Below are 72,089 nucleotides of genomic sequence, written 5' to 3'. Positions count from 1 at the left end.
ACATGGAATTAACATGCGAAAATGGAATTCATATGGGAAACATGGGATTAACACGTAAAGCACAGAATTAACACAAAAACATGGGAAATACGGAATTAACACAGGAAGCACACAATTAACATGGGAAACACAGAAATCATGGAATTAACACTAGAGACACGGAAATCACGGGATTAACACTGAAAACACAGAATTAACATGGAAAACATGGAATTAAAACAGAAACAGGGAATTAACACGGGAAAATTGGAAATCATGGGATTAATATGGAAAACATGATATTAACACGAGGAACACGGGATAAACACGGAAATCACAGAATTAACACAGAATTAACACGGGAAACATGGAAATCACGGAATTAACACAGAGAACATGGAATTAACATGCGAAACTTGGAATAAACACAGAAACCTGGATTTAACACTGGAAGCATGAAAATCACGGGATTAACATGGAAATCTTGGAATTCACACAGGAAACATGGAACAAACATGGGAAACACGGATTTATCACAGGAAACACGCAAAATCAGTATTAACACGGAAATCATGGAATTAACATGGGAAACACGGAAAACAAGGGATTAACATGGGAAACACGGGATTAACACGGGAAACACGGAATCAACACGGGAAACACGGAAATCATGGATTAACACGGAAAACATGAAATTAACACGAGAAACACGGGATTAACAAGGAAACACGGAAATCACGGAATTAACGCGGGAAACATGGAATTAACATGAGAAACACAGAAATCACGGGATTAACACAGAAACATGGAAATCACATGGGATAAATGTGATTAACATGGGAAACACGGTAAACACGGAATAAACACAGGAAACACGGAAATCACGGGATAAACACAGGAAACACAGAAATCACGGAATTAACGCGGGAAACACGGAATAAACACAGGAAATATGGGATTAACATGGGAAACACAGGATTACACGGGAAACACGGAATTAACACGGAAATCACGTAATTAACACAGAAACATGGAATTAACATTGGAAACATGGAATTAAAACAGGAAACACAAAATTAACATGGTCCACACATAATTAATGGGATTAACACGGAAAAAGTGAATTTTCATGGGTAACATGGAAATCACGGGATTAACACAGGAAACATGGAAATATCCCAGAACATGGAATTAACATGGGAAACTCGGAAATCATGTAATCAACACGGGAAACATGGGATGAGCACGGGAAACACTGAATAAATATGGAAATCATGGGATTAACACGGGAACCCTGGAATTACCTTGGGAAACACAGGATTACACGGAAAACACGGAATTACCACGGAAAACATTGGATTAACACGGGAAACACAGAAACCACGGGATTAACACAGGAAACATGGAATTAACACGGAAAACACGGAATTAACACGGAAATAAGGAATTATCATGGAAGTCATGGAAATGAAACAGGAAACATGGATTTGCATGGAAATCACGGGATTAACACAGGAAACACGAAAAAACGGGATTCACACGGGATACATGGGAATCACGGAATTAACACAGAACTAACACGGGAAACATGGAAATCATGGAATTAACACAGAGAACATGGAATTAACATGGAAAACACAGAAATCATGGCATTAACATGGGAAACATGGAATTAACATGGGATTCATGGGATTAACACAGGAAACATGGAAATCACAGGAAACATGGGATTAATTCGGGAAACACGGGATTAACACAGGAAACATAGAATAAACATGGGAACATGTGATTAACATGGGAAACACGGAAATTACGGGGGTAACATGGAAAACATTGAATTAACACGGGAAACATGGAATTAACACGGGAAACACAAAATTAACACAGAAACATGGAATTAACATGGGAATCATGGAATTAACATGGGAGACATGTAATTAACATGCGAAAATGGAATTCATACGGGAAACATGGGATTAACACGTACAGCACAGAATTAACACAAAAACATGGGAAATACGGAATTAACGCAGGAAGCACACAATTAACAGGGGAAACAGAAATCATGGAATTAACACTGGGGACACACAGAAATCACGGGATTAACACTGAAAACACAGAATTAACATGGAAAACATGGAATTAAAACAGAAACAGGGAATTAACACGGGAAAATTGGAAATCATGGGATGAACACGGAAAACACGATATTAACACGAGGAACACGGGATAAACAATGGAAACCACGGAATTAACACGGGAAACATGAGAAAAATGGATTTAACATGGGAAACACAGAAATCACCGATTTAACACGGGTAACATGGAATTCACCCAGGAAACATGGAATTAACATGGGAAACACAGAAGTCATGGGAAACATGGAAAACATGGAATTAACATGAAATCATGAGAATAATCTGGGAAACATGGAAGTCTTGGGATTAACACCCAAAACATGGAATTGACACAGGAAACATGAGGTTAACACAAGAAACATGGAATTAGCATGGAAAACACAGAATTAACATGGGAAATATCGAAAACACAGAATTAACACAGAAACACGGAAAACATAAAATTAACACAGAAACATGAAATTAACACAGGAAACGGAATTAACACGGGAAACACAGAAATCATGGGATTAACACAGGAAACTCAAAATTAACCTGGGGTACATGTAATTAACATGGGAAAATGGAATTAACATGGGAAACATGGAATTATCACAGGAAACACGCAAAACACGGAATTAACACGGGAATCACGGAATTAACCCAGGAAACAGGAAATTAACATAGAAAACACGGAATTAAAATGGAAATGAAACGGGAAATATGGAATTAGCACGGAAATCAAGGGATTAACACAGGAACATAGGTTTAACACAGGAAACACGAAAAAACCGGGATTCACAGGGAAAGATGGAAATCACGGAATTAACATGGGAAACACGGAATTAACAGGGAAACACGAAAATCATGGGATTAAAATGGAAACATGAAATTAACACAGGAAACACAGAAATCATGGGATTAACACGGGAAACATGGGATAAACATCCGAATCACGGAATAAACACAGAAACATTGATTAACACTGGAGACACAGAAATCACGGGATTAACACGGAAAACATGGAATTAAATCGAGAAACACGTGATAAGCACAGGAAACAAGGATTTCACATGGGAAACAAGGAAATCATGGAATTAACACGGGAACCATGGAATTCACATGGGAAACAGAATTAACATGGGAAACTTGGAAATCACGGAATTATCATGGGATTCACAGAATTAACACGGGAAACGTGGAATTAATACGGGAAAATGGAATTAACACGGGAAATATGTGATTAACATCGGAAAAACGGAAATCACCGAATTAACAGAGGAAACATGGAATTAACACGGGAAACACGGAATTTTCATGGGAAACATGGAATTAACATAGGAAACACGGAAATCACGGAATTAACACAGAAATCATGGAATTAGCACGGGAAACACAGAAATCATGGCATTAACATGGGAAACATGGAATTAACATGGGATTCATGGGATTAACACAGGAAACACGCAAAACACGGAATTAACACGGGAATCACGGTATTAACACAGGAAACATGGGATTAACACGGGAAACATGGAATTAATTAATACAGAAACATGGAATTATCATGGGAAACACAGAAATCATGGAATTAACACGGAAAACATGGAATTAACATTGGAAATATGGAAATCACCAAATTAACATGGGAAACATGGAATTAACACAAATAACAAGGAATGAACATGGAACACATGGAAATAACACAGAAACACGGAATTAACATGAGAAAAACAGAAATCACAGGTAACACAGGAAACATGGAATTAATACAGAAACATGGAATTCACCCAGGAAACATGGGATTAACATGGGAAACATGGAATTAACATGGGAAACACAGGATTAACAGGGGAAACACGGAGACAACACGGGAAACACGTAAATCACGGATTAATATGGAAAACACGAAATTAACACGAGAAACATGGGATTAACAAGGAAACATGGAAATCATGGAATTAACACAGAAACATGGAATTCACTCAGGAAACATAGGATTAACATGGGAAACATGGAATTAACATGGGAAACATGGAATTATCACAGGAAACACGCAAAACACGGAATTAACACGGGAATCACGGAATTAACCCAGGAAACAGGAAATTAACATAGAAAACACGGAATTAAAATGGAAATGAAACGGGAAATATGGAATTAGCACGGAAATCACGGTATTAACACAGGAAACATGGGATTAACACGGGAAACATGGAATTAATTAATACAGAAACATGGAATTATCATGGGAAACACAGAAATCATGGAATTAACACGGAAAACATGGAATTAACATTGGAAATATGGAAATCACCAAATTAACATGGGAAACATGGAATTAACACAAATAACAAGGAATGAACATGGAACACATGGAAATAACATAGAAACACGGAATTAACATGAGAAAAACAGAAATCACAGGTAACACAGGAAACATGGAATTAATACAGAAACATGGAATTCACCCAGGAAACATGGGATTACACATGGGAAACATGGAATTAACATGGGAAACACAGAATTAACACGGAACTAACACAGAAACATGGGAAACATGGGATTAACGCAGGAAACATGGGATTAACATGGAAAACATGGAATTAACACAGAAACATGGAATTAACAAGGTATAAACACGGAACACATGGAATTTACATGGGATTAACACGGAAATCATGGAATTAACGGGGGAACATGGAAATCAGGTTTAACACGGGAAACACGGGATTAACATGGGAAACACGGAAAACACAGAATTAACACAGAAACATGGAAAACATAAAATTAACACGGGAAAATGGATTTAACACAGGAAACGGATTTAACACGGGAAACACAGAAATCACAATATTAACACAGGCGACTCAAAATTAACATGGGGAACACGTAATTAACATGGGAAAATGGAATTAATATGGGAAACATGGGGTTAACCAGGAAAACATGGAATTAACACAGAAACATGAAATTAACACGGGAAATATGGAATTAACACAGGAAACACGGGATTAACACGGGAACCACGGAAACACAGAATTAACACATAAACACGGATTTAGCACAGAAACATGTAATTCACATGGAAAACACAGAAGCAATATGTAAAAAACGGGATTAACACAGGAAACACAAAATTAACATGGGACACATGTAATTAATATGGGAAAATGGAATTAATTCAGAAAACACAGAAATCAAGGAATTAACGCAGGAAACACGGAATAAACATGGGAAACAGGGGATTAACATGGGAAACGTGTGATTAACACGGGAAACACGGAAATCACGGAATTAACACAGAGAACACGGGAATCACTGGATTAACACAGAAACATGGAATTAACAGGGGAAACACAGAAATCATGGAATTAACACGGAAAACATGGAATTAACACAAATAACATGGAATTAACATGGAACACATGGAAACCATGGAAATATGGAAATCACCGAATTAACACGGGAAACATGGAATTAACAAGGGAAACACGGAGTTAACATGGAAAACATTAAATTAACATGGGAAACACAGAATTAACACAGAAACGTGGAATTAACATGGGAATCATGGAATTAACATGGGACACACGTAATTAACATGCGAAAATGGAATTCATACGGGAAACATGGGATTAACACGTAAAGCACAGAATTAACACAGAAACATGGGAAATACGGAATTAACACAGGAAACACAATTAACATGGGAAAAACAGAAATCATGGAATTAACACTAGAGACACGGAAATCACGGGATTAACACGGAAAACACAGAATTAACATGGAAAACATGGAATTAAAACAGAAACACGGGAAAATTGGAAATCATGGGATTAACACAGAAAACACAATATTAACACGAGGAACACGGGATAAACACGGAAATCACAGAATTAACACGGGAAACATGGAAAACATGCGAAACATGGAATAAACACAGAAACCTGTATTTAACACTGGAAACACGAAAATCACGGGATTAACATGGAAATCTTGGAATTCACACAGGAAAACATGGAATTAACATGGGAAACACGGAAAACACAGAATTAACACAGAAACACGGAATCAGCACAGAAACATGTAATTCACATGGGAAACATGGGATCAACTTTGGAAAAATGGAATTAACACAGGAAACATGGAATTCACATGGGAAACACGGAAATCATGGAATCAACATGGAAAACACACAAATCACGGAATTAACATGGGAAACACGGAATTAACATGGGAAACACGGAATTCACCAGGGAAACATGGAATTAACATGGAAAACACGGGATAAACATGGGAAACACGGGATTACAACGGGAAACACGGAATCAACACTGGAAACACGGAAATCATGGATTAACACGGAAAACACGAAATTAACACGAGGAACACGGGATTAACAAGGAAACATGGAAATCATGGAATTAACACAGAAACATGGAATTCACCAAGGAAACATGGGATTAACATGGGAAACATGGAATTAACATGGGAAACACAGAATTAACACGGAACTAACACAGAAACATGGGAAACATGGGATTAACGCAGGAAACACGGGATTAACATGGAAAACATGGAATTAACAGAGAAACATGGAATTAACAAGGGATAAACCCGGAACACATGGAATTTACATGGGATTAACACGGAAATCATGGAATTAACGGGGGAACATGGAAATCAGGTTTAACACGGGAAACACGGGATTAACATGGGAAACACGGAAAACACAGAATTAACACAGAAACACGGAAAACATAAAATTAACACGGGAAAATGGATTTAACACAGGAAACGGATTTAACACGGGAAACACAGAAATCACAATATTAACACAGGCGACTCAAAATTAACATGGGGAACACGTAATTAACATGGGAAAATGGAATTAATATGGGAAACATGGGGTTAACCAGGAAAACATGGAATTAACACAGAAACATGAAATTAACACGGGAAATATGGAATTAACACAGGAAACACGGGATTAACACGGGAACCACGGAAACACAGAATTAACACATAAACACGGATTTAGCACAGAAACATGTAATTCACATGGAAAACACAGAAGCAATATGTAAAAACGGGATTAACACAGGAAACACAAAATTAACATGGGACACATGTAATTAATATGGGAAAATGGAATTAATTCAGAAAACACAGAAATCAAGGAATTAACGCAGGAAACACGGAATAAACATGGGAAACAGGGGATTAACATGGGAAACGTGTGATTAACACGGGAAACACGGAAATCACGGAATTAACACAGAGAACACGGGAATCACTGGATTAACACAGAAACATGGAATTAACAGGGGAAACACAGAAATCATGGAATTAACACGGAAAACATGGAATTAACACAAATAACATGGAATTAACATGGAACACATGGAAACCATGGAAATATGGAAATCACCGAATTAACACGGGAAACATGGAATTAACAAGGGAAACACGGAGTTAACATGGAAAACATTAAATTAACATGGGAAACACAGAATTAACACAGAAACGTGGAATTAACATGGGAATCATGGAATTAACATGGGACACACGTAATTAACATGCGAAAATGGAATTCATACGGGAAACATGGGATTAACACGTAAAGCACAGAATTAACACAGAAACATGGGAAATACGGAATTAACACAGGAAACACAATTAACATGGGAAAAACAGAAATCATGGAATTAACACTAGAGACACGGAAATCACGGGATTAACACGGAAAACACAGAATTAACATGGAAAACATGGAATTAAAACAGAAACACGGGAAAATTGGAAATCATGGGATTAACACAGAAAACACAATATTAACACGAGGAACACGGGATAAACACGGAAATCACAGAATTAACACGGGAAACATGGAAAACATGCGAAACATGGAATAAACACAGAAACCTGTATTTAACACTGGAAACACGAAAATCACGGGATTAACATGGAAATCTTGGAATTCACACAGGAAAACATGGAATTAACATGGGAAACACGGAAAACACAGAATTAACACAGAAACACGGAATCAGCACAGAAACATGTAATTCACATGGGAAACATGGGATCAACTTTGGAAAAATGGAATTAACACAGGAAACATGGAATTCACATGGGAAACACGGAAATCATGGAATCAACATGGAAAACACACAAATCACGGAATTAACATGGGAAACACGGAATTAACATGGGAAACACGGAATTCACCAGGGAAACATGGAATTAACATGGAAAACACGGGATAAACATGGGAAACACGGGATTACAACGGGAAACACGGAATCAACACTGGAAACACGGAAATCATGGATTAACACGGAAAACACGAAATTAACACGAGGAACACGGGATTAACAAGGAAACATGGAAATCATGGAATTAACACAGAAACATGGAATTCACCAAGGAAACATGGGATTAACATGGGAAACATGGAATTAACATGGGAAACACAGAATTAACACGGAACTAACACAGAAACATGGGAAACATGGGATTAACGCAGGAAACACGGGATTAACATGGAAAACATGGAATTAACAGAGAAACATGGAATTAACAAGGGATAAACCCGGAACACATGGAATTTACATGGGATTAACACGGAAATCATGGAATTAACGGGGGAACATGGAAATCAGGTTTAACACGGGAAACACGGGATTAACATGGGAAACACGGAAAACACAGAATTAACACAGAAACACGGAAAACATGAAATTAACACGGGAAAATGGATTTAACACAGGAAACAGAATTAACACGGGAAACACAGAAATCACAGGATTAACACAGGAAACTCAAAATTAACATGGGGAACACGTAATTAACATGGGAAAATGGAATTAATATGGGAAACATGGGGTTAACATGGAAAACATGGAATTAACACAGAAACATGAAATTAACACGGGAAACATGGAATTAACACAGGAAACACGGGATTACACGGAAACACGGAATTAACACAGAAAGTTGGAATTAACAGGGGAAACATGGAATTAACATGGGAAACACGGGATTAACACAGGAAACAGAAATCACAGAATTCACACAGCGAACATGGAATTAACATGGGAAACATGGCAAATCATGGTATTAACATGGGATTAACTCAGAGATCATGGGATTAACACTGGAAACACAGAAATCATGGAATTAACATGGGAATCATGGGATGAACATGCGAAACTTGGAATAAACACAGAAACATGGATTAACATTGGAGACACGTAAATCACGGGATTAACACGGGAAACTCACAATTAACACTGAAACACAGAAATGACAGAATTAATATGGGAGACACGGGATTAACACAGGAATCATAGAAATCACGGGGTTAACACAGAAAACATGGAATTAACACAGGAAACAAGGAAATCATGGAATTAACACGGGAACACGGAATTAACTAGGGAAACACGGAATTAACAGAGAGATCATGGAATTAACACGGAAAACACAGAATTAACTTGGGAAACATGGAAATCATGGGATTAACACAGAAACATGGAATTAACACCGGAAACATGGAAATCACGGATTAACATGGAAAACACAGAATTAACACGGGAATTATAGAAATCACGGGGTTAACAAAGAAAATATGGAATTAACACGGGAAACAAGGAAATCATGGAATTAGCACGGGAACATGGAATTAACTCGGGAAACACGGAATTAACACAGAGATCATGGAATTAACACGGAAAACACAGAATTAACATGGGAAACATGGAAATCATGGGATTAACACAGACACATGGAATTAACACGGGAAGCACGGGAAACACGAAATTATCACAGAAACATGGTATTAACATGGGAAACACGAAATTAACAGGGAGGCATGGAATCAACATGGAAACCATGGAAGTCATGGAATTAACATAGAGAACACGGGAATCATGGGATTAACACGAGAAACACGGAAAACACAGAAATAACACAGAAACACGGAATTAACACGGAAAACATGGAATTAACATGGGAAATATGGGATTAACATGGGAAACATGGAATAAACACAGAAACACGGAATTAGCATGGAAAACACGGGAAAAATGGAATTAACACGGAAACCATGGAATTAACATGGGAAACACAGGAATCACGGGATGAACTCGGGAAAAACAGAATAAACACAGAAAAAAGGAATTAACACAGGAAACACAGAATTTACACAGGAAATATGGAAAACACAGATTTAACACAGAGAGCATGGGAATCATGGGATTAACACAGAAACACGAGAAACACAAAATTAACATGGGAAACACAGAAACATGGAATTAACACCGGAAAGATGGAAATCACGGATTAACATGGAAAACACGGAATTAACATGGGATAAACACTGGACACATGGAATTTACATGGGATTAACACGGAAATCATGGAATTAATGGGGGAACATGGAAATCACAGGTTTAACACGGGAAACACGGGATTAACATGGGAAACATGGGATTAACAGAGGGAACATGGAAATCACAGAATTAAAACAGGAAACAGGGGATTAACACAGAAACGTATTTAACATGGGAAACACAGGATTAACACGGGAATCATGGAATCAACATGGGAAACACAGGATAAACACGGGAAACACGGAAATCATGGGATTAACACAAAAACATGGAATTCACATGGGAAACATGGAATTAACATGGGAAACACGGAATTAACATGGGATTAACAGGGAGACACGGAAATCACAGGATTAACACAGAAACATGGAATTCACATGGGAAACACGGGATTAACATGGGAAACACGGGATTAACACGGGAAACATGGAATCAACACGGGAAACACGGAAATCACGGATTAATACGGAAAACATGAAATTAACACGAGAAACATGGAAATCATGGAATTAACACAGAAACGTGGAATTCACCCAGGAAACATGGGGTGAACATGGGAAACATGGAATTAACATGGGAAAAATGGAAATCATGGAATCAACACAGGAAACACGGAATTGATATGGGAAACATGGAATTATCACAGGAAACACGCAAAACACGGAATTAACCCAGGAAACACGAAATTAACATAGAAAACACGGAATTAACATGGAAACCATGGAAATGAAGCGGGAAATATGGAATTAGCACGGAAATCACGGTATTAACACAGGAAACATGGGATTAACATGGGAAATATGGGATTAACACGGAAAACATGGGATTAACACAGGAAACATGGAATTAGCACCGAAATCAAGGGATTCACACAGGAACATAGGTTTAACACAGGAAACACGAAAAAACCGGGATTCACAGGGAAACATGGAAATCACGGAATTAACATGGGAAACACGAAAATCATGGGATTAAAATGGAAACATGAAATTAACACAGGAAACACAGAAATCATGGGATTAACACGGGAAACATGGGATAAACATGCGAATCACAGAATAAAAACAGAAACATTGATTAACACTGGAGACACGGAAATCACAGGATTAACACGGAAAACATGGAATTAAATCGAGAAACACGTGATAAACACCGGAAACACGGATTTCACATGGGAAACACGGAAATCATGGAATTAACACGGGAACCATGGAATTCACATGGGAAACACAGCATTAACACAGGAAATACGGAATTAGCATGGGAAACTTGGAAATCACGGAATTATCATGGGATTCACAGAATTAACACGGGAAACATGGAATTAATACGGGAAACACAAAAACCACGGGATTAACACAGGAAACATGGAATTAACACGGAAAACATGGAATTAACACGGGAAATAAGGAATTAACATGGAAGCCATGGAAATGAAACGGGGGTAACATGGAAACCATGGAATTAACACGGGAAACATTGAATTAACATGGGAAACACGGAGTTAACATGGAAAACATTGAATTAACACGGGAAACACAGAATTAACCCAGGCAACATGTAATTAACATCGGGATAAACACGAAAATCACAGAATTAACACGGGAAACATGGAAATCATGGAATTAACACAGATAACATGGAATTAACATGGAAAACATGGAATAAACATGCGAAACATGGAATAAACACAGAAACCTGGATTTAACACTGGAAACACGAAAATCACGGGATTAACATGGAAATCTTGGAATTCACACAGGAAACATGTAACTAACATGGGAAACACGGAATTATCACAGGAAACATGCAAAATCAGAATTAACACGGAAATCATGGAATTAACATGGGAAACACGGAAAACACAGAATTAACACAGAAACACGGAATTAACATGGGAAACATGGAATTAGCAAGGTAAAGATGGAAATCATGGAACTAACACAGGAAACCCTGAATTAACACCGAAATCACGGGATTAACACAGAAACAAGGGAAACATGTGATCAACATGGGAAACTCGGGATTAACATAGGAAACACGGGATTAACATAGGAAATACGGGATTAACACGGGAACCACGGAAAACACAGAATTAACACATAAACATGGAATCAGCACAGAAACATGTAATACACATGGGAAACATGGGATGAACTTTGGAAAAATGGAATTAACACGGGAAACATGGGATTCACATGGGAAACACAGAAGCAACATGGGGAAAATGGGGTTAACACAAGCAACACAAAATTAACACGGGACACATGTAATTAATATGGGAAAATGGAATTAATACAGAAAACACAGAAATCACGGAATTCACGCAGGAAACACGGAATAAACACGGGAAACGGGGGATTAACATGGGAAACGTGTGATTAACACGGGAAACACGGAAATCACGGAATTAACACAGAGAACACGGGAATCACTGGATTAACACAGAAACATGGAATTAACAGGGGAAACACAGAAATCAGGGAATTTACACGGAAAACATGGAATTAACATTGGAAATATGGAAATCACGGAATTGACACGGGAAACATGGAATTAACACAAATAACATGGAATTAACATGGAACACATGGAAATAACACAGAAACACGCAATTAACATGAGAAACACAGAAATCACAGGATTAACACAGGAAACATGGAATTAATACAGAAACATGGAATTAACACGGGAAACACAGAAATCATGGAATTAACACGGAAAACATGGAATTAACATGAGAAACACAGAAATCACGGGATTAACACAGAAACATGGAAATCACATGGGATAAATGTGATTAACATGGGAAACACGGTAAACACGGAATAAACACAGGAAACACGGAAATCACGGGATTATAACAGGAAACATGGAAATCACGGGATAAACACATAAACATGGAATTAACACAGAAAGCACGGAAATTACGGGATTAACACAGTAAACACACAATTAACATGGGAAACATGGGCACAGGTTTAACACGGGTATCATGGGATTAACACGTAAACACGGAATTAACACGGAAGTCATGGGATTAACATGGAAAACATGGGATTAATAAAGAAACATGGAATTAACACAGAAACATGGAATTAACATGGGAAACACAGAATTAACACAGAAATACCACAGAAACATGGGAAACACGGGATTAACGCAGGAAACACGGGATTAACACGGAAAGCATGGAATTAACACAGAAACATGGAATTAACATGGGAAACACGGAAATCATGGAATCAACACGGAAAACATGTATTTAACACTGAAAACATGGAATTAACACAGGAAGAACGGAAATCATGGAAACACGAAAATCACAGGAAAAATGGAATTAATACGGGAAGCATGGAATTTACACAGAAATATGGAAATCACAAGAGGGATACATGGAATTTACATGCGAACCACGGAAAACACGGGAAACACGGAAATCACGGGATTAACACGGAAAACATGGAATTAAATCGAGAAACACGTGATAAACACAGGAAACACGGATTTCACATGGGAAACACGGAAATCATGGAATTAACACGGGAACCATGGAATTCACATGGGGAAAACACGGAATTAACAGGGGAAACACGGGATTAACACAGAATCAATGGAAACGTGGGATTAATGAGGCAACACGGAAATCAGAGAATTAACATGGGAAACATGGAATTCACATGGAAAACACCGAATTAACATGGGAAACTTGGAATTAATACGGGAGAATGGAATTAACATGGGAAACACAGAAACCACGGGATAAACACAGGAAACATGGAATTAACACGGAAAACACGGAATTAACAAGGGAAATAAGGAATTAACATGGAAGCCATGGAAATGAAACGGGAAACATGGATTTGCATGGAAATCACGGGATTAACACAGGAAACATAGAATTAACATGGGAACACAGAAATTACGGGGGTAACATGGAAAACATTGAATTAACACGGGAAACACGGAATTGACCCAGGCAACATGTAATTAACATCGGAAACATGGATATCACGGGATTAACACAGACAACATGGGAAATATGGAACTAACACGGGAAACACAAAAGTAACACAGAAACATGGAATTAACATGGGAATCCTGGAATTAACATGGGACACACGTAACTAACATGCGAAAATGGAATTTATATGGGAAAAATGGGATTAACACGTAAAGCACATAATTAACACAGAAACATGGGAAATACGGAATTAACACAGGAAACACACAATTAACATGGGAAACACAGAAATCATGGAATTAACACTGGAGACACGGAAATCACAGGATTAACACGGAAAAAACAGAATTAACATGGAAAACATGGAATTAAAACAGAAACGGAATTAACACGGGAAAATTGGAAATCATGGGATTAACATGGAAAACACGATATTAACATGAGGAACACGGGATAAACACGGAAATCACGGAATTAACACAGAATTAACACAGGAAACATGGAAATCACGGAATTAACACAGAGAACATGGAATTAACATGGAAAACATGTAATAAACATGTGGAACATGGAATAAACACAGAACCTGGATTTAACACTGGAAACACGAAAATCACGGGATTAACATGGAAATCTTGGAATTCACACAGGAAATATGGAACTAACATGGGAAACACGGAATTATCACAGGAAACACGCAAAATCAGAATTAACACAGAAATCATGGAATTAACACAGGGAACACGGAAAACACAGAATTAACACAGAAACACGGAATCAGCACAGAAACATGTAATTCACATGGGAAACTTGGGATGAAGTTTGGAAAAATGGAATTAACACGGGAAACATGGAATTCACATGGAAACACAGAAGCAACATGTGGAAAACGGGATTAACACAGGAAACAAAATTAACACGGGACACATGTAATTAATATGGGAAAACGGAATTAATACAGAAAACACAGAAATCACGGAATTAACGCAGGAAACACGGAATAAACACGGGAAACGGGGGATTAACATGGGAAACGTGATTAACACGGGAAACACGGAAATCACGGAATTAACAGAGAGAACACGGGAATCACTGGATTAACACAGAAACATGGAATTCACATGGGAAACACAGAAATCATGGAATTAACACGGAAAACATGGAATTAACATTGGAAATATGGAAATCACGGAATTGACACGGGAAACATGGAATTAACACAAATGACATGGAATTAACATGGAACACATGGAAATAACACAGAAACATGGAATTAACATGAGAAACACAGAAATCACAGGAAACATGGAATTAATACAGAAACATGGAATTAACACAGGAAACACAGAAATCACGGGCTTAACACAGAAACATGGAAATCACATGGGATAAATGTGATTAACATGGGAAACACGGTAAACATGGAATAAACACAGGAAACACGGAAATTACGGGAATAACACAGTAAACACACAATCAACATGGAAAACATGGGCACAGGTTTAACACGGGTATCATGGGATTAACACGTAAACACGGGATTAACACGGAAAACATGGAATTAACACAGAAACATGAAATTAACATGGGAACCACGGAAATCATGGAATCAACACGGAAAACATAGTTTTAACACTGAAAACATGGAATTAACACAGGAAGCACGGAAATCATGGAATTAACGCAGTAAACATGGGTATCATGGGATTAACATGGGAAACACAGAAATCACGGAATTAACACGGGAAATATGGAATTCACATGGGAAACACAGGAAACACGGGATTGACATGGGAAACACGGAAAACACAGAATTAACACAGAAACACGGAAAACATAAAATTAACACGGGAAAATGGATTTAACACAGGAAACGGAATTAACACGGGAAACACAGAAATCACGGGATTAACACAGGAAAATCAAAATTAACATGGGGAACACGTAATTAACATGGGAAAATGGAATTAATATGGGAAACATGGTATTAACATGGAAAACATGAAATTAACATGAGAAACACAGGATAAAGATGGGAAACACGGAATTAACACAGGAAACACACACTTAACATGGGAAACACAGAAATCATGGAATTAACATGCGAAACATGGAATAAACACAGAAACATGGAATTAACACTGAAAACAGAAAATCTCGGAATTAACACAGAGAACATGGAAAACATGGGAATAACACGGAAAACATGGAATTAACACAGAAACATGAAATTAACACGGGAAACATGGAATTAACACAGGAAAAACGGGATTACATGGAAACACGGAATTAACACAGAAAGTTGGAATAGGAGAAACACGGGATTAACACAGGAAACAGAAATCACAGAATTAACACAGAGAACATGGAATTAACATGGGAAACATGGCAAATCATGGGATTAACATGGGAAACATGGGATTAACTCAGAGATCATGGTATTAAAACTGAATAAACACAGAAACATTGATTAACACTGGAGACACGTAAATCACGGGATTAACACGGGACACCCACAATTAACACTGAAACACAGAAATCACGGAATTAACATGGGAGACACGGGATTAACACAGGAAACATGGGATTAACACGGGAACCACGGAAAACACAGAATTAACACAGAAACACGGAATCAGCACAGAAACATGTAATCCACATGGGAAACATGGGATGAACTTTGGAAAAATGGAATTAACACTGGAAACATGGAATTAATACAGAAACATGGAATAATTACGGGAAACAGAAATCACGGGATTAACACAGAAACATGGAAATCACATGGGATAAATGTGATTAACACGGGAAACACGGTAAACACGGAATAAACACAGGAAACACGGAAATCACGGGATTATAACAGGAAACATGGAAATCACGGGATAAACACATAAACATGGAATTAACACAGAAAGCACGGAAATTACGGGATTAACACAGTAAACACACAATTAACATGGGAAACATGGGCACAGGTTTAACACGGGTATCATGGGATTAACACGTAAACACGGAATTAACACGGAAGTCATGGGATTAACATGGAAAACATGGGATTAATAAAGAAACATGGAATTAACATGGGAAACACAGAATTAACACAGAAATACCACAGAAACATGGGAAACACGGGATTAACGCAGGAAACACGGGATTAATGCAGGAAACACGGGATTAACATGGAAAGCATGGAATTAACACAGAAACATGGAATTAACATGGGAAACACGGAAATCATGGAATCAACACGGAAAACATGTATTTAACACAGAAAACATGGAATTAACACAGGAAGAACGGAAATCATGGAAACACGGAAATCACAGGAAAAATGGAATTAATACGGGAAGCATGGAATTTACACAGAAATATGGAAATCACAAGAGGGATACATGGAATTTACATGCGAACCACGGAAAACACGGGAAACACGGAAATCACGGAATTAACAGGGAAACATGGAATTCACATGGGAAACACAGGAAACACGGGATTGACATGGGAAACACGGAAACAGAATTAACACAGAAACACGGAAAACATAAAATTAACACGGGGAAATGGATTTAACACAGGAAACGGAATTAACACGGGAAACACAGAAATCACGGGATTAGCACAGGAAACGCAAAATTAACATGGGGAACACGTAATTAACATGGGAAAATGGAATTAATATGGGAAACATGGGGTTAACCAGGAAAACATGGAATTAACACAGAAACATGACATTAACACGGGAAACATGGAATTAACACAGGAAACACGGGATTACACGGAAACACGGAATTAACACAGAAAGTTGGAATTAACAGGGGAAACATGGAATTATCATGGGAAACACGGGATTAACACAAGAAACAGAAATCACAGATTTAACACAGGCAACATGGAATTAACATGGGAAACATGGCAAATCATGGGATTAACCTGGGAAACATGGGATTAACTCAGAGATCATGGAATTAACACGGGAAACAAAGAAATCATGGAATTAACATGAGAATCATGGGATGAACATGCGAAACATGGAATAAACACAGAAACATGGATTAACATTGGAGACACGTAAATCACGGGATTAACACGGGAAACTCACAATTAACACTGAAACACAGAAATCACGGAATTAACATGGAAGACATGGGATTAACACAGGAAACACAGCATTAGCACGGGAAACATGGAAATCACAGAATTAACTCTTCAAATATGGAATTAACTCGGAAAACACGGAATTAACACCGGAAACACGGAAATCATGGGATTAACATGGAAACACGAAATTAACACGGGAAACACGGAATTAACCCAGGAAACATGGAATTAACATGGAAACACGGAAATCACGGAATTAACACAGAAATCATGGAATTAACATGGGAAACACAGAAATCACAGCATTAACATGGGAAATACAGAATTAACATGGAATTAACACGGAAACACGGGAAATACAGAATTGACATGGTAAAATGGAATTAATACGGGAAACATGGGATTAACATGGAAATCAAGGGATTAACACGGGAAACACCGAGTTAACATGAGAAACACGGGATAAACATGGGAAACATGGGATTAACATGGGAAACATGGAGTTAACATGGGAAACATGGCATTAACACATAAACATGGAATTAACACAGGAAACACGGAATTAACACAGAAACATGGAATTAACATGGAAAACATGGGAATAACACGGAAAACATGGAATTAACATGGAAAATATTAAATTATCATGAGAAACACGGGATAAAGATGGAAAACATGGAACTAACACAGGAAACACACACTTAACATGGGAAACACGGAAATCATGGAATCAACACGGAAAACATGGAATTAACACAGGAAACACGGAAATCATGGAATTAACGCAGTAAACATGGACATCATGGGATTAACATGGGAAACACAGAAATCATGGAATTAACACGGGAAAATGGATTTAACACAGGAAACGGAATTAACACGGGAAACAGAAATCACAGGATTAACACAGGAAACTCAAAATTACCATGGGGAACACGTAATTAACATGGGAAAATGGAATTAATATGGGAATCATGGGATTAACACGGGAACATGGGATTACACGGAAACACGGAATTAACACAGAAAGTTGGAATTAACAGGGGAAACATGGGATAAACATCCGAATCACGGAATAAACACAGAAACGTTGATTAACACTGGAGACACGGAAATCACGGGATTAACACGGAAAACATGGAATTAAATCGAGAAACACGTGATAAACACAGGAAACAAGGATTTCACATGGGAAACACGGAAATCATGGAATTAACGCAGTAAACATGGACATCATGGGATTAACATGGGAAACACAGAAATCATGGAATTAACACGGGAAAATGGATTTAACACAGGAAACGGAATTAACACGGGAAACAGAAATCACAGGATTAACACAGGAAACTCAAAATTACCATGGGGAACACGTAATTAACATGGGAAAATGGAATTAATATGGGAATCATGGGATTAACACGGGAACATGGGATTACACGGAAACACGGAATTAACACAGAAAGTTGGAATTAACAGGGGAAACATGGGATAAACATCCGAATCACGGAATAAACACAGAAACGTTGATTAACACTGGAGACACGGAAATCACGGGATTAACACGGAAAACATGGAATTAAATCGAGAAACACGTGATAAACACAGGAAACAAGGATTTCACATGGGAAACACGGAAATCATGGAATTAACGCAGTAAACATGGACATCATGGGATTAACATGGGAAACACAGAAATCATGGAATTAACACGGGAAAATGGATTTAACACAGGAAACGGAATTAACACGGGAAACAGAAATCACAGGATTAACACAGGAAACTCAAAATTACCATGGGGAACACGTAATTAACATGGGAAAATGGAATTAATATGGGAATCATGGGATTAACACGGGAACATGGGATTACACGGAAACACGGAATTAACACAGAAAGTTGGAATTAACAGGGGAAACATGGGATAAACATCCGAATCACGGAATAAACACAGAAACGTTGATTAACACTGGAGACACGGAAATCACGGGATTAACACGGAAAACATGGAATTAAATCGAGAAACACGTGATAAACACAGGAAACAAGGATTTCACATGGGAAACACGGAAATCATGGAATTAACACGGGAACCATGGAATTCACATGGGGAAAACACGGAATTAACAGGGGAAACACGGGATTAACACAGAATCAATGGAAACATGGGATTAATGAGGAAACATGGAAATCAGAGAATTAACATGGGAAACACAGAATTAACATGGGAAACTTGGAAATCACGGAATTATCATGAGATTCACAGAATTAACACGGGAAACGTGGAATTAATATGGGAAAATGGAATTAACACGGGAAACACAGAAACAACGGAATTAACACAGGAAACATGGAATTAACACGGGAAACATGGAATTAACATGGGAAACACGGGCTTAACACGGGAAACTCAGACACCATGGAATTAACACGAGAAACATGGAATTAACCCAGGAAACACGGGATTAACATGGGAAACATGGGATTAACATGGGAAACATGGAGTTAACATGGGAAACATGGGATTAACACATAAACATGGAATTAACACAGAAACATGGAATTAACATGGAAAACATGGGAATAACATGGAACACATGGAATTAACATGGAAAACATGAAATTAACATGAGAAACACGGGATAAAGATGGAAAACATGGAATTAACACAGGAAACACACACTTAACATGGGAAACACAGAAATCATGGAATTAACATGTGAAACATGGAATAAACACAGAAACATGGAATTAACATGGGAAACATTGATTTAACACAGGGAACACAGGATTAACATGGGAAACATGGGATTAATGCATAAACATGGAATTAACATAGGGAATATGGAAATTATGGAATTAACACGGTAAACATGGAATTCACATGGGAAAAACAGAAGCAACATGGGAAACATGGAATTACAACAGGAAATCACGGAATTAACACAGAGAACACGGGAATCACCGGATTAACACAGAAACATGGAATTAACACAGGAAACATGGAATTATTACAGAAACATGGAATTATCACGGAAAACACAGAAATCATGGAATTAACATGAGAAACACAGAAATTACGGGATTAACACAGAAACATGGAAATCACATGGGATAAATGTGATTAACATGGGAAACACGCTAAACACGGAATAAACACAGGAAGCACAGAAATCACGGGATTATAACGGGAAACATGGAAATCACGGGATAAACACATAAACATGGAATTAACACAGAAAACACGGAAATTACGGGATTAACACAGTAAACACACAATTAACATGGGAAACATGGGCACAGGATTAACACGGGTATCATGGGATTAACACGTAAACACGGAATTAACACGGAAATCATGGGATTAACATGGAAAACATGGGATAAATAAAGAAATATTGAATTAACACAGATAACTCAGAAATCATGGAATTAACATGGAAAACATGGGATTAATACAGAAACATGGATTTAACACAGTAACATGCAATTAACACAGAAACATGGAATTAACATGGAAATCACAGGAATAACACAGAAACATGGAATTAACACAGGAAACACAGAATTAACACGGAATTAACACAGAAACATGGGAAACACGGGATTAACGCAGGAAACACGGGATTAACACGGAAAACATGGAATTAACACAGAAACATGGAATTTGCATGGAAAACACGGGAAAAATGGAATTAACATGGGAAACATTGGAATCACGGAATTAACACAGAACTAACACGGGAAACATGGAAATCATGGAATTAACACAGAGAACATGGAATTAACATGGAAAACACAGAAATCACGGCATTAACATGGGAAACATGGAATTAACATGGGATTCATGGGATTAACACAGGAAACATGGAAATCACAGGAAACATGGGATTAATTCGGGAAACACGGGATTAACACAGGAAACATAGAATAAACATGGGAACATGTGATTAACATGGGAAACACGGAAATTACGGGGGTAACATGGAAAAGATTGAATTAACACGGGAAACATGGAATTAACACGGGAAACACAAAATTAACACAGAAACATGGAATTAACATGGGAGACATGTAATTAACATGCGAAAATGGAATTCATACGGGAAACATGGGATTAACACGTAAAGCACAGAATTAACACAAAAACATGGGAAATACGGAATTAACGCAGGAAGCACACAATTAACATGGGAAACACAGAAATCATGGAATTAACACTGGGGACACACAGAAATCACGGGATTTACACTGAAAACACAGAATTAACATGGAAAACATGGAATTAAAACAGAAACAGGGAATTAACACGGGAAAATTGGAAATCATGGGATGAACACGGAAAACACGATATTAACACGAGGAACACGGGATAAACAATGGAAACCACGGAATTAACACGGGAAACATGAGAAAAATGGATTTAACATGGGAAACACAGAAATCACCGAATTAACACGGGTAACATGGAATTCACCCAGGAAACATGGAATTAACATGGGAAACACAGAAGTCATGGGAAACATGGAAAACATGGAATTAACATGAAAATCATGAGAATAATCTGGGAAACATGGAAGTCTTGGGATTAACACCCAAAACATGGAATTGACACAGGAAACATGAGGTTAACACGAGAAACATGGAATTAGCATGGAAAACACAGAATTAACATGGGAAATATGGAAAACACAGAATTAACACAGAAACACGGAAAACATAAAATTAACAAAGAAACATGAAATTAACACAGGAAACGGAATTAACACGGGAAACACAGAAATCATGGGATTAACACAGGAACCTCAAAATTAACCTGGGGTACATGTAATTAACATGGGAAAATGGAATTAATATGGGAAACATGGGATTAACACGGAAAATATGAAAGTAACATGAGAAACACGGGATAAAGACAGAAAACACGGAATTAACACAGGAAACTCACACTTAACATGGGAAACACAGATATCATGGAGTTAACATGCGAAACATGGAATAAACGCAGAAACATGGAATTAACATTGAAAACAGAAAATCCAGGAATTAACACAGAGAGCATGGGAAACATGGAATTAACTCGGGAAACAGGGAATTAACATGGAAAACATGGAGTTTACACAGGAAATGTGGAATTAACATGGAAAATACAGATATAACACGGAAACCATGGAAATAACATGAGAAATATACAATTAACATGGGAAACACGGGATTAACCTGGTAAATACGGATTCAACATGGGAAACATACCATTAACACGGAGACATTTGATTGAAATGGGAAACACGGAATTAATCCAGGACGAATTATCATGGGAAATACGGAATTTATTCAGGAAACAGAGAATTAACACGGAAATCACACGATCACCATGGGAAATAAGGGACTAACATGGGCAGTATTGAATTAACGTGGGAAACACGCAATCAACATGCGTAACTCGGAAATCACCAAGTAACATGGAAAACACGGAATTAACAACGAAACGCGGGAATAACACGGGAAACATGGAATTAACATGGGAAACACGGGCTTGACTCGGGAAACTCAGAAACCGCGGAGTTAACACGCGAAACATGGAATTAACCCCGGAAACACAGCATTAACACGGGAAACACGGAATTAACACAGAAACATGGAATTCACGTGGAAAACAAGCAAATAGCACGGAACACATGGAATTAACACGGAAAATATGAAAGTAACATCAGAAACACGCTATAAAGACGGACAACACGGAATTGACACCGGAAACACACAATTCACATGGGAAACACAGACATCACGGAATTAACACGCTAAAGACAGAATAAACGAAGACACGCGGAATTAATACTGAAAACAGAAAACCAAGGAATCAACACAGAGAATATGGAAAACATGCGAATAACACGGAAAACACGAATTAACGTAGAAAACACAGATATAACAAGGAAATCATGGAAATGACATGAGAAACATGGAGGAGGAGACTGAGGAGGAGGAGACTGAGGAGGAGGAGACTGAGGAGGAGGAGACTGAGGAGGAGGAGACTGAGGAGGAGGAGACTGAGGAGGAGGAGACTGAGGAGGAGGAGACTGAGGAGGAGGAGACTGAGGAGGAGGAGACTGAGGAGGAGGAGACTGAGGAGGAGACTGAGGAGGAGGAGACTGAGGAGGAGGAGACTGAGGAGGAGGAGACTGAGGAGGAGGAGACTGAGGAGGAGGAGACTGAGGAGGAGGAGACTGAGGAGGAGACTGAGGAGGAGACTGAGGAGGAGGAGACTGAGGAGGAGGAGACTGAGGAGGAGGAGACTGAGGAGGAGGAGACTGAGGAGGAGGAGACTGAGGAGGAGGAGACTGAGGAGGAGGAGACTGAGGAGGAGACTGAGGAGGAGACTGAGGAGGAGACTGAGGAGGAGGAGACTGAGGAGGAGGAGACTGAGGAGGAGGAGACTGAGGAGGAGGAGACTGAGGAGGAGGAGACTGAGGAGGAGGAGACTGAGGAGGAGGAGACTGAGGAGGAGGAGACTGAGGAGGAGGAGACTGAGGAGGAGGAGACTGAGGAGGAGGAGACTGAGGAGGAGACTGAGGAGGAGGAGACTGAGGAGGAGGAGACTGAGGAGGAGGAGACTGAGGAGGAGACTGAGGAGGAGGAGACTGAGGAGGAGGAGACTGAGGAGGAGACTGAGGAGGAGACTGAGGAGGAGACTGAGGAGGAGGAGACTGAGGAGGAGACTGAGGAGGAGACTGAGGAGGAGGAGACTGAGGAGGAGGAGACTGAGGAGGAGGAGACTGAGGAGGAGACTGAGGAGGAGACTGAGGAGGAGGAGACTGAGGAGGAGACTGAGGAGGAGACTGAGGAGGAGGAGACTGAGGAGGAGGAGACTGAGGAGGAGGAGACTGAGGAGGAGACTGAGGAGGAGGAGACTGAGGAGGAGGAGACTGAGGAGGAGGAGACTGAGGAGGAGGAGACTGAGGAGGAGGAGACTGAGGAGGAGACTGAGGAGGAGGAGACTGAGGAGGAGACTGAGGAGGAGACTGAGGAGGAGACTGAGGAGGAGGAGACTGAGGAGGAGGAGACTGAGGAGGAGACTGAGGAGGAGGAGACTGAGGAGGAGACTGAGGAGGAGACTGAGGAGGAGGAGACTGAGGAGGAGGAGACTGAGGAGGAGGAGACTGAGGAGGAGACTGAGGAGGAGGAGACTGAGGAGGAGGAGACTGAGGAGGAGACTGAGGAGGAGGAGACTGAGGAGGAGACTGAGGAGGAGGAGACTGAGGAGGAGACTGAGGAGGAGGAGACTGAGGAGGAGACTGAGGAGGAGACTGAGGAGGAGGAGACTGAGGAGGAGAGACTGAGGAGGAGGAGACTGAGGAGGAGACTGAGGAGGAGGAGGAGACTGAGGAGGAGGAGACTGAGGAGGAGGAGACTGAGGAGGAGACTGAGGAGGAGGAGACTGAGGAGGAGGAGACTGAGGAGGAGGAGACTGAGGAGGAGGAGACTGAGGAGGAGACTGAGGAGGAGGAGACTGAGGAGGAGGAGACTGAGGAGGAGACTGAGGAGGAGACTGAGGAGGAGGAGACTGAGGAGGAGGAGACTGAGGAGGAGGAGACTGAGGAGGAGGAGACTGAGGAGGAGGAGACTGAGGAGGAGACTGAGGAGGAGGAGACTGAGGAGGAGACTGAGGAGGAGACTGAGGAGGAGGAGACTGAGGAGGAGGAGACTGAGGAGGAGGAGACTGAGGAGGAGGAGACTGAGGAGGAGGAGACTGAGGAGGAGGAGACTGAGGAGGAGGAGACTGAGGAGGAGACTGAGGAGGAGGAGACTGAGGAGGAGGAGACTGAGGAGGAGACTGAGGAGGAGACTGAGGAGGAGACTGAGGAGGAGGAGACTGAGGAGGAGGAGACTGAGGAGGAGGAGACTGAGGAGGAGGAGACTGAGGAGGAGGAGACTGAGGAGGAGACTGAGGAGGAGACTGAGGAGGAGGAGACTGAGGAGGAGGAGGAGACTGAGGAGGAGGAGACTGAGGAGGAGGAGACTGAGGAGGAGGAGACTGAGGAGGAGGAGACTGAGGAGGAGGAGACTGAGGAGGAGGAGACTGAGGAGGAGACTGAGGAGGAGGAGACTGAGGAGGAGGAGACTGAGGAGGAGACTGAGGAGGAGGAGACTGAGGAGGAGACTGAGGAGGAGGAGACTGAGGAGGAGGAGACTGAGGAGGAGGAGACTGAGGAGGAGGAGACTGAGGAGGAGGAGACTGAGGAGGAGGAGACTGAGGAGGAGGAGACTGAGGAGGAGGAGACTGAGGAGGAGGAGACTGAGGAGGAGGAGACTGAGGAGGAGACTGAGGAGGAGGAGACTGAGGAGGAGGAGACTGAGGAGGAGACTGAGGAGGAGGAGACTGAGGAGGAGGAGACTGAGGAGGAGGAGACTGAGGAGGAGGAGACTGAGGAGGAGACTGAGGAGAGACTGAGGAGGAGGAGACTGAGGAGGAGGAGACTGAGGAGGAGACTGAGGAGGAGACTGAGGAGGAGGAGACTGAGGAGGAGGAGACTGAGGAGGAGACTGAGGAGGAGGAGACTGAGGAGGAGGAGACTGAGGAGGAGGAGACTGAGGAGGAGGAGACTGAGGAGGAGACTGAGGAGGAGACTGAGGAGGAGGAGACTGAGGAGGAGGAGACTGAGGAGGAGGAGACTGAGGAGGAGGAGACTGAGGAGGAGGAGACTGAGGAGGAGACTGAGGAGGAGGAGACTGAGGAGGAGACTGAGGAGGAGGAGACTGAGGAGGAGGAGACTGAGGAGGAGAGACTGAGGAGGAGGAGACTGAGGAGGAGGAGACTGAGGAGGAGACGAGGAGGAGACTGAGGAGGAGGAGACTGAGGAGGAGGAGACTGAGGAGGAGGAGACTGAGGAGGAGGAGACTGAGGAGGAGACTGAGAGGAGCTGAGGAGGACTGAGGAGGAGGAGACTGAGGAGGAGGAGACTGAGGAGGAGGAGACTGAGGAGGAGGAGACTGAGGAGGAGACTGAGGAGGAGGAGACTGAGGAGGAGACTGAGGAGGAGGAGACTGAGGAGGAGGAGACTGAGGAGGAGGAGACTGAGGAGGAGGAGACTGAGGAGGAGGAGACTGAGGAGGAGGAGACTGAGGAGGAGGAGACTGAGGAGGAGACTGAGGAGGAGGAGACTGAGGAGGAGGAGACTGAGGAGGAGACTGAGGAGGAGGAGACTGAGGAGGAGGAGACTGAGGAGGAGGAGACTGAGGAGGAGGAGACTGAGGAGGAGACTGAGGAGGAGACTGAGGAGGAGGAGACTGAGGAGGAGACTGAGGAGGAGGAGACTGAGGAGGAGGAGACTGAGGAGGAGGAGACTGAGGAGGAGAGACTGAGGAGGAGGAGACTGAGGAGGAGGAGACTGAGGAGGAGGAGACTGAGGAGGAGGAGACTGAGGAGGGGCGTGGCTATCTGATGATTGACATTCACTGCGAGGAGGGGGCGTGGCTATCTGATGATTGACATTCGCTGTGTGGATGGGGCGTGGCTATCTGATGATTGACAATCGCTGTGTGGAGGGGGCGTGGCTATCGGATGATTGACATTTACTCTGTGTGTTGGACGTGGCTCTGTGATGATTGACATTCACTGCAAGGAGGGGCGTCGCTATCTAATGATTGACATTCGCTGCGAGGAGGGGGCGTGGCCATCTGATGATTGACATTCGCTGTGTAGAGGAGGCGTGGCTCTCCCATGATTGACATTCGCTGCGAGGAGGGGCGTGGCTATCTGATGATTGACATTCCCTGTGTGGAGGGGGCGTGGCCATCTGATGATTGACATTCGCTGTGTGGAGGGGGCGTGGCTATCTGATGATTGACATTCGCTGTATGGAGGGGGCGTGGCTATCTGATGATTGACATTTACTGAGTACTGGGTGTTGCTATCTGATGATGACATTCGCTGTGTGAGGAGGCGTGGCTCTCCCATGATTGACATTCGCTGCGAGGAGGGGCGTGGCTATCTGATGATTGACATTCACTGCAAGGAGGGGTGTCGCTATCTGATGATGACATTCGCTGTGTGGAGGGGGCGTGGCTATCTGATGATTGACATTTACTGAGTACTGGGTGTTGCTATCTGATGATTGACATTCGCTGCGAGGAGGGGCGTGGCTATCCGATGATTGACATTTACTGAGTACTGGGTGTGGCTCTCCCATGATTGACATTCGCTGTGTGGAGGAGGCGTGGCCATCTGATGATTGACATTCACGGTGTGTGTCGTGGCCGTGGCTCTCCCTTGACTGACATACACTCTGAGAACGGGGCGTGGCTCTGCAGTGATTGACAGTTACTGTGTGTAGTGGGCGTGGTTATGCTGTGATGGACAGGGCGTGGCTATCCGATGATTGACATTCACCGTGTGTAGTGGGCGTGGCTCTCCATTGACATTGACTCTGAGAAGCAGGCGTGGCTCCCTCGTGATTGACATTTACTGAGTTTAGTGGGCGTGGCCATACCGTGATTGACATTTATGGTGTTTAGTGGGCGTGGCTCTCCCGTGATTGACATTTACTGTGTGTAGTGGGCGTGGCTCCCTCGTGATTGACATTTACTGTGTGTAGTGGGCGTGGCCATACCGTGATTGACATTTACTGTGTTTAGTGGGCGTGGCCATCCCGTGATTGACATTCACCGTGTGTAGTGGGCGTGGCTCTCCATTGACATTGACTCTGAGAAGCAGGCGTGGCTCTCCCATGATTGACATTTACTGTGTGTAGTGGGCGTGGCCATCCCGTGATTGACATTCACTGTGTGTAGTGGGCGTGGCTCTCCATTGACATTGACTCTGAGAAGTGGGCGTGGCTCCCTCGTGATTGACATTTACTGTGTGGAGGGGGCGTGGCCATACGGTGATTGACATTTAGTGTGTGCAGTGGGCGTGGCTCTCCCATGATTGACATTTACTGTGTGTAGTGGGCGTGGCCATCCTATGATTGACATTTACTGTGTGGAGGGGGCGTGGCCATACGGTGATTGACATTTACTGTGTGTAGTGGGCGTGGCTCTCCTGTGATTGACATTTACTGTGTTTAGTGGGCGTGGCTCTCCTGTGATTGACATTTCGTGGCTCCCCCGTGATTGACAGGGAACTGACTTTGTTGTTCACCACGGAGAGGGATCGGCAGGGGGCGTGGCCACGCCGTGATTGACACGCGGCTCACGTTGTTATTGATCACTGACGCACGGGGCGTGGCTGTGGTGTGATTGACACAAGGGAACCCTGGGGTTTTCAATACAGTGCGACCGGCGGGGGCGTGGCTGACGTGTGACGCACGGGGCGTGGCCACGCCGTGATTGACACGCGGCCCCGGGGAGTCTCCGGGGGCGTGGCTTCACGGAGATTGACGCCGTGGGCGGGGCCAGACCGTGATTGACATTTTCACTCTCATTTATTGCAGTTTTCCGCAGCCCCGCCCCGGGACGTCGCCGGGCCCCGCCCCCTCACTTCCGGGCGAGCATGGCGGCGAACGGGCCCCGCGGGCAGCGCAGCCGGAAGTGACGGAAGCCAGCGGCCGCCGCCATTGCCCGGAACTCGGCCTCCGTGCGCTCGCGGCCCGCGGCCTGAGCGAGCATCGTGAGCGACAGCAGCAGCGCCGGAAGCGGGCCACGCCCTTCCGGGTCCAGCACCGCCTCCACCAGCAGCAGCGCGGAGCCTGCGGGGGCGGGGCCGGGGCGCTGACGTCACCGGGAGACCAGGCCCCGCCCCCCGGGTGCAGGCGCCGCCCCCGAGAGCCAAAGGGGCGGAGCCTGGGGCGCAGGGGCGGGGTCTGGGACACAAGGGCGGGGCCTGGGACGCAGGGGCGGGGCCTGGGACGCGGGGGCGGGGCCAGGGACGCCGGGGCGGGGCCTAGGACCAAGGGCGGGGCCTGGGACACAAGGGCTGGGCCTGGGACGCGGGGGCGCGGCCAGGGGCGCTGGGGCGGGGTCTGGGACAAAGGGGCGGGGCCTGGGAAGCAAGGGGCGGGGCCTGGGAAGCAAGGGGCGGGGCCTGGGACACAAGGGCGGGGCCTGGGATGCAAGGAGCGGGGCCTGGGAAGCAAGGGGCGGGGCCTGGGACACAAGGGCGGGGCCTGGGATGCAAGGGCGTGGCTATGGGCGGGGCGTCCGTGATTCCCGAGGACTGGGGGCGTGGCGTCAGCGCGGGTGATGTCAGGGAGACCTCAGGCCCCGCCCACTCAACAGAGGCCCCGCCCCTGAGCTTGAAACCCCGCCCCCAAGAGTTAAACCCCACCCAGCCGCCCGCAGGCCCCGCCCCTGACTGTGAAACCCCTCCCAATCGGTTCTAGGCCCCGCCCACGACAGTTAAACCCCGCCCCGCGGCCCCCAATCCCCGCCCCTCGCCCCGGGCCCCGCCCCGCCCACGCCCAGGCCCCGCCCCGCCCTCACCGCCGCGCGTGCGCCCCAGGATCTCCGCGCAGGCGCCGTCGCCCCAGTCGTGCAGGACCCGGGCCAGGATGTAGAGGTCGGCGGGGGGGAGGGGCGACCGGAAGAAGTCGCCTGCGGGGGGCGGGGCCTCGTGAGTGACGGTCCCGCCCACGGCCTCGAACCGGAAGTCCCACCCCAGCGCTCACATACCGGAAGTCCCGCCACTCACTGAAACCGGAAGTCTTGCCCATCATAGAAACCAGAAATCCCCCTTACCACAAACCGGAAGTAACGCCCCTAATCACATAAACCGGAAGTTCTGCCACCTCACTGAAACGGGAAGGGTCACACCCGCCACACAAACCGGAAGTCCCGTCCAACACTCACACCGGAAGTCCCGCCTCCAATGACAAAACGCGGTAGTTCCGCCCCTCACACAAACCGGAAGTCCTAACATCATACACCGGAAGACAGCGCAGACCCCGCCCCCTCACACACACAGTGACTGACAGTGCTGACCCCGCCCCTCACACACAGTGACTGACAGTGCTGACCCCGCCCCTCACACACAGTGACTGACAGTGCTGACCCCGCCCCTCACACACAGTGACTGACAGTGCTGACCCCGCCCTCACACACACACAGTGACTGACAGTGCTGACCCCGCCCCTCACACACACACAGTGACTGACAGTGCTGACCCCGCCCCCTCACACACACACAGTGACTGACAGTGCTGACCCCGCCCCTCACACACACACAGTGACTGACAGTGCTGACCCCGCCCCTCACACACAGTGACTGACAGTGCTGACCCCGCCCCTCACACACACACAGTGACTGACAGTGCTGACCCCGCCCCTCACACACAGTGACTGACAGTGCTGACCCCGCCCTCACACACACAGTGACTGACAGTGCTGACCCCGCCCCTCACACACACACAGTGACTGACAGTGCTGACCCCGCCCCTCACACACAGTGACTGACAGTGCTGACCCCGCCCCTCACACACACAGTGACTGACAGTGCTGACCCCGCCCCTCACACACACACAGTGACTGACAGTGCTGACCCCGCCCCTCACACACACAGTGACTGACAGTGCTGACCCCGCCCCTCACACACACACAGTGACTGACAGTGCTGACCCCGCCCCCTCACACACAGTGACTGACAGTGCTGACCCCGCCCCTCACACACACACAGTGACTGACAGTGCTGACCCCGCCCCTCACACACACAGTGACTGACAGTGCTGACCCCGCCCCTCACACACACAGTGACTGACAGTGCTGACCCCGCCCCTCACACACACACAGTGACTGACAGTGCTGACCCCGCCCCTCACACACACAGTGACTGACAGTGCTGACCCCGCCCCTCACACACAGTGACTGACAGTGCTGACCCCGCCCCTCACACACACACAGTGACTGACAGTGCTGACCCCGCCCCTCACACACACACAGTGACTGACAGTGCTGACCCCGCCCCCTCACACACACAGTGACTGACAGTGCTGACCCCGCCCCTCACACACACAGTGACTGACAGTGCTGACCCCGCCCCTCACACACACAGTGACTGACAGTGCTGACCCCGCCCCCTCACACACAGTGACTGACAGTGCTGACCCCGCCCCTCACACACACAGTGACTGACAGTGCTGACCCCGCCCCTCACACACAGTGACTGACAGTGCTGACCCCGCCCCCTCACACACACACAGTGACTGACAGTGCTGACCCCGCCCCTCACACACACAGTGACTGACAGTGCTGACCCCGCCCCCTCACACACACAGTGACTGACAGTGCTGACCCCGCCCCTCACACACACAGTGACTGACAGTGCTGACCCCGCCCCTCACACACACACAGTGACTGACAGTGCTGACCCCGCCCCTCACACACACAGTGACTGACAGTGCTGACCCCGCCCCTCACACACACAGTGACTGACAGTGCTGACCCCGCCCCTCACACACACAGTGACTGACAGTGCTGACCCCGCCCCTCACACACACAGTGACTGACAGTGCTGACCCCGCCCTCACACACACACAGTGACTGACAGTGCTGACCCCGCCCCTCACACACACACAGTGACTGACAGTGCTGACCCCGCCCCTCACACACACAGTGACTGACAGTGCTGACCCCGCCCCTCACACACACACAGTGACTGACAGTGCTGACCCCGCCCCTCACACACACACAGTGACTGACAGTGCTGACCCCGCCCCTCACACACACACAGTGACTGACAGTGCTGACCCCGCCCCTCACACACACACAGTGACTGACAGTGCTGACCCCGCCCCTCACACACACACAGTGACTGACAGTGCTGACCCCGCCCCTCACACACACACAGTGACTGACAGTGCTGACCCCGCCCTCACACACACACAGTGACTGACAGTGCTGACCCCGCCCCTCACACACACACAGTGACTGACAGTGCTGACCCCGCCCCTCACACACACACAGTGACTGACAGTGCTGACCCCGCCCCTCACACACACAGTGACTGACAGTGCTGACCCCGCCCTCACACACACACAGTGACTGACAGTGCTGACCCCGCCCCTCACACACACACAGTGACTGACAGTGCTGACCCCGCCCCTCACACACACAGTGACTGACAGTGCTGACCCCGCCCCTCACACACACACAGTGACTGACAGTGCTGACCCCGCCCCTCACACACACAGTGACTGACAGTGCTGACCCCGCCCCTCACACACACACAGTGACTGACAGTGCTGACCCCGCCCTCACACACACACAGTGACTGACAGTGCTGACCCCGCCCCTCACACACACAGTGACTGACAGTGCTGACCCCGCCCCTCACACACACACAGTGACTGACAGTGCTGACCCCGCCCCTCACACACACACAGTGACTGACAGTGCTGACCCCGCCCCTCACACACACACAGTGACTGACAGTGCTGACCCCGCCCCTCACACACAGTGACTGACAGTGCTGACCCCGCCCCTCACACACACAGTGACTGACAGTGCTGACCCCGCCCCTCACACACACACAGTGACTGACAGTGCTGACCCCGCCCCTCACACACACACAGTGACTGACAGTGCTGACCCCGCCCCTCACACACACAGTGACTGACAGTGCTGACCCCGCCCTCACACACACACAGTGACTGACAGTGCTGACCCCGCCCCTCACACACACACAGTGACTGACAGTGCTGACCCCGCCCCTCACACACAGTGACTGACAGTGCTGACCCCGCCCTCACACACACACAGTGACTGACAGTGCTGACCCCGCCCCTCACACACACACAGTGACTGACAGTGCTGACCCCGCCCCTCACACACACACAGTGACTGACAGTGCTGACCCCGCCCCTCACACACACACAGTGACTGACAGTGCTGACCCCGCCCTCACACACACACAGTGACTGACAGTGCTGACCCCGCCCCTCACACACACACAGTGACTGACAGTGCTGACCCCGCCCCTCACACACACACAGTGACTGACAGTGCTGACCCCGCCCCTCACACACACAGTGACTGACAGTGCTGACCCCGCCCCTCACACACACACAGTGACTGACAGTGCTGACCCCGCCCCTCACACACACACAGTGACTGACAGTGCTGACCCCGCCCTCACACACACACAGTGACTGACAGTGCTGACCCCGCCCCTCACACACACAGTGACTGACAGTGCTGACCCCGCCCCTCACACACACAGTGACTGACAGTGCTGACCCCGCCCCTCACACACACACAGTGACTGACAGTGCTGACCCCGCCCCTCACACACACACAGTGACTGACAGTGCTGACCCCGCCCTCACACACACACAGTGACTGACAGTGCTGACCCCGCCCCTCACACACACACAGTGACTGACAGTGCTGACCCCGCCCCTCACACACACAGTGACTGACAGTGCTGACCCCGCCCCTCACACACACACAGTGACTGACAGTGCTGACCCCGCCCCTCACACACACAGTGACTGACAGTGCTGACCCCGCCCCTCACACACACAGTGACTGACAGTGCTGACCCCGCCCCTCACACACAGTGACTGACAGTGCTGACCCCGCCCCTCACACACACACAGTGACTGACAGTGCTGACCCCGCCCCTCACACACAGTGACTGACAGTGCTGACCCCGCCCCTCACACACACACAGTGACTGACAGTGCTGACCCCGCCCCTCACACACAGTGACTGACAGTGCTGACCCCGCCCCTCACACACACACAGTGACTGACAGTGCTGACCCCGCCCCCTCACACACACACAGTGACTGACAGTGCTGACCCCGCCCCCTCACACACAGTGACTGACAGTGCTGACCCCGCCCCTCACACACACACAGTGACTGACAGTGCTAACCCCGCCCCCGTCACACACCGTAAGTCCTACCCCTCACACCGGAAGTCCCTCCACTCACACCGGAAATCCCGCCCCTCACACCGGAAGTGCCCCCCACCTCCCACGAAGCGGATGGGCGGGGCCTCCCCCGGCTCCCGGAAGTGCTCCTGGGCGGCGGCCACGACCTCCGGTGTCTCGAACACGGTGACGTCACTTCCGGGGTAGAGGCGGGCACAGGCGGTGGCCAGGGCGCCGGATCCTCCTGGGGCGTGGTCAGGGCGTGGTCAGGGCGTGGCCTGGGCGTGGTCAGGGCGTGGCCGGGGCGTGGTCAGGGGTGGTCACACCCTCGGGGCGGAGTCTGGGCATCAGGGGCGGGGTCCCCTCCCGGGTGGGCGTGTCCCCGGTGGGTGTGTCCCGAGTGGGCGGGGCTGACCTCCCACGTCGCATATGACCCGGAACTCCGAGAGGTCAAAGGCCGCGAGCACCGGCCCCGCCCAGAGGCTCCAGGTCTCCTGCATCGCGCGCATGAAGAGCAGACGCTCGGGCTCGGTCCTGGGGCAAAAACCGGGGCAAATAATCCACAGGAAGGGCAAATAACCGACGGGGGGGCAAATAATCCTCAGGGAGGGCAAATAACTGACGGGGGGGACAAATAATCCTCGGTGAGGGGCAAATATTCCACGGGCGGGGCAAATAATCCTCAGGGAGGGGCAAATAATCCTCAGGGAGGGGCAAATAATCCATGGGGAGGGGCAAATATTCCACGGGAGGGGCAAATATTCCACGGGAGGAGCAAATAATCCACGGGGGGCAAATAATCCACGGGGGGGCAAATAATCTACAGAGGGGCAAATAATCTACAGGGGGAGCAAAATTCCACATGGGGGCAAATAATCTTCGGGGAGGGGCAAATAATCTAGGGGGAGGGGCAAATAATAATCCACAGAGGGGCAAATAATCCACGGGGAGGGGCAAATAATCCACACTGGGGGCAAATAACCCACGAGGAGAGGCAAATGATCCACAGGGAGGGCAAATAAACCATGGGTCGGGGAATATAATAGATGGGGAGGGGCAAATAATCCAGGGAGGGGCAAATAATCCACGCGAGGGGCAAATAATCCACAGTGAGGAGCAAATAATCCTCAGGGCGGGGCAAATAATCCACGGTGAGGGGCAAATAATCCACAGGAGGGGCAAATAATCCACAAGGCGGGGCAAATAATCTACGGGGGGCAAATAATCAACAGGGGCGCAAATAATCCAGGGAGGGGCAAATAATCCATGGGGGGCAAATAATCCACACTGGGGGCAAATAATCCACAGGGGGGCAAATAATCCACGGTGGGGCAAATAATCCACGGTGGGGCAAATAATCCACACTGGGGGCAAATAATCCACACTGGGGGCAAATAATCCACACTGGGGGCAAATAATCCACAGGGCGGAGCAAATAATCCACGGTGGGGGCAAATAATCCAGGGAGGGGCAAATAATCCACGGGGTGTGGCAAATAATCCACACTGGGGGCAAATAATCCACAGTGGGGGCAAATAATGCACAGGGAGGGGCAAATAATCCACACTGGGGGCAAATAATCCACAGTGGGGGCAAATAATGCACAGGGAGGGGCAAATAATCCACGGGGCGGGGCAAATAATCCAGGGGGCGGGGCCGCCCTCACCTGTAAATGGCCGCGAACGGCTCCCGCGTGGCCACGCCCAGCACTTCCGGGTTTTGGTTCCGCCCTTCCCTGGGGGCGGGGCCGGGCTCAGACTCCGCCCCTCGCACAGGAGACCCCGACCCTTGGTGCCCGACTCCGCCCCTGCGTCCTGAAACCCCGCCTTAATCCAGGCCCCGCCCCTTCCTCTAGGCCCCACCCACAGATTCAAAGCCCCGCCCACGGCCTCGAGACCCTGCCCCTCGGCGTCTAACTCCGCCCCTCTCCTCCAAGCCCCGCCCCTCGCCCCAGGCCCCGCCCTCACCTCACGGCCCCGCCCAGCCGCGCCCACACGGCCCTCGTGGCCCCGCCCAGGAAGCTCAGCGTCGCGCGTTGGGTGTGGGGGCTGCGGGCGGCCAGGAGCTGGCGGGAGGCGGGGCTCAGGGCGTAGGCGCCTGGGGGCGGGGCCGTGACGTCAGAGGGGCGGGGTTACAGGAGTGGCGGGGCCACGGGAGGGGCGGGGCCAGAGAGACGACGTCAGCGTCAGAAACGGAAATGGAAGAGACTCGGGGGCGGGGCTACAGTACCGGGGCGGAGCTACAGTACCCGGGCGGAGCTACAGCGACGGGGGTGGAGCTACAGTGCCAGGGGCGGAGCTACAGTGTCGGGGGCGGAGCCAAAGTGATTCTGGGCGAGCTACAGTGTCGGGGGCGGAGCTACAGTACCGGGGCGGAGCTACAGTTATTCTGGGCTGAGCTACAGTGTCGGGGGCGGAGCTACAGCGACGGGGGCGGAGCTACAGTGCCGGGGGCGGAGCTACAGTGCCGGGGGCGGAGATACAATGATTCTGGGCGGAGCTACAGTGATTCTGGGCGAGCTACAGTGATTCTGGGCAGAGCTACAGTGATTCTGGGCAGAGCTACAGTGATTCTGGGCGGAGCTACAGTGACGGGGGCGGAGCTACAGTGACGGGGGCAGAGCTGCAGTGATGGGGCGGAGCTACAGTGCCGGGGGCGGAGCTACAGCGACAGGGGCGGAGCTAAAGTGATTCTGGGCAGAGCTACAGTGACGGGGGTGGAGCTACAGTGATTCTGGGCAGAGCTACAGTGATGGGGGCGAAGCCGGGGGCGGAGCTACAGCGACAGGGGCGGAGCTACAGTGATTCTGGGCAGAGCTGCAGTGATGGGGGCGGAGCTACAGTGCCGGGGGCGGAGCTACAGCGACGGGGGCGGAGCTACAGTGATTCTGGGCAGAGCTACAGTGCCGGGGGCGGAGCTACAGTGCCGGGGGCGGAGCTACAGTGCCGGGGGCGGAGCTACAGTGATTGTGGGCAGAGCCAAGCTGTGATTGACGTTGCCCCGCCCCGCGTCACCGCCCAGGCCTCGCCCCGCCCCGCGTCACCGCCCAGGCCCCGCCCCGCGTCACCGCCCAGGCCCCGCCCCGCCCCGCGTCACCGCCCGGGCCCCGCCCCGCCCCGCCCCGCGTCACCGCCCAGGCCCTGCCCCAGTCCCGCCCCGCCCCGCGTCACCGCCCAGGCCGCGCCCCGCCCCGCGTCACCGCCCAGGCCCCGCCCCGCGTCACCGCCCAGGCCCCGCCCCGCCCCGAGTCACCGCCCAGGCCCCGCCCCGCCCCGCGTCACCGCCCAGGCCCCGCCCCAGTCCCGCCCCGCCCCGCGTCACCGCCCGGGCACCGCCCCGCCCCGCCCCGCGTCACCGCCCAGGCCGCGCCCCGCCCCGCCTCACCGCCCAGGCCCCGCCCCAGGCCCCGCCCCGCCCCGCCCCGCGTCACCGTCCGGGCCCCGCCCCAGCAGCCCCAGCTCCGCGCAGGCGTCGAGCAGAAGCCCCGCCCCCCGGGGGTCCAGGCCGAGGGCGGCGGCCAGGGCGGGGCCGTCGCGGGGGGCGGGGTCCAGGGCGTCGAACACGCCCAGCTCGCAGGCCGTGAACAGCACCTGGGGGCAGATGGGGGCGGGGGAACATCCTGGGGCAAATCCCGGGGCTGGGGGGCAAATCCGGGGCAGGGGGGGCAAAACCTGGGGCAAATCCCGGGGCTGGGGGCAAATCCCGGGGATAGGGGGCAAATCCCGGGGATGGGGGGCAAATCCGGGGCAGGGGGCAAATCCCGGGGATGGGGGGCAAATCCAGTGCAGGGGGCAAATCCTGGGGAGAGGGGGCAAATACTTGGAACCCAGGGTCTCTTAGGGGCAATAAAAGAGACTGGGGGCAAATAACAAGGGAACAGAGGTCTCCCGGGGCAAATATCAGGATCTCAGGGGCAAAACACAACGGACTGGGGCAAAATCCAGAGACTGGGGGGCAAATGACGGGGCTGGGGTCAAATTCTAAGGCAACTTGAGGCCTCCCGGGGCAAATCCTGGGGCTGGGTGTCTCTCGGGGGCAAATTCCATGGTTTCGGGGGCAAATACTCGGAACTCAGGGCAAATCAGACAGGCAGGGGGCAAATAATCAGGGATTGTGGGGTCCCGGGGCAAATCCCAGGATCACAGTTTAATCCCTGGGGCAAATCCTGGGGCTCTGGGGGCAAATCCCAGGGAATTAGGGGCAAATACCAAGGAGCTCAGGGTCTGTCGGGGCAAATCTCTGAGGCTGGGGCAGTTATCCCGGGATGTGCGGGGTCCCTGGTGGCAGTTTTGAGGTGGGGGGCAGCAGGTATTATTACCCGTGGGGGGCAATTAATATGGACCCCTGGGGCAGCTGTTATTATCCCCGGGGCAGTCATTACACCCTGGGGCAATTATTTTTTTCCAGGGCATTAGTTATTACCCCCGGGGCAGTTACATTTGTACCCGGGGTAGTTATAATTTTTTCCCAGAGCAGTTAATACCCTGGAGCAGTTATATTTACCCCAGGGCAGTTTGATATTCACCCCCAGGGCAGTTATATTTACCCTGGGGCAGTTGTTATTACCCCCAGGGCAGTTGTTATCATCCCGAGGCAGTTATTTATTACCCCCGGGGCAGTTATTTTTTTCTGGGGCAGTTGTTATTACCCCCGGGGCAGTTGTTATTACCCCCGGGGCAGTTGTATTTACCCCAGGGCAGTTATATTTGCCCCCCCAGGACAGTTATTACACCCGGGGCATTTTTATTTATCCCGGAGCAGTTATATTTACCCCGGGGCAGTTGTTATTACCCCCGGGACAGTTGTTATTAACCCCGGGGCAGTTATAATTTTTTCTAGGGCAGTTGTTGGTACCGCCGGGGCAGTTATATTTGCCCCCCCAGGACAGTTATTACCCCCGGGGCAGTTGTTATTACCCCCGGGGCAGTTCCCACCTGCGACCCCATGAACGCCGTCGCCAGCTCCATCAGACGCTGGAAATCCCCGTCCAGCTCCGCCTCCGACATCGCCGCAGCTGCCCCGGCCGGGGGAGAAACAAAGCCCTAAATACCCCGGGGGGCGGGGCCGGGGCAGATCCGCACGCACGCGGGCGGGGCCTGGGGCGGAGCCTGAGGGGCGGGGACAGTGACTGACGTCAAAGGGGGGGAAGTCCCGCCCTCAAAACATGGGAGACAGACAAGAGGCGGGAGGAAGTCCCGCCCACTTCTCAAGACATGGGGAGACTGACAGGGACAGGGAGGAAGTCCCGCCCTCAGGACCCGGGCGACTGACAAGGTCGGGGAGGAAGTCCTGCCCTCATACCACGGGAGACTGACAAGACGCGGGAGGAAGTCCCGCCCTCATGAACAGAAGACGGATGGACCGGGGAGGAAGTCCCGCCCTAAGGACAAGAGAGACTGACATGGACGGAGAGGAAGTCCCGCCCTCTCTTTGAGAACACGGGAGACTGACGGAGACGGGGAGGAAGTCCCGCCCTCAGCACACACTACACTGACAGAAGATATGTGGGAAGTCCCGCCCCCGAGAATGACGTCACAGGGAAAATCGGAAGCCGGTCTCTTTATTGACATCCAAGGGGCGGAGCCTCCTCCCCGCGCCCGGCAGTGACCACGCCCCCACCCTCCGCGTCACCGCTTCCGGGGCGAGCGCGAGCGGCCGTGGTCCCCGCCCCTGCGGTGCCGGCTGCGCCTGCGCTGCTCGCGCCCCTCCCCGCGGCGGCCCCGTCCCTCGCGCGCGTCCCCGACGACGTCGTCCTCGCCGCCGCTTCCGGCCCGCGCCAGGCGCTTCCGGCTCTGACGCACCTCCTCTTCCGGTTTCGGCGGCGTCGGCGTCTCCATGGCAGCAGGGGGCGGGGCCTCGGGGCCGAGAGGGGCGGGGCCGCGGGCCGAAACGCGCTGCAGCACCTCCAGCACGGGGCCTAGGAGGTCGCGCGGGCCGGAAGTGGGCGCGGAGACGCCGGAAGGAGAGGTCGGGGCGTCGCCGGAAGGGGCGGGGCCCCGCGCCAGCAGCAGCCCCAGCAGCCGCCGCCTCAGCTCCCGCTCGCGACGCTGCAGCCCCAGCGCCCGGCGCTGCTCCTCCTCCACGCGGCGTAGCTCCGCCTCCTGCTGCGCGCGCCGCCGCCGCCCATCGCGCAGGCGCGCCGCCTGGGGGGAGGAGCCAAGTCAGCGCGGGCGGGGCTGCGGCGGCAGGGGGCGGGGCTGCGGGCAGCGGGAGACGTTAGAGACCGCGGGGCGGAGTCAGGGAGAGGGGGAGGAGCCACGTCAGCGGGGGCGGGGCTGCCGTGGGAGGGGGCCTGGCCACGGGCAGCGGGAGACATAAGGAGGCTCGCGAGGGCGGGGAAAGACAGATGGGGAGGAGCCAGAGTCAGCGGGGGCGGAGCTGCGGCGGCAGGGGCGGGGCTGCTGGCAGCGGCAGACGTTAGAGCACGAGGGGCGGGGTCAGGGAGAGAGGGAGAAGATCCGCGTGAGCGGGGGCGGGGCTACGTGAGCGGGAGACGTCAGGACACGCGGGGAGCGGGGAATGTGACGGGGAGGAGCCAGAGTCAGCAGGGGCGGGGCTAGCGCAGAAGGGGGCGGGGCTACAGGCTGCAGGACTCATCAGGACACCCGGGGGGCGGGGAAAGACAGGTGGGGAGGAGCCAGAGTCAGCAGGGGCGGGGCTGCGGGCAGCGTGAGACGTCAGGACGCGCGCGGGGCGGGGCTACAGGCAGGGGGCGGGGGCCGGTGGTGTGAGGGGCGGGGTCGGGACGAGGGAGGCGGGGTTAGAGGATGGGTCGGGGCTACAGCTACGGGGGCGGAGCTATGAGAATAATCATAGGGTGTCCTGGGAGGAGTCAGGGGCGACTGTGGGCGGGGCCAGCGAGAGGGAAGGGCGGAGACTTCAGTCAGGGGGCGGGGCCAGAGGTGGAAATGAGGTGATTCACAGTGGGCGGGGATAGAGATGACAGGGGCGGAGTCAGGCCACAAGGGGCGTGTCTACGGGGTACGGGGCAGGGTTAGGGGCTTACAGGGCGGGGTTACAGGATAGGGGCGGGGACAGGGATGTAATGGAGGATGGTGATTGGATGGTGGATGGGAAAGGGGCGGGGTTGAGTGGAAATGGGCGGAGACACACCCCAGGCATTCATTCTATCAGTCGTTCCTTCCCGCCCGGCCCCGCCCCCTGCCCCGCCCGGCCCCGCCCTCACCTCCGCCCGCCCCAGCAGGGCGGCCACCAGCCGCAGGCTCTGCAGGTTGCGCTGGGCCAGCAGCAGCTTCCGCTCCTCCGCCCGCACCCGGACCCGCAGCCCCGCCTCCACTTCCGGTTTCACTTCCGTTTCCGGTTTCGCTTCCGCTTCCGGTTTCACTTCCGTCTCGGCCTCCTCCGCCCGGCGCCGCCGCCGCCGCCTCCGCTCCCGGCGCAGCTCCCGGCGGCGCAGCTTCTCCCCCCCCCGGCGCCGCTCCCGCTCCCGCTGCTCCGCCTCGCGCCTTTCCCTGCGGGGGGCGTGGCCGGGGTCACGGGTGGACACGCCCCAGACCGGAAATGGCCACGCCCCAGACCGGAAGTGGCCATTCCAGCCCCTCAGACGGGGTTTTTCGGCAGGGAATCCTCACTTCCGGCCGCGCCCAGCCACACCCCGGGTACCCAGGCCCTATATGACCCTCCACGGACCGGAAGTGGCCACGCCCCAGACCGGAAGTGGCCACAACCATCCCTGTGGATGCTGTTTAAGGCAGGAAGTCCCCGTTTCCGGCCCCGCCCAGCCACGTCCCGGGTACTCCGCGTCCATATGACACTCCCCAGACCGGAAGTAGCCACAACCAACGCCCTGGTCGCGGGTTTCGGCAGGGAGACCCCGTTTCCGGCCCGCCCCGCGGCCCCGCCCACCGCTCCTCCGCCCGGCGCCGCTCCTCCGCCTCCCGCTCGCGCCGCTTCTGCTCCTCGCGCTGGGCCTCGAGCTCCCGCAGCTTCTGCCGCTCCAGCTGCCGCCGCCGCACGGAGGCGTCGCTCAGGTGCTTGGTGGCGTCGAAGGAGACCTGGGCGGAGCCGGGGCGGGGTCGTTAGGGGCCTCGGAGAGAGGCCACGCCCACCCCAGCGCGGCTCCACCCATCTCAGCGCGACCACGCCCACCCGGGAGGTCCCCAAGGCTCCCGGGAAGCCACGCCCTAGTGGATTTCGGGGGCCACGCCCACTTCCCGGAAGCCCCGCCCATCCCGATGTGGCTGGATCCGCCCAACATGAGTTTGCCACGCCCACTGCGTCCATGCTGGCCCCGCCTGGCTTTCCCAGAGGCCACACCCACTATGTAATGGTAAATCCCCGCCCTCTGCATGCATGGAGACCCCGCCCACCTACCAAGAAGCCCCGCCCACACGCCGGAAACGCCCCTCCCGCCAGGAAATAAAGGTCTACGCCCAGCCTCATGCGTGGAGACCCCGCCCACCGCGGAACACGCCCACTCAAGAGGCCCCGCCCACCCTGGAAGCCCCACCCACCCCACTATAGCCCACCCAGTACTTCCAGGAGGCCCCGCCCACACTCACATTTCCACAGGCCCCTCCCACCAGCGACCACGCCCATCCAGGAATCCCCGCCCCCTCAAAGCCCCGCCCAGATCGAGGTTATCAACCGCACCCACCCGGCTCTGGTAGCCCCGCCCACCCCAGAAGCCCCGCCCACGCTATCATTTCCAACCCCGCCCAACGAGACCGCGCCCACCGCCGACCACGCCCAGCCTGCCTGCTCCGCCCACACCCTGGAGCCCCACCCCTCGCCCCCGGGGGCCCCGCCCACCTTGATGTTGCAGGCCACCGCCTTGCCGTCCTCGCCCTTGAACATGAGCTTGGTGCCGCGCAGGGCGGCCATGGCGCGGGCGAACCCCGCGTACTCGCGGTACTGCACGAAGGCCTCGAAGTGCAGGTGGCCCCCGAAGCTGAACGTGTGGAAGCTGCGCCCCGCCCCGGACGCGCCCCCGGGCCCCGCCCCTCCGCCCACGCCGCCGGCCACGCCCCCGGGCGCCGCCCCCGACGCCGCCCGACGCCTCCCCGCGGTACGGGTCCAGCATGGGGATGTCCACCTGGCGGATGTCGCCGAACGCCCGGAAGGCCTGGCGCAGCAGCGCCTCGCTGGGCCGCTCTGACGCCGCCAACCCGGAAGCGGACCCGGAAGCGGAAGTGGACCCGGAAGCGGACCCGGAAGCGGACCCGGAAGCGGCGGCCTCCCCGCCGCGGGGCGCGAACCAGCGGCAGGGCAGCCCCTCGAGGTGGATGGTGTCGGGGCGCTCGCCGGGCAGGGCCTCGTCCATGTCGGGGGCGTCGCGGAAGAAGGCGTCCCAGTCGTGGCGGGAGGGGAAGTCGGGGCGGAACTCGGCGGCGCGGACGCGCAGGGCGTCGGCGAAGCCGCTGAGCTTGATGGTCTTGCCGTCCAGGCGGGCGAGGAAGGGGCGGACCAGGGCGCGGTTCTCCACCTCCGCCTCGAAGCGGATGAACTCGAGCGTGCTCTTGGCGATGCGCAGCGACGACAGCTGCGGCGGGCGTGGCCCCGGCGTTGCCGGCGCGGCGGCGGCGGCGCTGGCGGGGCCCGTGGGCGTGTCCCCGGCGTCGGGCGGCGTGGCGGGCGCGGCCACCATGGCCTTGAGGCGCTCCATGACCTCCCAGTTGGAGATGGACTTGCCCGGCTGCCGCAGCGGGGGCAGCGCCACGCTGATCGCCACCTTGGTGATCGGCTTCAGGTACAGCCCCAGGGCGGGGCACAGCGCCACCGCCCCCGACGGGTCGTGCACGATCGTCGCCCCACCTGACATGGCGCTGGGCGGGGTCCGCGTAGGGCTGCGGGGGGAGGGGAGGCGTCAGCTGGGTCGCGCTTCCTGTTTCCGGGGTCCCCACTTCATGACCTGAGACTCTGGAGTCCCCACTTCCTGTTCCCCACTTCCTGTCCCGAGACTCTGCGGTCCCCACTTCCTGTTCTGAGACTCTGGGGTCCCCACTTCCTGTTCCCCACTTCCTCTCCTGATAATCTAGGGTCACCACTTCCTGTTCCCCACTTCCTGTCCCGAGACTCTGCGGTCCCCACTTCCTGTTCTGAGACTCTGGGGTCCCCACTTGCTGTTCCCCACTTCCTCTCCTGATAATCTAGGGTCACCACTTCCTGTTCCCCACTTCCTGTCCCAAGACTCTTCGGTCCCCACTTCCTGTTCTGAGACTCTGGGGTCCCCACTTCCTGTTCCCAGGGTCCCAACTTCCTGTCCCTGAGACTCTGGGGTCCCTACTTCTTGTCCCTGAGACTCTGGGGTCCCCACTTCCTGTTCTGAGACTCTGGGTCCCCAATTTCTGTTCCTGAGACTCTGGGGTCCTCACTTCCTGTTCCCCACTTCCTGTCCCGAGACTCTTCGGTCCCCACTTCCTGTTTTGAGACTCTGGGGTCCCCACTTCCTGTTCTGAGACTCTGGTGTCCCAACTTCCTGTTCCTCACTTCATCCTGATAATCTAGGGTCACCACTTCCGGTTCCCCACTTCCTGTCCCGAGACTCTTCGGTCCCCACTTCCTGTTCTGAGACTCTGGAGTCCCCACTTCCTGTTCTGAGACTCTGAGGTGTACACTTCCTGTCCCTGAGATTCTGTCGTCCCCACTAACTGTCCCGTTTCCTGCTCTCTTCCTCTAACTTCCTGTCCCGCTGTGAGTCACTTCCTGTCTCACTTCCTTTTCCTCTTCCCACTTCCAGTTACAAAGAGTGGAAGACCCGCCCACAGCCGTCAGTCTCCCTCAGACTCCGCCCCCGGCCATCAGTCTCCCTCAGACTCCGCCCCTGGCCCTCAGACTCCGCCCCTCGCCTTCAGTCTATCTCAGACTCCGCCCCTGGCCATCAGACTCCGCCCCCGGCCGTCAGTCTCCCTCAGACTCCGCCCCCGGCCGTCAGTCTCCCTCAGACTCCGCCCCCGGCCGTCAGTCTCCCTCAGACTCCGCCCCCGGCCGTCAGTCTCCCTCAGACTCCGCCCCCGGCCGTCAGTCTCCCTCAGACTCCGCCCCTGGCCCTCAGACTCCGCCCCCGGCCGTCAGTCTCCCTCAGACTCCGCCCCCGGCCCTAAGACTCCGCCCCCGGCCGTCAGTCTCCCTCAGACTCCGCCCCCGGCCGTCAGTCTCTCTCAGACTCCGTCCCCGGCCGTCAGTCTCCCTCAGACTCCGCCCCCGGCCCTAAGACTCCGCCCCCGGCCGTCAGTCTCCCCCAGACTCCGCCCCCGGGCCGTCAGTCTCCGCTCAGGCCCCGCCTCCCGGAGCCCCCGCACGGGGTCTCCTCCTCTCACCTCCGCGGGCTCCGCCGCCGCCGCCCGGGATCAAAGCTCGGAGCGTTCGCGGCTCAGACGCCAGAGACCGACGGACGCCCCGCCCGGAGACGCGCTTCCGCTTCCTGTCTGCCGAATGCCGCGGCGCGGGACGCGGGTCACACTGCCCGGCTTCCGCCTGGCTTCGTCCCGCCAGTAGATGAAACTTCCGGTGGGGCGCTTCCGGTTAGATCAGGGCGGGATCCCGCGATCGCGCGAGAAATTTCGCTTGGGTTGCGCGGGCCGCCCGGCTTCCGGTCGGCTTCGGCTGCCAGGAGTAGAGACTTCCGGTCTATCGCTTCCAGATCGGGACGAGCGAACGCACGGCGACTACTGACAAGAATTCGTCCGCACGCCTTCCGGTTGGCTTCGGCTGCCAGGAATTGAGACCTCCGTTCTAACGCTTCCAGACCGGGACGAACGAACGCACGGCGCCTACGCCCGGCTTCCGCTTGGCTTCGTGTCGCCAGGAGTAGCTACTTCCGGTCTGCGTCTGCGCCTAACGCTGCCAGATTTCCTGTTGTCTTCGGATTGCCAGGTCGCGTCAATTCCGTTACCCTTCCGAAGCTCAGCGTGCCCCACTTCCTGCTAGCTTCAGATTGCCAGGACCAAAGACTTCCGGTCCGCGGCTGAATCTCCGTCTGCCCTGCTTCCGGTTGGCTTCAGTTTGCCAGGCCCTAGCGCTTCCGGTCGGCTTCCAGTGTCTTTGCAGCGCCCGCGTCTGACTCGCGGATGCATCCGGCGAGTGCGCTGTCCCTGTCCGGCTTCCGCTTCCGGTCCCCGGGACACACGAGCTCGGGCCCGTCCCTCTCTCAGACGGCAACGAGGGACCCAGACCGAGACCAGACGGCGCCCTGCAGACGGGACTTCCGGTGACACAGGGAAACCCGAGGTAGATTGACAGGCTGGTGGCGGGTTTCCGGTTTATACAGGGCACCGGGGCCGAGATTGACGGGCGGGGGGCGGGACTTCCCATTAAACCCAGGGCAGCAGGGCAAAGATTGATGGGCGGGGGCGGGATATCCCGTTCATACAGGGCACCGGAGCAGAGATTGACAGGCCGCGGGAGGGACTTCCTGTCATAACTGAGATTGACGGGTCGGGGGTGGGATTTCCCGTTATAACTGAGATTGACGGGCGGGGGCGGGATTTCCCATTCATAGAGGGCACCGGGGCCGAGATTGACAGGCTGGGGGCGGGACTTCCCGTTATAACCGAGATTGACGGGCCGGGGGCGGGACTTCCTCGTCTGATTTTCTTTTTCCCCCGCCGCAGCCGATGAAGTCGCCGGCGTGGGCGTGGCCGCCGTTCCCGGAAGCGGAAGCCCTGGCGCCGCTGCGGCTGCTGCGGGGAAAGCGCGTGGTGCTGGCTAGCGGCTCCCCGCGGAGGCGGGACATCCTGCTGCGCGCGGTGACGCACGGGGGGCGGGGCCTGGGCGGTGGGGGCGGCTTCCGGGGGGCGGGGGCGGCGCCTGATTGACAGCCGGAGGCCCCAGAGCGGTTTCGAGGGGCGGGGCCGGCGCCTGATTGACAGCCGGAGTCCCCGGAGCGGCTTCCGGGGGGCGGGTCCGGCTCGTGATTGACAGCCGGAGGCCCCGGAGCGGTTTCCAGGGGCGGGACCGGCGCGTGATTGACGGCTCCGCCCCCCCCCCGCCGCCCAGGGCGTGCGCTTCGACGTCGTCCCCGCCCACTTCCGGGAGGACCTTGCGAAGGCGTCGTTTCCGGCCCCGCCCGCCTACGCCGTGGAGACCGCGCGCCGGAAGGCGCTGGAGGTGGCGGCGCGGCTGCGTGCGGTGAGGCCCCGCCCACACCGGAAGCCCCGCCCAGGGCGCCGCTGACCCCGCCCCGCGGCTAACGACCACGCCCCCTGCTCTTTTAGGACCCACGGCCCCCGGAAGTCGTCATCGGCGCCGATACCGTGGTGGTGAGCGAGGCCCCGCCCCTCGAAGCCAGGCTCACATCGTGACCACGCCACCAAAACCCGCCCGCCAAATGGAAATTGACGTAGGCCCCGCCCCCTGGTCCCTAAACCCCGCCCCGGCCCACTCACTGCCCCGCCCACCCTCAGCCCCGCCCACTCCCGGCCCCGCCCCCCGCAGGCCCTGGACGCGCAGATCCTGGAGAAGCCCCGGGACGCGGCTGACGCCCTGCGGATGCTGCGCAGGTGGGCGGGGCCCGGGCAGGGAGGGGCGGGGCCCGGAGGGAGGGGCAGGGCGGGGCTCCGGGACCCTGACCCTCGACCCCGCTCAGTCTGAGCGGCCGCCAGCACAGCGTCATCACGGGCGTGGCCGTCGTGCGCCCGACGGGGGCGGGGAACCCGGGAACGGAGAGACCGGAAGCGGAAGCGAACCCGGAAGCGGAAGCGGAAGTAAACCCGGACGCGGAAGTAAACCGGGAAGTGCACCCGGAAGTGGATGCGGAAGTGACGCTGTTCCACGAGGAGGCGCGCGTCACCTTCCTCCCGCTGTCCGAGGCGCAGCTGCGCGACTACGTGGCGACCGGGGAGCCGCTGTGAGCGCGGGGGGCGGGGCACCGAGGGCGCGGGGGGCTGCCGACGGCGAAGGCCCCGCCCCCTGATTCGACCCCGCCCCCGCCCCGCCCACCCAGGGACAAGGCCGGCGCCTACGGGCTGCAGGGCGGGGCCGCGGCGTTCGCGGAGCGCGTGGAGGGCGACGCCCTGGCCGCCGTGGGATTCCCCCTGCGCCGCTTCTGCAGGGAGCTGGCGGCCATCTTCCCGGAAGCGACCGCGCCCCCGCCACAGTGACCGCCCCGCCCTCGGGCCACGCCCCGTCGCCCGTCACTCAAGCGCTGAGCCCCGCCCCTCGTCAATAAAAACTCAGAGTTCACTTCCTGTTGTGTTTCCATCGAGGGCGGGGTCACTTCCTGTGCGTGATTGACGGAGTGTGCGGGGTCCGCCCTCAGGCCACGCCCGGAATCAGAGAAAACACCCGGTAAACACATGGACTACATTTCCCAGAATCCTCCAGGGCGCCCCTTTCCGTCCCCCATTGCTTCCCTATTGGCTGAGAACGGACTACATTTCCCAGAATCCCCCTGGAAACCGCATTCCAAGCTTGGACTACATTTCCCAGAAGCCTCCAGGCCGCCCCGTCCATCCCCCATTGCTTCCTTATTGGCCGAGAACGGACCACATTTCCCAGAACCCCCCTGGAAGCCGCATTCCAAGCCTGGACTACATTTCCCAGAATCCTCCGGGCCGCCCCGTCCCTCCCTATTGGCCGAGAACGGACTACCTTTCTCAGAATCCTCCTGGAGGCCCGGTCCCAGGCGCGGACTACATTTCCCAGCATCCTCCGGGCCGCCCGTCCGTCACCCTCGCTGCTTCCCCGCGGGAACCGAACTGTCCGCACTAAGGTTCCGCCCCACCGCGCCTCCTTTAAAGCTCCCAAGGGTGCAAACGGAATAAAAACCGGTTTTATTTTCCCTTCTCTTTGTCGTCCTCGCTTCCGCGGTGTTTTTTTCCTCTCCCAACCGTGAGAAACGCATCGTTTCTCCCTGACACCGAGCCCGTTCTAGGTCCTCGCAGCACCCGGGGAGAGTTTTCCCCGCATCCCGCGCACGGCGGAGCCCAGCGATTGCAAAGTCACCCAGGGTGAAAGCGGTCACCGGGCGTGGCGGGAGGAGCCCAAGGGAGACCGCGACGGCGCTAAGACCTTTGCATCTTCTTCCCGAAGCTCCAGGACTTCAGCGCTATGGCACCAGCAATTTTATTTTATTTTATTTGTTTATTTGATTTTATTCATTTTATTTTATTTCAATTTATTTTATTTTATTTTATTTATTTTATTTCATTTGATCTATTTTATTTATTTTATTTTATTATTTTATTTCAATTTATTTCATTTTATTTATTTTATTTATTTTATTTTTTATTTATTTTATTTTATTTATTGATTTTATTTTATTGATTTTATTTTATTGATTTTATTTTGGTTATTTATTTTATTTTATTTATTTTATTTATTTTATTTTATTTATTGATTTTATTTTATTGATTTTATTTTATTGATTTTATTTCATTTTATTTTATTTATTTTATTTCAATTTATTTTATTTTATTTATTTTATTTATTGATTTTATTTTATTGATTTTATTTTGTTTATTTATTTTATTTATTTTATTTATTGATTTTATCTTATTGATTTTATTGATTTATTTTATTTTATTTTTCTGGTTTTTCGAGACTGGGTTTCTCTGTATTGTCTTGGAGGCTGTCCCGGAACTCACTCTGTAGACCAGGCTGGCATCGAACTCACAGAGATCCACCTGCCGGCATTCAAGGCGTGTGCGCCACCACCGCCCCGGCGGCACCAGCAGTTGCTAGCTAAGCTACTCACCACGCCCTCTTTCCCATGCTTTATTTTAATAAATTTTATTTCAGTTAGAAACAATCTGAGCTTCCACGTCAACCCCGATTCCCTAACTTCCCTTCCTCCCTGGCCATTTAACTGCCAGTGCCTCGGCCCCCCGCCCTCCTCACTTGTAGTCGCAATCGATCCTCAGATCGTGGTGGAAGTTATTCCCTTGCAGGTTATTATCACCCCATAGTAGTCATTTCTAAAAAATTCTTCTTGAAATATAAAATTATCAGGCTACGCATGAGGGATGTTTTTTGGTTTTCAACTTGACTACATATGGAATGGATTAAAACACACCGCGTTTCAGTTAATTTAGCAAAATTGCCAAAACGGTTTGAACATCCTGATTCGCCTATTATGAGAAACAGGGATTTGGTGACTCTCTATGGAAACCTTTTGGCGTTTTGTGGAAAAATAAGGAGAACGATGATGATGGTTTCTTGTTCCTAGCGTCTCTGGATGAATTGACAAAGGAAAAGGATGAGCTCTGTGATAAAAAACACTCAGGTCTAGCATCTCAGAATACGGTAGAGGAAAACCATGGACTCAGGGATACATTGACTCGCTCCAGATGCGTATGATTAGCGCAAGGTTTTCTAAGGTGACCTTGAAGAAAAGCTTCCCTCCCCCAGTCACAGAACCCAAAATTCAGAAAATAAAACTGAGTTATAAGATTGACCAAATCACAGAGAAAATTCAAGTTCTCAGAGGATGCCAGCAGTTAATGGAAGGGCATTAATTGTTAAAGAAAGGAATCCTGTAACTTGTGGTGAAGATGTGTAGACGGACCCCAATGTGACTAATAACTTGAATCCCATCTTTATTTTCCTAATTAAAAAAATAATTTTAAAAGATGTATGTATATGGTGCTGTGTCTGTCTGTCCATCTGCAGGCCACAAGAGGTCATCAGATCCCAATAGATGGAGTTTAAGGGTGTAGGACAATGATGGAAGGAGCATAAAAGTGAATCAGACTGTGTTTATGGATACAGGCTCAGAGGATGGAGATCCTATATCTAATATGGAAGCTCACATAGTTTAAAATGTATCAAAAGTTTGTTTGGTTGGTTACCTAAAGCAAACAAAAAGGATAGAAATAGAAACAAAGGGAAATACAAATAATGAAACAAAGTCGGATCTTTGAGAAAACCAATACTATGAATAAACTCTTAACCAAACTAACAAAAAGACAGAATATTTGAATTAACAAAATTAGAAACAAAAGGGGCTCATAACAGGGAAATCCAAAGAACAGTTAGGTCATAATTTAAAAACCTGTAATCCACAAAATTGGAAAATCTAAAAGAAATGGACAACTTCCTGATAAGTAACAGTTATGTAAGTTAAGTCAAGATAAGATAAACAATGTAATAGACCTATGACCCCCAAGGAAATAGAAGTCATTAAAACTCTGCCAACTGAAAAAGCTCAGGGACAGATGGTTTTATCACAGAAGTCTTTCAAACTTTCAAAGAGTTAATGCCAATACTCTTCAAATTATTCCACAAAACAGAATAGAAGTAACCTTGCTAAATTCATTTTATGAAGCCACAATCACCTTGATACCCAAAGCACATGAGTTTCGACAAAGAAAGAATTACAGATCATTTTAGTCATTAACATAGATGCAACAATACTCAGTGAAATACTCACAAACTGAATCCAAGAACATGTTAAAAACTTCATCCACCATGGTCAAGTAGGCTTCATCCCAGGGATGTAGAGATGGTTCAATGTATGAAAATCTTTCATTGAATCCTCCATATAAACAATCTGAAATGCAGAAAAGACATAATTATTTCATTAGATGCTGAAAACGCCTCTGAAAATTCCAACACTTCATTATAATAAATGTCTTGGAGAGATCAGGGATACAAGGAACATATGTAAACAAAATAAAAGCTATATTCAGCAATCCAACAGCCAATTTCAAATTAAATGGAGAGAAACTCAAAGTAATTCCACTAATATTAGGAACAAGACTGTCCACGTTCTCCATACCTATTCGATAGAGTACTTGAAGTTCTAGCTAGAGCAATAATAAAACAAAAAGGAGAGTACAGGGATACAAATTGGAAGGGAGAAGTCGAAATATTGATATTTGCAGATGATGTAATGGTTTACATAATTTATCCCCAAATTTCTACCTTCAGTGAAGTGGCTGACTGCAAAATAAACTCAAAACAAAATAAAATCCAATAACCCTCCAAAATACAAACAGTAATGGGACTGAGAAAGAAGCCAGGGAGATAACATCCTACACAATAATATAAAATATTTTAGTGTAACTGTAACCAAGCAAATGAAAGACTTGTATGGTAACAGCTTCAAGTCTTTGAAGAAAGAAACTAAAGAAGATATCAGAAGTTGAAAAGATCTCCCAGGCTCATGAATTGGTAGGATTAAAATAGTAAAAAACACCATTTTACCAAAGGCAATCTATAGACTCAACACAGTACCCATGATAGTTCCAACACAATTCATTTTGCTCTTTTTTTAATGGATTAATTTGCATTCCAATCCCAGTTCCCATCCTCTTCTCTCCTTCCCCTCCCCTCACTTTCCCCCTCCCATCGGCTCCTCAAGGAAGGTGATGTCTTCCCTAGGAAGTCTAAATCTGTCCCATCATTTTGTTGATGCAGGACCAAGGCACCTCTTTACCCTCTATGCCTCTGTGCTAGGCTGAGCAAGGTATCTCTCCATGTAGAATGGGCTCCACTAAGTCCGTCTGTGCGTTAAGTGTTAGCTCTTGGACCCACTGCCAGGGGCCTCATATATTGCCCCAGTTGCACCATTATCACCCATATTAATGGAATCTAGTTTAGTCTTACGCAGGTTCCCTGTTCGTCAGACTGGGGTGAGTGACCTTCCACCAGCTCAGGTCATCTGATTCTGTATTTTCCCATCATGGTCTTGACGCCTTTGTTCATATTATTGACCCTTCCTCACTTTGATTGTACTTCAGGAGCTCTTGTGCCTATGTGTTTAAGTGTATTTCCCAGTTTCTCTTCTATAAGGTTTAGCATGGATGGATTTATATTGAGGTCTTTGAATCATTTGGACTTGAGTTTTGAGCATGGTGATAGATATAGATCTATTTGCATTCTTACACATATTGACAGTCAGTTGTACCATTACCATTTGTTGAATATGTCTTATTTTTCCCATTTTATATTTTTAGTTTCTTTGTCAAAACTTAGGTGCTCATAGGTGAGTGGGTTGCTATCAGGGTCTTTGATTCGATTCCATTGGTACACCATCTGTTTTTATGTCGATACGAAGCTGTTTTCATTACTGTAGTTCTACAGTAGAGCTTGAAGTCGGGGATGGCGATGCCCCTGGATGATCCTTTATTGTACAGGATTGTTTTGACTATCCTGGCTTTTTTTTTCATTTTTGAACCAACGCAATTCTTTATGGAAATTGAAAGAACAATACTGAACATCATATGGAAAATGAAACAAACAAAACCAAGTTTAGCTAAAAAATTTCTGTAAAATAAACTACCTTCCAGAGGTATGACCATTCCTGATTTGAAGCTCTACTTCAGAGCTGTAATAAAAACCACATGGTATTGGTATGAAAACAGACATGTTGATCAGTGGAACCTAATCAAAGACCCAGATGCATGTCCACACACCTCTCGAAATGTGACTTTTGATGAAGAAGCCAGAAATATACAACGGAGAAAAGAAAGCATCTTCAACAAATGGTGCTGGCATGACTGGATTTCAGTTTATAGAATAATGAAAATAGTTCTATATATCTATCATCCTGCACAAAATTCAAGTCCAAGTGGATGAAGATCTCAATATAAAACCTGATATACTGAACCTGATAGAAGAGAAAGTGAGGTATAGGCTTGAATTCATTGGCACAGGAGACAATTTCTTATACAGAACATCAACAGCACTGGCAAAAAATAAGGCCTCATGAAACTGAAAAGCAAAGGACACTGTTAATAGATCAAAGTGGAAGTCACAGATTGGGAAAACATTTTCACCTACTCCACATTTGACAGAGAGCTAATTTACAAAAAAATAAGGACTCAAGAAACTTGGCATCAACAAACCAAGAATCTAATTAAAAAATGGGGTATGGATCAAAACAGAGAATTCTCACCAGAGGAATCCCAAATGGATGAGAAACACATAAATGTTCAGCATCCTTATTCTTCAAGGAAATGGAAATCAATGACTTTGAGATTCCACCTTATACCTGTTGGAATGGCTAAGATGAAAAATATAGATGATGGTTCATGCTGCAGAGGATTTATATAGCAAGGGAAACACTTGTCTATTGCTGGATTGAGTACAAACTTATATAGTCATTTTGGAAATCAGTATAGCAGTTTCTCAGAAAACTGGGAATCAGTCTACCTCAAGACCCAGCTATGCAACTCTTGGTCATATACCTAAAGGAAACTCCATCCTATCACAAAGACACGACACTTACTCAACTTTATTCATAATATCCAGAAACTGGAATCAATCTAGATGACCCCGAGCCAAAGAATGGATAAGGAAAATGTTGTAGGTTGTACAACATTACTTAGCTATTAAAAACAATGACAGTGAAATTTGTAGGCAAATTGATGGAACTAAAATAAATTAAGCCAGGCCAAGAAAAGCAAACATAGTATGTGTTCACTTATAATTAATTATTAGCCGTCAACTAAAGGATACAATTTCCACAATTCACAGTTCTAACCTTCGTCTCCTTGTATCAATTCTCTGTGGCAGAGTATTTGTTTTCACTCTAAAGATGTATCTCTGCCTAAGGTATGTCTGATTGCTTTAATAAATAGTAAAATTGCCAATTGCTAGGCAGGATAGAATGGGAGGGACTTCCAGGGAAAAGGAGGACTCTAGGAAGAAGAGAGGTGGAGATATAACCAGTTAGCCACACAGCACAGAGGAGAGGGAACACAGCCGTGAAGAAGAACAGATTAATAGAAGTAGGCTAATTTGAGTTATATGGGTTAGTTGGGAAAAAGCCAAAGCTAAGGCCAGGCTTTCATAATTAATAAGTCTGTATGTCATTATTTGCAGGTTGGTGGTCTAAAACGTCAGATGAGAAAGCAACCTTCCTGCCCCCAAACAAACAAAACTAAAAGAAAAACAAAACAAAAAAACAACAACAAAACCAAAACCAAAAAGAAGAGACTTACCATGGAATCTGTAGTACGGCCCATGGAGACACCCAATTTATTTAGTCTGTTCATCTTTACTTGTAAGTGCTCATTACCACCAGTCATAGATCTGGCTCAAGGCCTCTGGTTTCTGCTACGCCATCAGTAATGGACTCTCGCTGGGGCTCCCCTGGTGTCATGGAGACCCTGCTGCTCTGCATCTGTAGGTTCCTCCCATTCACATGCTTCAATAGTTCACAGATTGTTAGGGTGGATGATAGGGTTGTGTTGGGGAAGTCCTGTGCATTTGTCAATAAAGCACGTCTGGCCAATAGGAATCTAGATGGGTGGGGCTAGGAGTCCAGGAGGATTCTGGGAAGGAGAAACACAGGGAGTCGAGATGTAACACCATAGGGTAGGAAGCCCGGAACTATTCTCCGGTAAGAGAAATACTAAGATTAACAATTATGGGGTAATTACTTAAGTCAGAGCTAGCCAGTAAGAAACAAGCAAGGCCAACAGCTTCATAATTAATACAGCGTCTTGTGTGTTATTTGAGACTGATGCGGCTCTAGAACCAGGTTGGCGGAACGGGTCTCTCAAGGAAAAAGCTTCTCTTAACAGAGTTGATGTTAGCCTGAGTCCTGGGCCTAGGTTCCCCATACTCCTATAGTTGGGGCCAGTTCTATCGTTTTGCCCAGGCAGGGTGCAGTGTCCTCTTTTCAATAGCTGTAGGGAATATGGGGGAGGGTCAGTTTTCCTGCTGTCACAACCTCAGGACGGGCTCATCTGCACCCCTGACAACAGGGTCAGCTCTGCTGTGCTTCCTAGTCAGGGCCTGCTCTCCTGTAAGGCTGGTCCAGGGCACGACCAGCACTGTGGCTTTCATGGCCCCAGGGCAAACGCTCTTGCCTGCCACAGGTAGCAAGTGGCAGAGGGGAAGGGCATCTTTTCCTCATGCATGGCTCCTCAAGGCTCTCATGTCCACAGGGCTGGGTCATCTGCATCCCCAACAGCAGGACCAGCTCTAGAGTGCAGCCCAGAAGCTAATCAGAGACGCTGCGGCCTGTGAGGCTCAGGGCTCGCCCTCCCGCTCTCCTGACCCCAGGGCCGGCTCTCTCATCTGTCGGTTCTCTCACTCATTTCACATAGTAAAGGGATGGAGAGACACCGTTCCCTCATCCATGCCGCCATATGGCATACGAGGGGTGACAGGGTCAGCTTTCCTGCTCTTCTGCCCTCAGGGTTTGCTCACCTGCACCCCTGACCACGGGGTCAGCTCTGGCAGGGTTTCCAGGTGAGATGCACTATGGTGAGGTGTTAAGAGAAGCTTTTTCTTTGCTAGCCACGTTGGTTTATCCCCCGCCAGCTGCCTGGGCTCTGCCGCATTGTAGTCCCCAAAAAAACACACAAGACGCTGTATTAATTATGAAGCTGTTGGCCTTGCTTGTCTCTTACTGGCTAGCTCTGCTTAAGTAATTACCCCATAATTGTTCATCTAAGTATGTCTCTTACCGGGGAATCGTTCCGGGATTCCTACCCCTTGGCATTACATCTCGAACTCTCCTGTGTTTCTCCTTCCCACAATCCTCCTGGACTCCTAGCCCCACCTATCTAGATTCCTATTGGCCAGCAGTGCTTTATTGACATATGCACAGGACTTCCCCAACAGTGAGGTGATGGGATTGTCCTTCCTGAGTGTAGGGATGGGGGCCGAGCTCTCCCAATAGGGCCAGGGCCAGCTTGCCTTCTGCAACATCCAGCGAAGGCCAGGACCAGCCATCCCAGGGCTAGTGAAGGGCGGGGCTGGTGCAGTACAACATGGTTTCAATGACTCCCATGATAGCACAGGCCATGGAAATCACCACAGACCTCAGCTTCAGTGAGACCACGGACCCAAACACATTCCCCTACGTTGGTTCAGGCCCAGATGCCACCATGGCCATCAGCCCCAGCCCAAGCCCCTCAGATTAGTATGGGCCCCAGGGTGTCAACATGGCCTCAGTTGACTGACCAGACATCTGCAGAGCCCTTGGTGGTAACAGAAGCCACAGTCAAGACCCCAGACCCTGGCCTCAGTAGGGCCTTGGAACAAGACATGGCCTAGGCAGCAGCGGGCACAGATGCCACCATCATCCCAGGTGGCTGCACAGGCCATTCGGACCAGCATGGCCCCTAAAGCAGGGTGAACCTCAGACACCAGAACGGCCCCTGATGGCATCCTAGACCTTTGGCACTGGCTTGGTTTTCAATGGTCCCAGGAGTCACAGACATCAACACAGATTCTACCTGCGGCAAGACTGGGCCCTGAGCCACAACCCTGGTCTGGACAATACCATGACCTTATTGATAGCCCTGACCACGTACATTGACCTTATTGATAGCCCTGACCACCTACATTGACCTGATTGATAGCCCTGACCGCCTACATTGACCTGATTGATAGCCCTGACCACCTACATTGACCTTATTGATAGCCCTGACCGCCTACATTGACCTGATTGATAGCCCTGACCACCTACATTGACCTGATTGATAGCCCTGACCGCCTACATTGACCTGATTGATAGCCCTGACTGCCTACATTGACCTGATTGATAGCCCTGACCACCTACATTGACCTGATTGATAGCCCTGACTGCCTACATTGACCTGATTGATAGCCCTGACCACGTACATTGACCTCATTGATAGCCCTGACCACCTACATTGGTCTCATTGATAGCCCGGACCACCTACATTGACCTGATTGATAGCTCCGACCACGTACATTGACCTGATTGATAGCCCTGACCGCCTACATTGGCCTGATTGATAGCCCTGACCACCTACATTGACCTGATTGATAGCTCCGACCACGTACATTGACCTCATTGATAGCCCTGACCACCTACATTGACCTGATTGATAGCCCTGACCGCCTACATTGACCTCATTGATAGCCCTGACCACCTACATTGACCTGATTGATAGCCCGGACCACCTACATTGACCTGATTGATAGCCCCGACCACGTACATTGACCTTATTGATAGCCCTGACCACCTACATTGACCTCATTGATAGCCCTGACCACCTACATTGACCTCATTGATAGCCCGGACCACCTACATTGGTCTGGCGCTGGCAGCGGAGCAGCCTTCAGACACCAGCATAGTCATAAGTTGCTGCTCAAATCTCAGGCATCCACCTGGGCCAGGGATACAAACACAGCCCCAGGCGATGGCAGCATCATGGACCTAGACATGGTCCTCAGCAGCAGCCTGGGCCAGGTTGTCACCATGACCCAAGGTGGCTATGCAGGACACCCAGATTTGCATCATGACCATCGACAGCAACATGGCCTGAGACCACAGCCCCCAGCCCCCTTAGCTACTTCAGGGTCCCAGACCAAGACTTGGACCTTGGTCATAGCCTAGGACCAGACACCTCGCCGGACATGGGTAGGCAGCTGGCCATCCGCATCAGCCTGTTCCTCACCAACCTCACCGCTCTGTATCCACCTCTTTCCCCAATCCATAGACCTTTCTTCCTCTCCCTGTCTTCTACCTCCCCACCCTGGACTCTCTCAACCACAATGGCGTCCAACGGCCCAGCGTTGGGGCTCTTGTTGGCGTCACAGGTGAAACTTTGTCCAACACTGTCTGCTTCAGCCATAAGGGATGGTGGAGCTGTCGCCTTTCCTCTCTCCCATGCCTGGACCTAGAGACCTTGGGCAGGACTTGGTACAATGGTACCTGATTGCCCGGCTAGGGGACACCATCTGTATCCATGACTAATTCAGGTCTGCGTTGGGTGGGCAGCTCCTGGGTGATTGTAGCTTCTGCAGACCCAAAAGTCCATGATTCCTAATGATATTCCGCTGTACTTCTAGACCAGACAATGGCATAATTGTTATCCAAGAGGCTTCATCCAACAACTAATGGAAACAGATGTAGAGACCCACAACCAAACATTAGACAGATCTTGGGAAATCCTGCAGAAAAGGGAGAGGAAGGATTGCAGGAGTCAGAGGAGTCAGGAACATTAGAAGAAAATGGCCCACAACCATGGCTCATAGATACTTAATTGACAATCAGGGAACCTGCATGGGTCTGACCTAGACCCTTTGTATATGTTATGATGGTGTAGCTGGTGTTCTTATGGGACAACTAATAGCGGGAGTGTTGGATGTGTCTGACTCTTTTGGCAGCTTTTGGGACCCTTTTCCTCATCCTGAGTTACTTTGCCCAGCCTTAACACGGGATGATGTGCCTAGTCTTATTGCAATGTGATATGCCATGATTGGTTGATGTCCCTAGGAGGCCTGCCATTTTCTTAAGGGAAGCAGAGGTGGAAGTGGATCTGTGGGAGAAGGATCTGGCGAGGGACTAAAAGAAGAGGAGGTGGGGGACTGCCGTCGGGATGTAATACTATGAGAGAAGAATAAATAAAAAGTTTAAATATACTCATTTATTTTATCAATTGTTTATTCCTTTTTATGACTGGATGGTACTCTACTACATATCAGTGAATATATCAGTTTGTTTTTCGAATTTTAATATTAAAGATGTGTTGATCAAAATGATGTGGAAAATATATAGCTAACCGAAAGATGCAGAAAATTACCCAAAATCTGAAATCTGCTTTAGAAAAAAACTGAGAACACAGGTCAAAGGATTATAAACATTTAACAAATTATTTGGGAAATCACGATTTTTACTAAATGCAATCTATGCTTAACATTTTTCTCTTCAGACCTATCTTGAGGTGGCAGGCACTTATATGTTTTCCTGGAAGAACACCAAGCTAGGAGACTGAAGTTCTAGCGATAGAACACATTAACGACCTTATGACTTTAGACAAGCTGTGTATCTCCAGCACCTGCTCTCTCTCCTAAGAAATGGATGACTTGCTACAGGTCAACTGCATGATGCCTTCCAGTTCCAAAGCCCTCACACGTTTCGAACTGCAGCTGCATTTCTGATTGAGCCTAAGAGAGCACTTCAGGTGGAAACAAAGAGATTCTGCACTGAACAGACTAGCTATGCACACAGCAATCACTAGACTAACAGTTTCCTGTGCACACTGTGTTCTTTCTTAATAATAAAGGAAGCTAGGCACAAAGGAATAGGGATAGAAGACATGCGTTTGCCTCTGCTCTCCCAGGTCACTGACACTCAGTGACATAAAGTTTTGGGAAGCTGTAAACCAAGAGTTGGTTACTTTTGATAAATTGCAGCTCCACAGAGATTGTCTGTTAAGATGAACAACTCCAAGGAAAGCATAACTTTTTAAATTAATCTCTTGTGTTTTTCTGGTTCACACCAATATCTCAGGTAAGACATATGATGCCTCTAGTGGTTCATTATAGCTCCTCTCTCATTAATTGCCCTCTGTCCTCAAAACACTTCTCTAGGGGAAAGAGGAGTAGCTAACAGAGAGAGTTGAGTTCCTCAGAAGACCTCAATAAATGTATCCCAGTTATAAGGTGATTAATTCATGCAAATGAATTAGTGTTGTCAATAAGCCCTGTATTATATGCACACAGAGGAGGGAGAGAATCACAAACTTTAGTCATACCCAGGAGAGCACTGTATGTCAGCTAAAACTTAATTCTGGGAGAAGGAAGAAAAAGGAACCCCTAGATCCATTGCTGTAATTTCAGAAATATTAAAAATTTGAAGGATAGAGTATTAGATTTTTGTAGAATTTGAACACGTTGTTTTAAAATAGATTTCTGTAACAGAAGTAAAAGTGCCCTGTCACTTAGGGAGGCTAATCAGTTCCAGAAGCTGTTTTAAGCTGCCTTTGTCCACCTGGTGGAATTGTGTCAACAATATGAAGTCACTTATACATGTTCAGAGGCTCAGTGCTTATAATTCACTGTGTAGAGCAGATGGGAGGGAGGATGAAGCTGGGCTAAGATATTGAATCTAGGTGAATGGCATGAATAAATATGGATATTGACAGTCAGAAGGACACAGTTGTTTGTTTCAAAAGTTTAGGTTAGTTTTTGGCGTGTTGAATGACAAGATGCTGTAAGTAAAGAAAATTGAGTTTATCTCTTAGGAAGTCATGAACTTGCTTTGTGCTCTTGAGTTACCAGGGCGGATCGTAAGGGACATGATGGAGTTTTTGTGTGAACTGTAATGAATTGTAATATACTTGCAACTTACTGATTTTTAAGGTGATGCCGTTGCTTTACCAGCATCTGTTAGGTAACTGCAATGGAGTTACAAATCTATGGATCGGTAATGAGGATCAATCTCTTAGAACTGGGCAATGCACACTTGGGTGACTACATGCAGGACCAAATCTCATTAGAGATTTATATGGAAATAAAATAAATAGGGGCTGGGTTGCAGCTCAATGGCAGGGTATGTGCTTAGCAAGAATGCAGTCCTGGGTCCAATTCCAAGCACCAAAATCAAATGAACAAATAATTAACAAAACAAAGACAAAAGGTTTACATGCTTCCTCAGAGTGTATATTAATACTCAATAAAATGATCAAATATGCAAGTAGTGCCACTTGAAAAAGAACAAAAGCTTAAGGCTGATAGTGGAATCTTAGAGAATGCATGTGGAAGTGAGAAAGGTCATGGATGAATAAAAAGACACAGTTTTAGAAGTACCAAGTATTAATGTAAAAAGTTATTCTCCCTTCAAATGCACTATCATACAATTTATTTGAGCATCAAATATGAATGATTATGGCCAGGGAACACAGATTGTGGTTACTTGTAACACCATATTCCAATACAGTGTTTCAACAACTTTTTATAGTAACAGAATTAGTAAATAAATAAGTAAAGACACTTTAAAAACACACTTGTGTTAAGAATCCTAGACTTTGGAGGCAGAGAGCTTATACTCTTACTACAAACCTCACCACCCCATCCTTCCTGAGCACCACGTGTCCTGCGCCAAGTCTTCTTTCCAGGTAGCGACCCCAGATTTTTACCACAGACTCCACTCATCCCTATAGCATGCCCTCTTCCCATGATCTCCAAGTAGGAACCTTAGACTCATGCTGCCAGCTACACTAATTCCATTGCTACTCACCCCAGCCACTTCTACAGGTAGGAACCTTAGACTCATCACTGACTCGATCCAACCCGACCGTCTTCCCTCTGTTAGAGAAAAGAATTCTAGGCTCCTGTTGACAACTCCAAAAATCCTGTGGCCCACATTCTAGTCAGCCGTCTCTAGGTAAGGATATTAGACTTACAGAGCTGACTCCATGGACTGTGCTGTATAACAAGTCCCAAGACCCTCCCTCAAACTCCTCAAGTGTAGTGATATATTATTTATGATTTATAAAGTTTGCCTGAGCATTCAGAAGGCAAAACTAGCCACAAGCCATGATCTCCAGGCAGGCAGTGGTGATACACAACTTTAATCCTAGCAGTCCTACTAGCAGCCATAGAGCCAGACATTGGTGGCACATACCTTTAATCCCAGGACTCAGAATACGGCAGATGGATCTCTGTCAGTTCAAGGTCACACTGAGCTACACGAAACGGATCCAGTCTAAAAGACGAACATCTCACTTGGGATCCCACACCTTTATCCCAGCTCTAAAGAAGTATATGGGAACAGGGCATTCGGTATTCAGCCACACTGAGGACAGGCAAGCCCTTTCACCCAGAGGTAGAGGTTAGAACTAGTGGCCATCTGCTTTGATTCTCTGATCTTCAGCTTGAAGTTTGAACCCTAAAACCTGTCTCTGGGTTTTTTATTTTTCTTATTACACTCAATATTAGCTGTGGGGATCTTCTAGTTCTAAAGAAGGTTTGTTCCTGGTCTTAGAAACCCCACCTAGACTTAGTTGAGCAAAAATTAATTACACTATCCCATCGGAACATCAAGACGAAATTACACCAAGACTAAACCCTAAGTCTCCTTCAGCTGATCTACAGCTTTCCAAGTTAGGGTAACAAATAATGGAGATCAACAAAGGAAATTCTCCATAAACAAAAGTCAGACAAGATTCCCATACCAAAAAAAAACATTATTAAGGACATAACTCCAGATGCTATTGCAAAAATATATATAATATAGACAACAGGTTATTGTTAAAAAAATCAGTACTCTCATAGTAACATTCCTTGAGAAAAGCAACTTACATGTCACTAAAAAACAATGGTTTCAAAATAGCAATAATAAATACAATGAAAGAACTTAGAATATTAATAAATGCCAGAGTGAAGACTGAAAACACAATTGAATAATAAAAATACAAGACATGAAATATAATTTAATAAAGAGATAGACTCTATGAAAAAGCAAAAATGAAATAAAACTCAAATGAAAATCTCAGAAATTAAAGTGAAAATTTTATAGAAAAGCTTCACTAATTGATCAGATCAAATGGAAGACAGAGTATCAGGTCTTGAAAGTAAAGGAGAAGAGCTAGATTACTCAGTAAAAAGAAATATAAGATCCCACCCTGCTCATAAGTAGAACATATAGCAACTTTGGAAAAGTATAAAAATACTAATCCTGTGAGGTACAGGCATAGAGAAACAAGAGATCCTGGTCACTCAATGGCCCAGAAAATATTTTCAACAATATCATAGAAGAAAACTTTTTCTGATGTATGGAAAGAGATGCCTATCATGGTCTAAGAGGCATTGCAGAATTGTATTTTTTATTGTATTAAAAAAACAAGTGTACAGAATAAATAAAGATATTGAAGGCTGCAAGGAAGAAAAAGTGAACTACATTAAAAAGGCAGCTCTCTCTCTCTCTCTCTCTCTCTCTCTCTCTCTCTCTCCTCTCTCTCTTTTGTCTAGCTGTGACTGTTTATTAACTGACCATATTACAAAAAACATTTGGGCAGCATATTATTTCATCCGTCTAATAAGCCTGTTTATCTAGTCTTCCCTGTTGCCATCATTGCCACCTTCTGCCAAACAACTTGTCTTTTTCTTCATTTCACCTCGTAGAGAAGATAATTTGAAATGCCACAGGAAGTTATTCTCTTCCTTGAAGCGTTTCCCAACTGTATAGATCTAATGAATTAGATTCTCCCTGCAGATGATGCCGTATTTACCAAGAGATAGAACAATCAAGGAATTGTCTGTCAAGACAATGTTTTTCTTATTGATTTTGCCATAACCGCGCTTGTAGTTGAGCTGGTTTACTGATTTCAGATTGGGGTAACCCCATGCAATGTATGACTGCACAATCCGCAGCATGGTAACTGAAGCCTTGTTGATTTTAACAAAGGTGCCATTGAAGATCTGACCAAGGCGGAGCAGTTGCAACACCTTGTGGACCTTTGGTTTGCACCATTGATACCTTGGATTCAGATGACAAATGCCATTTCAGTTTCTGCCAGCACATAGACGTTTCTAGCTTTCCTTGCCATCCTAGACTTGTGAATCTCCCTCTGGCACATCTGCCTGTATTCTTTGTGGTAATGCTTTGCCTTTTCATAGATAAACTTCTTCCATGCCTTTCGCAGTGTCTTCAGTGAAAACTTTTCTTGAAAGCTCTTTACCTTCAACTCTGGAAAATTCCTTCAATTTTTCCTAGGGGTTTCTGGCACAACAGGAACCTGCTTTTTCTTCTCCAGAAGAGCCTCCATGGTTCCAGGCAGAAAAAGGAGAGCACCTGTCTTATTTTTTCAGTGGAGATCATTGAAAACTGTAAGAAATTAGACTAATGCTCTACAAGTTATTAAAAACCACAGATGTTGTCTTGGAATATCATACCTGGCAAATTAACAATAGTAATCCAGGGATATAGGAAAACTTTCCATGATTAATAAAACAGATTTAAGGGACTGCAGAGATGGCTCAGCAGTTAGGAGCACCAGCTGCTCTTCCAGAGGACACAAGTTCAATTCCCAGCACCCACATGGATACTCACACCTGTAAATAAACACAGTTCCTGGAGATCGAACACCCTCACATAGACATGAATGCAGGCTAAATGCCAATGCACATAACATAAAAATAAAATAAAACACAAACCTTAAAAACAGATTTAAAAATTTATGACCATTATAGAGGATACTAAAGGAGATCCAAAGATAACATTAAGCATACTGAAGAATGCAGAAAGAATAAATAATTCCAGAACATTAAAATAAAAATGATACAATAAAACACAAGGCAACAATATGGTAGCAATTAACACATACCATTCATAATTCTTAATATTAATGGAACCAACTTTCCAATAGAAATACAGGCTATACATATTAGAAAACAGGATAACAGATCAGATTTTTTTTGCCTAAGAAACATACCTCACAAAAAATCATAATTAGTACATCAGGATGAAAAGGGGAACTTGAAAAAATTAAACTAGGGAAAAAGTATGAAATGCTATTCTAAATCTGACAAAGAAATCTTCAAGACAAAACTAGTCAGAAGAGAAAATGAGGAACACTTCACACTTAATAAAGGTAAAATCCACAGTGTGTTAGAATCTTAAATCTATATGCACCTGTCACAGAAGGACCCAATTTCTAGTAGAAGTGCTATTAGGGATAAAACCTCAGAATGATTCCTACACATTGATAGTGGATAATTTCTTTTTTCATTTCTTTTTATACCAACCAGTTTCCTCTTCTCCTCTCCTTCCATTCCCTCCTGCCACCTTCAGTGTACGCATTTCAGTTAGATGGTGTAAAATTTAACAAGGGGGCAGGGGCTGGACTCATAGCAGAACACTTTTTGCTTTTGCAGAGGACTTGGGTTTTTTTATCTAGCACCTACATGGTGGTTCACAACCATTTGTAACTCTAGTTTCAGGGGATCCAAGTATTCTTTTTCTGACCTCTGCAGGCACCAGGTATGTACATACATAATACAGCAAAGCACTCAGACACATAAAATAAATGGTATAGACTGTGGTACTGTTATCCTACAAGTCTCCTGACCATGTGACTGTTCTCAGTAAGGTCATGTGGTTCTTGAGTTCTTCTTTTTAGCAAATGTGGATACTTTCTTTAGTTTTGGAGTATAGATATGAACACATGTGCACACATTCTACACATGCTCTGCATATTGAGTATGTAAAATATATGTTTCAGTTTTTGAAAAGTGTAGCCTGCCAGGTTGTTATTTATCACACAAATTTTTGAATATTCTACGGCTATGTTAGTGTGGTTTCCCAAATATAGATGTCTCCTCCTTTCCCTTCTTCTTTTATAGGAAAGAGGGAGAGGGAGGGAGATATTCTCTGTGTAGCTCTGGCTGTCCTAGAATTCACTCTGTAGACCAAGCTGGCCTTAAACTCTCAGAGATATGCCTACCTATGTCTCCTAAGTGTTAGGATTAAAGGCGTGCACCACCACTGCCTTGCTTTGTTAACATTTCCTTAACAGGAGTGAGAAGTTTACAAAAGATTAAAGAGAGTCTGGGCACTGAATGTCCAGGATACAGCCAGGCATCACAAACTTAGGTTTAGGTTTTGTCACTGCTCTGAGTGCATCATAGGTGAGTACACAGTCTTTGGTGTGTGTATGTTTGTTGATGTATTTTATAATACACTTTATAAAAAATACAGAATAGGGTCTGGAGAGACGGCTCAGGGCTTAAGAATATTTGTTGCTGCGACACCCGGGAGATCAGGCTCTGCACCTTGTAGGACAGCACAATCACTTTAATCCTGTTGGCTGATGTGTGGGTGACCCAGCCCTGAAGTTGTGCATGTGGAAGGGCTGTTTCTATTACTCATCTGTCATGTGGTGGCCTGGATGGGGAACCTGAGGCAGGCGGGAGAGCTGGACGTGAGGTAATAAGAGTTGGAGACCCACTTCTTCCCCTCATCAGCTGCCGCTCTCAGGACAGTGGCCCCTACACCTCCCCTGGACAACACAGTAGAGCTGACCCTGAAGGTATATGTGTGGGAGAACCAACCCTGAGGACATGAAAGCAGGAGAACTGGCCCCTCCTTTTACTCATTTCTGCAAGAGATAAACCAGCCAGGGCATTGCAGGAGAGCTCACTTGGTGGTGAGGACAAGGGAATACTGGTGGGCTGACCAATCCTGCAACTACCCAGGCCCAGAAACAGGGTGTGTGGTTTGGTCCCACCCCAATATCCATCCCATGTGTGCTACGCTGGAGCACATGAAGGGACTGGTCCTGCAGACCCCAATCTGCAGGGTCTCCATGACACAGGGCAACAGCAGGATAACCCAGAGGAGCATAGAAAGCAGAGTTCTCAAACCAGACCAATGACTCCCTGCAATGAACACTTGCATGTAAAAATATACGGACAAAGGGGCTCACTGCGTGACCCAGCGTATCATGCTGCAGCTTCCATGGCAAGTCCCTTCCCTTTTTTCCTTTTGTCTCTTAATGGCAGAAGGGATGCAAGGGCAGAGGGTGGCTACACAGGGATAGGAAATAAATGGGATTGAGATGCGTGATGTGAAAGGCAAAGTGAATGAATAAAAAAACCTACATGGTGACTCACAACCACCTGTAACTCCAATTCCAGGAATCTGACATGCATACACATATATACACATGCATACATACATGCATATATATGCACACATATATACACACACATACATACACATATATACACATGCATACATACATGCATACATATATATGCACACATATATACACACACATACATGCACACATATACACACACATGCATATACATACAGAATATATACATAAAGGGAAAACACTCATTCACATAAAATGAACATAAATAAAAATACATGACTGATATTTCTAACTGGTCTCCCCAGCATGGGGTCGGCACTCTCGCAAGGCAGCTCATGTTCCTAAGGGCACAGAAGTAGAATAGCTTCCTTAAGGTGGCATGTCTCTCTCCCTGAATTCTATCATTCTATTGGGTGCTTGTATCACAGAACACGGGCACTTGTGGGAGGGGTGCAATAAATAGAAAGTAGGAGCCTTTGCAATAGTTTTTTTAGGAGGACCTAGAGAGCCATGATGGAGATAGAAAGTAAAATGAAACAGAGTGTGGTATGTATACTTATGATCCCAGCACTTGGGAGGCAGAGGTAAGACAATCATGAGTTAGAGGACAGATTTGGTAAAGTAAACTCTATCTCAAAAATAAACCAAAAATTAAAAAGCAAAATTCACACAAATCTCAAAACCAGTAGATAACCGTGGTTTATAATCTGGCATTCATAATTTAAAACAATCAGGTGAGAATATTAATTATGTATATGGAATGATGAACTGAGATTTAAAGACTACTTTGTGTCTTTTCGTTGCCAGGGGATTGAACCTGGGCCTTTTGCATATACTGGCCAAGACTTTGGCTAAGTATTGAATGTTAGTCTTTTAAGGACTAGATCATGTCTTCTTGGTGTGTTAATTTTTAAGTTTTAAAATTGAAAGTAGATAATGGGGTAGGTATTTGTATGCATTGCAACTCAGAGAGAAAGGTATCCTGGCAGTCCAGAGTCACAAAATACCACAAAAGTCATGTTCCTGCTCCAATGTAGCCTGGTTGTTCATTTGCATTTCTTGCAGTGAGTTAAATTTTCATACTGTGATTTCTCTGATTACTGATTTGTCTGTATGTTCTTTACCACCATTGAAAATACCTTTGTCTCTAGAAAGACCTGGCAGGTTGACCAGCCTTGCAACTACTCAGGCCCAGAACCAGAGCTATGAGTTGGCCCACTTCAACATCCACCCCATCTGTGATCTGCTGGAACAGGTGAAGGGAGCATTCCTGAAGACTCAAATCTTCAGGATTTCCACAACACAGGGCAACAGCAGGGTATCCAAGAGGAGTTCCAGTGAGGGCCCAGTATTGATAGCGTAGCAGAAACCAGAGACCTTGAACCAAACCAATGACTCTTTGCAATGAACACTCAACAGTAAAATGTATGGATAGAAGGGTTTATATGTGACCCACTGTGTCACACTATAGCTTCCATGGCAAGAAGTTTTCCCCTTTTTGTCTCTCTCCACAGAGTATTGTTTAGCTAATCATGTTTAAGGACAAACCACCTGGTTTGACATGAAAAAAAATTAAAATAAAAGACACTCCTGGAAGAAACATGTATTTGTTTATAGTCTATTAGTCCTTAGTTTACATCATCTTTGTAAGGTACATATCCATAATTTCAGTGTATTCATTACTTCCCTATTGCTGTGCTAAAACATCAGAGCCGAGGTAACTTACAAAAGGAATAATTTATTTGGGTCTTACAGTTCAGAGGGTCAGAGTCCATGATGGCAGAGTGGAGGTACCAGGCAGTAGGCAGTTGAAACAGTAGCTGAAAATTCACATCTTGAATCACATATAGGAAGTAGAGACTGAGTGGGCATGTTGTGTGGTGTTTTTGTGACAGGAAAAGACAGTGCAGAGATTCCTCCACATTTCCTTCTTGCCAAGGCCATCCCAGCTTTAACTAGAATCTGATCTCCTTGATGGATAATCCTGTTGAAAATTACCCAGCTCTACTCTAGGACCCAAAGTCAAGATGCCCCAGCTGATTTATCTTAGCTTCTGTAAACATCCACCTCCAGGTAACTGCTTATCCAACTTCCGTTAAAATTCTTGCTTCTATAGAACCCCCACCACCCTGTACAGCTGCTGAGCAAGATGCCAGGATGTGGTTTCTTTTTTCAGACTCCTGTGATCTATGCACTCGTGCTATACGTAGGACCCAAATCCCATAGTGTAGTCCCAGCTGGCTGGAATGAAGACTTTCAATTGGCCATAAACTATGTCTCAGTGGTTGTCTTTGGTGGGCTCCCATAACATTTTGAAGTCTCAAAGCCTTCTCCCCAGGATATCCTTCGTAGATAGCCACCAACTAGGGATCAAACATTCAAATGCTTGAGGCTATTGGGGGACATTTTGTTCAAGCCACCACACTCAGATAATCTGTTCTTCAAGAGGAACAATTTCAAAATCAAGTCAGACTTCTCATCACTTTTTAAAGGCTAACTTCCTTGTTGGAGGGAACTATTGTTATTAATATATGGAAGAGATCTGCTTACTGGCTTTCTCCTCATGGTTTAATCAACTCTGTTTCTCATACAACCCAAGACCACTAGTGGAGGGATGGCACCACCCATGGTGAGCTGGACCCTCCCACATCAAGAAATGCCCCAAAGATTTGCTGACATGACAGTCTGACAGAGGCATTTTCTCAGCTGAAGCTTCCTCCTCTCAAATGATCCTAGCTTGGGTCAAGTTGACAAGAAGCTAGCCAGAACAGTGATTTCGCCACATTTATTGAAGGGCCATCCACAACACTGCCTATTTCCTGGGACTGGGAAAATACCAGAAATTGAAGGAGCAAAGCCTGCAATATCATATGCATGACACATTTTGTGACTTAGTCCAATCTTTGTGCTTATGTTCTTCCCATTGTAAAGTGTAGTTTTCCTTCTTGAGAGCTGAGTCAAGATGATCTACCCAGGTGGTTGGTGCTATTACCAATTTTAAAAGTAGAAGGAGGAGGAAGAACGTTACACGTATTTGCTTAACAGATGAAATAATGCTAGTTCCCTGGTTTCAAACAGGCTAATCTTGTTGTTCAATAAGCATTATTTAAAAGAACTTACTTATACATTATTCCCAGATTATTTAGAAGAACTTGGCAGTATGCAGAGAACACACAATTGAAATTCTGTACTCTTTCCTTTTCCTTATATTTGCTTTCTGCTACATGATGCCAATTTTGATACTGAACATACCTGGAACATACTTAATTGACTAGTTACTTAGTATGTCAGAATATCCTGGAGATGCAGGATCCAAAATAGAGCAGCTGGTGTAGCAAGAAGGAACTGTCCACCAGGTGGCAGAACATCTCTGATGCTGCAAGTTTACAAAGGACATTTTGGTTGACTTCTGAAAGAGCAGTTGTAGCAGCAGGTTTCTGTGCAGACAGCTGAAGAACCTGCAGTGCTCTGGAGGACAGGGGAGCTGATCACAGAAGCGTATTGCCTGACTA

The 72,089-nt window shown here is 48.4% G+C and overlaps 3 protein-coding genes and 1 pseudogene across 5 annotated transcripts; 1 reads left to right on the top strand and 3 right to left on the bottom strand.

The window, feature by feature from the left end:
• Positions 1–29,961: 29,961 nt before the first annotated feature.
• On the bottom strand, positions 29,962–40,431 carry Asmt (acetylserotonin O-methyltransferase). Its single transcript, XM_040736819.1, has 8 exons — positions 40,297–40,431; positions 38,793–38,952; positions 37,330–37,459; positions 37,029–37,097; positions 35,778–35,896; positions 35,463–35,606; positions 30,978–31,088; positions 29,962–30,244 (listed from the first exon to the last, which is right to left on the bottom strand). The coding sequence occupies exons 1-8, from the start codon at positions 40,366–40,368 to the stop codon at positions 30,033–30,035; spliced, it is 1,017 nt and encodes a 338-aa protein (XP_040592753.1). The 5' UTR covers positions 40,369–40,431; the 3' UTR covers positions 29,962–30,032.
• A 443-nt stretch (positions 40,432–40,874) lies between these two features.
• Positions 40,875–46,780, bottom strand: Akap17a (A-kinase anchoring protein 17A). Of its 2 annotated transcripts, XM_040736817.1 has the most exons (6): positions 46,642–46,780; positions 44,350–45,168; positions 44,135–44,273; positions 43,229–43,377; positions 42,549–42,834; positions 40,907–41,505 (listed from the first exon to the last, which is right to left on the bottom strand). In XM_040736817.1, exons 2-6 carry the CDS (start codon positions 45,141–45,143, stop codon positions 40,990–40,992), a joined length of 1,884 nt encoding a protein of 627 aa, XP_040592751.1. In that variant the 5' UTR covers positions 45,144–45,168; positions 46,642–46,780; the 3' UTR covers positions 40,907–40,989. The 2 variants fall into 2 exon arrangements, with proteins under 2 accessions (XP_012982027.2, XP_040592751.1); XM_013126573.3 differs by having other exon boundaries at positions 40,875–41,505; positions 44,135–45,168.
• A 633-nt stretch (positions 46,781–47,413) lies between these two features.
• On the top strand, positions 47,414–49,504 carry LOC101838835 (probable bifunctional dTTP/UTP pyrophosphatase/methyltransferase protein). Of its 2 annotated transcripts, XM_005087878.4 has the most exons (7): positions 47,414–47,551; positions 47,935–48,069; positions 48,320–48,451; positions 48,538–48,582; positions 48,758–48,822; positions 48,909–49,169; positions 49,266–49,504. In XM_005087878.4, exons 2-7 carry the CDS (start codon positions 47,938–47,940, stop codon positions 49,420–49,422), a joined length of 792 nt encoding a protein of 263 aa, XP_005087935.2. In that variant the 5' UTR covers positions 47,414–47,551; positions 47,935–47,937; the 3' UTR covers positions 49,423–49,504. The 2 variants fall into 2 exon arrangements, with proteins under 2 accessions (XP_005087935.2, XP_040592752.1); XM_040736818.1 differs by lacking the exon at positions 48,320–48,451.
• Positions 49,505–64,999: 15,495 nt separating this feature from the next.
• Positions 65,000–65,745, bottom strand: LOC121136421 (annotated as a pseudogene).
• Positions 65,746–72,089: the final 6,344 nt, after the last annotated feature.

This window comes from Mesocricetus auratus, unplaced genomic scaffold (genome assembly GCF_017639785.1).
Source record: "Mesocricetus auratus isolate SY011 unplaced genomic scaffold, BCM_Maur_2.0 Super-Scaffold_100106, whole genome shotgun sequence".
NCBI lineage: Eukaryota > Metazoa > Chordata > Mammalia > Rodentia > Cricetidae > Mesocricetus > Mesocricetus auratus.
This window is presented reverse-complemented; position numbering and strand designations above follow the sequence as displayed.

Coding starts and splice junctions, on each gene's coding strand:
- Asmt (XM_040736819.1), bottom strand. CDS start 40,368: ATGTCGGAGGCGGAGCTGGACGGGGATTTCCAGCGTCTGATGGAGCTG. Junction 37,098..37,329: donor CGGCTGGGCGGGGCCGTGAG/GTGAGGGCGGGG, acceptor CCCCGCCCCCAG/GGAAGGGCGGAACCAAAACC. Junction 30,245..30,977: donor CCTGGGGCGCACGCGCGGCG/GTGAGGGCGGGG, acceptor CCGCCCCCGCAG/GCTCCGCGCTGCTGCTGGTG.
- Akap17a (XM_013126573.3), bottom strand. CDS start 45,143: ATGTCAGGTGGGGCGACGATCGTGCACGACCCGTCGGGGGCGGTGGCG. Junction 42,835..43,228: donor CGGCGCCGGGCGGAGGAGCG/GTGGGCGGGGCC, acceptor CGCCCCCCGCAG/GGAAAGGCGCGAGGCGGAGC. Junction 41,506..42,548: donor CCCTGCTGGGGCGGGCGGAG/GTGAGGGCGGGG, acceptor TCCTCCCCCCAG/GCGGCGCGCCTGCGCGATGG.
- LOC101838835 (XM_005087878.4), top strand. CDS start 47,938: ATGAAGTCGCCGGCGTGGGCGTGGCCGCCGTTCCCGGAAGCGGAAGCC. Junction 48,583..48,757: donor TCGGCGCCGATACCGTGGTG/GTGAGCGAGGCC, acceptor CGCCCCCCGCAG/GCCCTGGACGCGCAGATCCT. Junction 48,823..48,908: donor GCCCTGCGGATGCTGCGCAG/GTGGGCGGGGCC, acceptor GACCCCGCTCAG/TCTGAGCGGCCGCCAGCACA.